General features: G+C 36.2%; 1 protein-coding gene across 1 annotated transcript; it reads left to right on the plus strand.

Annotated features, from left to right (window-relative positions):
- Window positions 1–19,852: 19,852 nt before the first annotated feature.
- On the plus strand, window positions 19,853–59,995 carry LOC120227420 (inactive dipeptidyl peptidase 10-like; the record flags this gene model as incomplete). The annotated part of the gene is made up of 6 exons (XM_039225540.1): window positions 19,853–19,923; window positions 30,779–30,933; window positions 38,238–38,335; window positions 47,771–47,894; window positions 55,133–55,171; window positions 59,888–59,995. Coding segments are annotated over exons 2-6 (459 nt in total), but the record flags the coding sequence as incomplete, so codon positions are not given.
- Window positions 59,996–61,925: the final 1,930 nt, after the last annotated feature.

Raw genomic sequence — 61,925 nt, forward strand, 5'->3', positions numbered from 1 at the left:
AAAAAAAAAAAAAAAAAAAAAAAAAAAAAAAAAGAAACTAATTTGACAATAAACTATTTGTAAAAAAAAAAAAAAAAGAAAACAAAACAAAATGAAACTACCCAAGGATTCTGGAGATTGAACAAAATCATGTGAATTTGGGAAGGAAGTGGAAATTTGTAGTAAAGTGAAAGCAAAGTGGGAGTCCTCCATTTTGTTTGTTTTCCTTAAGGTTTTATCTTAAAAACAGCTATATTTGAGACAGAGGTGGGTATGTGGGGAGGTTACCCTCCAAAAGGAAAAACCCCTACCTTCAGACAGGAGACCATGACCCCCAGAGTGAGGGAGAAACCCTGAGTTAGAGAAGAGGTGGGACCAGTTGTGTAAACTCAGCCAACACTATGACTGGACCTGAGCAACAAATATTTGAATTTTCAAGCCAAGTCTTTAAAGTCACTTTTCTGTGTTCCTTGAGAGGAAAATAAATGCATACAAAGAAATGAAAAATCTAGGATATATCAATATAGAAATGTGTGTGTGCGTGCTGTATTTTATACACACATATATAAATATAGTAAAAAAATGGACATTGGACATTTCTAGAATTGAAAAATACCTAAAATTAAAAACAACAACAACAACTAGGTGGGATTTGGAGCAGGATGGAAATGACAAATCAGTCAGTGACATACAGATCAATACATACCATTCATTCTGAAAAGAGTGAGATTACAAATTAGAGTCTCAGGGACCAGCAGGAAAATTACAGAAAGTCTCACATTATGGTAACTGGAATTTTAAAAGGAGAAGAGAGAAGAAGAAAACAGAAAAACTCTTTGAAGAAATGATAGCCAGATAACCTAAAATTATTAAAAGACATAAATGTACATATTCAAGGTGTTTAGTGCCCACACTCCCCCAACGAAAAGCCATAAATTCCATGAGAACCACTCCAGAGCACATAAGTAGTCAAACTGTTGAAAACTAAAGATAAAGAGAAAATATTGAAGCTTCCAGGGAAACACCATAACATGTTAGATACAAAGGGACAACAGTTAGAATGCCTGCAAATTTCTTGTCAGAAACCATGGAGAATCAAGGCGAAATAAAGACAATTTCAGATAAAATAAAATAAGATAAAATAAGGGAATTTGTCTCATCATGACCCATGCTACAAGAAATGTTCTTCAGTCTAAAGAAATATGATACCAGAGGAAATCAGATCTTAGGAATGAAGGAACAGCAGAAATGTTAAATGTACAAGTAAACATCAAAGACAAAGTTGTGTCTTAGTTTCTTTATAAAATGTGTATTTATTAAAAGCAAAAATGGTAACAAGTCTTTGAGGGTATACAGTGTATGTATGTGTGATGCTCTTGACAATAAGAACAATAAAAAGTGTAAGAGAGTAAGAAACTGTACATTTCCAACATTTCTATATTTTTCATGAGCTTATTAGCTTCCCTAATGATAACTTATACGTGGCACTTCAAGTTGTTAGTTGACTAATAAAAATCAAATTGTCTTGAAACTTTAGAATTTAAGGGTATATGATTGTATATTTCCATCCAACAATAGGTGCAACCATGCATTCATAAACAACATTCCTGTTTTTGTTAAAATTTTTGTTCTGAGTCCTTTTGAGAAATTATGACAAGGCATTTTGAGAATGCCTCTTGGATGATCCCTGATTTATATTGGTTTCAACTTTTTTCTAGAACATTTGGAAACCTTTGAGATTTCAGTTAATGGTCCTATTTCCAAAAACTAAGCTGAATTCTCTTGTTAGCTCAATCAGTTTTAATCATATAGTTAATAAATTACTTCAGCTTTCCTAGTAGCATTAATTACTCCCAAAGGTCAAGACCTTCAAAAATTTAGTGAATAAAACATGGGAAATTTTTGCTCAAAAAAATAGACACTTGAGTTTTGAAAGAACAAGAAGTTTGTTGTTAGAATCTGCTATATGTTAATCATTCTAGAGCATTGGTTGGAGTGAAATTCTAGAACTGCGGAACCTATAAAATCCAGAAGTAGAAGGTGATAAGTCAAGAAATACTTTGAACAAAACTGCAATGGATATAGCACAGTAACATGCAGATAAGGCTTGTCAAATGCATCTCTTTAAATCAATTAATTTATTTTGAGAGAGAGAGGGAGCACAAGTGAGAGATGGGGGGAGAGAGAGAGAGAATCCTAGGAAGGGTAGATGGAGAGAAAAGAAGAGAGAAAGAGAGAAGGAGAAAGAGAGAAGTAGGGCATACTCGAAGTGGAGTCCATGCTCACATTATGTGGGGCTTGTGCTCACATGGAGCAGAGCTTCAGCTCATCAGTAGTGAGGCTCAAGCTCACCCCATGTGTGACTTGAGCTCACAGACTGTGAGATCATGACCTGAGCCAAAGTCAGACACTTAACAACTGAGCTACCCAGGCGCCCCTAAATGCATCTCTTTTTAAAGGGAGAAAATAGTGGGTTTTTCTTGAAATCATGGTTTCTTGATTGAGAGTCTGCAACTGGTGTATGTCTATTCATAGAAAATGAAAAGAGACTTTACAAAACAAAAAAAAAAAGTTATTGGAAAGACAGTCATGATTTGACATGTTTTCTCAGGAAGTTTGGCTTGTTATATCAGAGAATCCAAAAGATAAAAAGAATGAGCGATGTGCTAGGATAGAATGAGTCTGGCTCTGTTGATCTGGTGGCTATATATTTGTGGGGTTTTTTTTAATGTTTATTTATTTATTTTGAGCGAGAGAGTAGTGAAGGAGCAGAGGCAGAGACGGGAAGAGAAGGAATCCCAAGAAGTCTTCAGCTGTCAGCACAGAGCCCGAAGCAGGGCTTGATCCCATGAATTGTGAGATCATGACCCAAGCAGAAATCAGGAGTTGAATGCTTAATCAACTGAGCCACCCAGGCACCCCATGGCTATACATTTGATGGGATTGTAAATTGAGACTCTGGATTTTTGTGCGTCTCAAATGGAGTTTGGGGTAACTCTAGCAGGTGTATGTAGGATGGATGTGTCCCAGTGTCAGGGGCTGAGTTGAATGGAGTCCACTGAAGTGACTGTCCTTCTAATAAAGTATTGAAATGCTAACCCATTACAATTGTGGGTATGAAAAGAAAAAGCTGTATAATAGTATGGATAAGAATTGTTAGAATTTTAGAATTTATTTATTTATTTTAGACAGGGGCGGGGAGGAAAGGGCAGAGAGAGAATCCAAACAGTTCTATGCTCATCTGGGAACCCAATGCAGGGCTCAGTCTCACAACCTTGAGATTTTGACTTGATCCAAAATCAAGATTCGGAAACCTAACCAACTGAACAACTCAGGCACTCCAGGATACAAATTATTTTTGTGGATTTTTAGTAAACCATGGGTATGTGAGGAGACACACAGGATAAGAAAGATCAGAGTTAAGTTCTCATGCATGACTTGAAAGGCCTATGAAAATTGTCATCCAAGGGGAAAAGAATGGAAAGCTGACGAGTGAAGCCTGTCTGGGAATGAGGTTTCCCTGTTAAGTATCATGTTGTGGAGTAGATATGCATTGAAGTCAGGATAATATGCATATCAGGATAATAAATACAAATCAGTTGGTTTGGGAGATGCTCACCCATGTTTATAAAGAAAATATGAGCATGTTCTAAATTGATCACATTTATTCCAGTCAATACTTAACATTTGATTTCTTTAAGATGAGATTTGTGATTGCTACTGAACTTTGAGGACATAGAGTTGACGCACATCTTAGAGAAGTACTATACAATTTGAGAGCTATGAAAATAATTGGTCCTTAAAGATGCTAATAGTGATCCAAATACCAGTTTATTTTTCTTTAAGAAATAGGACCTATTTTAAAATGCAGTTTAAGATTTTTTCCATAGAATATTTAGCCTGCAAGATAATTCTGATTACAAAAAATCATGATCAAGTGCATTTAAGAAATGCAATATAATATCATGAAACTCAATGATTCATAATGGAATAAGCAAAATTTTTGAAGAATTATAAATTAAAAGGAAATAGAAAGAAGGAAGGAAGGAAGGAAGGAAGGAAGGAAGGAAGGAAGGAAGGAAGGAAGAATAATTTTGTTTAATTCAGTGTTCTGTGATATTGCCCTAGACCAAGGGTCAGTAAACTTTTTCTGTAAAGGTCCAGATAGTAAATATTTTTTTTATTTTAAAATTGAGAGAGTGTTATAAAGGTACTTATGTAACAAGACAGAAAACAAATTGCCATAACATTGTATTGACGTAACTCAAAATCATAATTTTGTACAAGATTTTGTACAAGATTTTGTAATACATGTCTACTAATGAGAATACTGTTTTTGTGGGGAATCTTTTGACTTAATTGAGATCCCAAGTAAGTGTCCCCTCTCATCAAATCACAAATGTTGGTCTGCAAAAACCATTCATAGCTTGTGAACCATGCAATATCAAAGACGGGCTATAGCTTGCTCATTTGCCATAGTTTGTAGAACCCTGCCCCTGACCATGGTGTGTGTTTACATATAATCCCTACTTGTTAGAACTAGTGTTCTAGGATATCACTTCTAATATCCTAGTCTAATTTGAAGAGCCAGAGATTGGTAAATCTGATTGGCATGAACCTCATATGTAATTTTTTTTTTTTTTTTTTTTTTAATGGGGTGGAAAAGTTAGATTCTAAAAAAACAATACAGAGCACTGAGCAGCTTGAAGTGTGAGAAAAGAATCAGGAGTCATTGACAGGGCTGCTTGGAATGATATCCTCAAGGGAGACCCGGTTCTCTTACAGCAAAGAGATAGAAGGAACTTTCAGGGAAAAAACAGGGGAATCGGTTGGTTTGAGAGTACCTGCTTTCAAAGGTAGGGTGAAAGAGTATGGAAGCGGGGGGCGGGGGGTTGTCCAAAGGTCTGGGAGTGCTAAGCATTATTATTGTGATGACAGCAAGGTGGAGGGTCAGTTGTTAGTAGCAACCGGTAGGATTTTGAGATTACTGACATAATTTGGAATAAGTAATAAGTGAGAGCTCTAGTTGATTAAGTCCAGATGGGGAAGGTAATCTGAAAGCCTGGGGCAAGGAGACTTAATTGTTCTGAGGATGGGATCCTAAGGAAGTCTGATGGTCTTCTTTGGCCGGATACATGCTATTATAAAACATTCTATTGTTTAAACTATGTGAAGGATTCTGGACAGAAGACTTGCAACCTAAATATTTTGGGGTAATAAGTAAAAAAATCCTGGGTATATTTCCTCAAATCTCAGTCTCCTCCTTTTTGCAGTTCTCTTTTTCATCCTTCTCCTTATTACTTTTAAATTATCAAAAGAAAAAAAATCCTTTCAGGGAGACTGTTCTGAAAGTTAGCTCAATCAAGCCATGATCACTTTCATCTTTTCTTATCCCATTCTCCATTTACAAACCCAGAAATGGATAGGCACTGGTGATGGCCTCCCAGAATCCCACCTCCTCAATCCATCATATCTCTCTTCAAGAGTTATGGCACCCAGTCAACAGTGGCAGCTGAGTTTGGACTTTCTCCAAAAGCATCTTGCTCTCTGTCTAAACATCTTCTTTTCTCTTTCTTTTTTTAAGTTTTTATTTAAATCCTAGTTATTTAACATACAGTGTAATATTAGGTTCAGGTGTCCCGTATACTGATTCAACACTTCCATACATCACCCAGTGCTCTTCACAAGTGCACTCCTTAATTTGCATCACCTATTTCCCCCCTGCCCTCCATCCACCTTCCCTCTCGTAACCTTCACTTTATGCTCTGTAGTTAAGAGTCTATTTCAAGGAACCTCGGTGGCTCAGTCAGTTAAGGGTCTGACTTGGCTTCGGTCATGATCTCACCGTTCCCGGGGTCAGGCCCGAGTTGGGCTCTGCACTGTAGAGTGGAGCCTATTTGGGATTCTCCTTCTTCCTCCCCCTCTGCCCCTACAGCTCTCTCTCTCTCTCTCTCTCTCTCTCTCTCTCTTTCTCTCTCTCTCTCAAAATAGAAGAAAATTAACAAATAAAAAGAGTCTATTTCTTGGTTTGCCTCTCTCTTTTTTTCCCTCTGCCCATTTGTTTTGTTTCTTAAATTCCACATACGAATGAAATCATATCATATTGCATTTTCTTTTCTGTTTGTCACTGTTTTACCTGTTCTAACATGAAAGTATTATATGCATCACTTAGAAACACACCTACCTCCCAGTAATGGCTAATATGAAAAGCAGTCCATTTTATCACAGGGTGTATTATCTGTCTACTGTATTTAATACCTGTAGAATCAGGACATCCATGTGGCAACAGTGTTCAGTCTGAGATAGGCTTTGCCTTAGTTATTAATATTACAGTACCATTGAGATCCCGTTTCACTTGCTAATGCTCAACCAGAACAGAGTACAGAAAATAATAGTTCAGATGAATTCAAAATGAAATGAAAGATTGTAGGATCATGATTTAAGATATTCAAGACACTTTATCCATCCTCGTATCTCCACATGTGGACTAATCTTGGTCAGTTTTTAGTTTGAACTATTTTTCAGAATGATCATCCAAACCACTAAAAGGAAAATTGTAAAGAAAGTACCTCCTTATCTTCATGTTTCCCATACTTTTCTCTAGTTCTCAGATAACTCTTTGATATCTAGTCTCACTGCCTCCTATCACACATCTCTTTGCCTTTTCATCTCTCTTACTTTTTCTGTTTTTTTTCTGCTCACAGTGTTTTCACTTTCAGATCATCTAAACTCATCTTTCCTCATGCTATCTCCTCCCCTTGGAATATCTTTTGACCTTTCTCTGCCTGGAAGCATCTACTGGAACTCATAGGCTCAGCTAGAATGCCATTTCTCATCTGAAACCTTTTCTGTATGGTCATGGGTTTTTCACTAAAAGCTAAAATTCTCTTCGGACTTATTTCAGTTAGTGAAAACAGGTATGATGGTAAGTCTTTTGCAAAAGCCAAGTGGCCTAAAACTTCTGGAAACTGGGGGAAATCGATATTTCGTGTCTTTGAAGTACATTCCAGTGATACTGTGTGCACCACTATAGTACAGAAATGCCATATTTTGTTAATTAGCTTTTTTCTTATATTTCTTATTATAAACTGTGACTTCCTCAGCAACAGAGGAAGACTAAGAGTTAGTGATATCATAGACGTGGTACATGTTGTGAGTGCCATAAAATTGCAAATGAATGAGTTAAATAAAAAGTGTACAACCATCATCCCTCTATGTATACCCCTCCCCAGCCCTACACATAACATGCTATCTTTATTTCATCTTTAAACCTTCTTCATTAAGACAGTTAAAATATTTTCCCAATAAGTATATATTATTTACATATGTCTTCAAATAATATGAAGCATGTAATATCATCTGACATTAGCTTTTGAAAAAAGTGTCATTTTGCTAGGAAGTCTATATAACCAATCTGTCCAAGGTGGGTTTTTCTGTTTTGTGTGTCAATGCCTTTCTCAGGAAGAAACAAATAAAACATGTACAGACAAAACCCATATACACGTGTGATGGCGAGTAGATGAGATTACTAAGGCAAAGGTTGCCTTATAGGTGGGTTAATACATAAGTCCTGAAGAGTACATTTTGCTCATAATTTTAGCCTAAACCATTTAGCCTTTATTCTTTATTGAACGCTGAGTAATAGAATACTTCTTTAACTGGGCATTGTCTCAGTTGAAGCACTGACCAAAAGAGGCAGTTTTTGGTTTTACTAAATGGATGTAAGTAGAGACCTAAAGGGAGGGGCAACAGTGAATAATTGATGGCAAAGAACCAAAGTTGAAATGCTGAGCATCAGAAATTACTCTTTTACATACCTTCTTACGTGTGTTCATCCACAAAATAAAAAGTTATTAGGGTATATTGTGTTGCAATTACATATACATCAGATGTAGCATTTGATTGTACCTCATTGCAGCAGGCTGATACACTGAAGCACGAGGGACAGCTATTTCAGTAGAGACTCATGAGGTAGGGAAATATTTCAAGTGCTTTTATTCTGAAGCCCAAGTTATGCTTGAATTGAAAGGATTCTTATCTTCAGTTTATCATTGGCTCACTTAAATTTGAGTTCATAAAAACATTTATTAGAATAAACAAATTAATTCTGGATATAGACATTGCATTACCAAGTTCAACCTTTCTATGTCATTTTATTGATACCCAGTATTTTGGGAGGATATAGTAAAAAAAGATTCAGACGTTTCTGTATTGGTTTAAAAAAATAAACCAGCCAAACAAACACCTACATTTCTTCATTTGTGGCCAAGGATGCCTTGAAATTGCATGAAGTGGAATAAAGAGTCTAGAGCCGTGGGAGAATGTGCATGGGAGATAGCCAAGGCTAGTTCCACCTTCTGCGTTTTTCAATTTGTTTTCTTATCAGCATGCTTATAAACTGGAAAGCATTAGGCACAGACTCACTGATAAGCATATGAGAATTTCTTCCAGTCTCCCTCAGCCTTCCGTCAGGGAATCTCTTTTAAGACACATGAAATGATGCTCAGCATCCCTCCTCATCAGAGAAATGCAAATCAAAACCACACTGAGATACCACGTCACACAGGTCAGAGTGGCTAAAATGAACAAGTCAGGAGACTATAGGTGCTGGTGAGGATGTAGAGAAACGGGCACCCTCCTACATTGTTGGTGGGAATGTAAACTAGTGTAGTCCCTCTGGAAAACAGTATGGGGGTTCCTCAAAAAATTAACAGTAGAACTCCCCTATGACCCAGCAGTAGCACTGCTAGGAATTTACCCAAGGGATTCAGGAGTGCTGATGCATAGGGACACATGTACCCCAATGTTTATAGCAGCACTCTCAACAATAGCCAAATCATGGAGAGAGCCTAAATGTCCATCAACTGACAAATGGATCAAGAAGATGTGGTTTATCTATATAATGGAATACTACATGGCAATGAGAAAGAATGAAATCTGGCCATCTGTAGCAACATGGATGGAACTTGAGGGTGTTATGCTGAGCGAAATAAGTCAGGCAGAGAAAGACAGGTACCGTATGTTTTCAGTTATAAATGGATCAGGAGAAACTTAACAGAGGATTATGGGGGAGGAGAAGTGGAAAAATAGTTGGGGAGAGGGAGGGAAGGAAATCATGAGAGACTCTTGAATTCTGAGAACAAACTGAGGATTGATGGGGGTAGGGGAGAGGAATGGGGGTGGTGGGCATGGAGGAGGGCACTTGTTGGGATGAGCACTGGATGTTATATGGAAACCAACTTGACAATAAACTATGAAAGAAAAAAAAGAACGTAGGAGTCCCCATTCGAAATAAAAGGAGTCATAATACAAATATAAAAGCAGACCATTTTAGCAACGGAGGCTTAAAGTGCATATGCACCATGGTTTGTTTTTTTGTTTTTGTTTTTGTGAATCTTGGGATGGATGAAGGGGAGGGCAGCTAGCTGCAGGAAAAAAAGAGAGAGAGAGAGAGAGAGAAGTTAATTCAGTTTGCCCCCAGTATAAAAGATGGTGAAGGGCTTTCCTTACCCATGAGGGTTTGGCGTTAAACTGTTGCTTGCCATCTGGCAATTAGGATTCCTGGAAGTAAGCAAGAGAAATAGTCAGGTTCATTTCAAGAGAAAATGAATTCACTTAAAGAGTGTCTGAAAGTTGTCGGGATCAGTGAGAAGGCTGGAATTCCAGGAATAGAAAATGAGCAGGAGCCAAGAGGAGCCAGGCATTGTGGAACACTGGAATGTGGTCAGGAAAATGTGACTGGGATGCTGCAGGAAATGTGATTAGGATGTTGAGCTGGCAGTAGTACATCAGTGGGCATTTTGCCTCCACCTTTGCTGGAGCCTTGAGGATTTGCTGTTGCTCTTGTGAATAATTTCTCACCTGCAACTTTATTCCTTCAAGATTCAAAGTCATAGGTGGTATCATGACCTAGAGGTGTTTATCTTGCTTTTTGTCTTTATGATTAGAGGTTAGGTTCTGCTCCCTGTCCCCTCCCAGTACTCACACAATGCAAGAATTTTACAAAATAAGTGGAAGTCAGATCTGTGTGGCCAAATAAGGGGGAAAAAGGTACGTTTTGTACATTACATGATGATATAGAGAAAGAGAGGGTAAAGTCATTAATTTACCTTCTTCAAAAGCTTAAGCTTCATTTCAGGATAACTGGATAGGAATGTTTGGTTTTCCTGAAATTATAATAATATTTTAAGGCCAATACTTACTAGCTTCAATTAGTTTTGTCAAAGTTGAGCATCTATGTCCACGTACATAGAACAACATTTATGACCTGATCTGGGTTCCTTTAATCCTATAGACCGCCATGAAAAGTAATAATACCAGCACACTATAAATGAGGAAACACTATCAGAAGTGAAGTAAATGAAGTGCCCAGTTTTACAAAGAATTCTATCAGGATTAGGTCTCATGTCTCTCTGATAAAAATCCCATTCTCTTTTGCTTTTCTTTTTATTTTCTATTTTCCATTCAACTGTCATGACACATCTTAAGCAGTAACCGTACATTGGCTTTATTATTATTTTTTTTGTTATCTACCACACTTACATTAATTTGTATATGCTTCTATTGGGAAATCACATTGAGTCGTGAGATCTTGTCTTTTTACACCCAAAGCTCAGTGCAGTGCCTAGCATACAAATGGTGGCAGATACATACATGCTTGGCTTTTGATGGAGAACTAGAAGGGAAGAAAGGCAAGAAGATATGAGGTGAAGGAGAAATGACAGAGGAATACATGGGTAGAGGAGGAAATAGATACACAGTGGCTAGGTCATACCATCTTTAGCATTTGACACACAAGTCAGTACATAAGGTTATTTTTAATAATGTAATAATATTGATAACTGTCTTCGGTAGGTCTCATTTTATTACTGGAGGCCTATAAATATTTTTATTCATTTCAATTATCAAAATGTTCCATTTATCATAAGGCCTTCTCTTACCTAGATGAGTTTGACGAACTGACATTTCTAACATACTCTGCCATTGTTACATTTCACTGACTGGAGCATACTGTCAGTTGTCTGTTTGCTAACTTTTATCTGGGGTCCATTTTTCTCCTAAAAAGGCATGGATGAAAGGGCTTTGGAACTGGGAAATGACTTACGTAATTATGAATTTAAGACAAAGGGACATATTTCACTTCTTTGAAAATGCATAATGTTCTGTAAAGGTTCTAGGAAATAAGAACTCCTTGAAAGGGCTTCCTAATATGAATAATTGCAAATGTCAAGGGATGAGAGTTCTCTGATAGTGATTATATCTCTAGAATGTCAGGTACTGGTGCAAAGGTGACATGAATGATTTGAGTGAGTTGTTCTATATCCGAGAGATGGTCCTGCAGAGAAATGAAAGTAGTACTCTATAACCTACAGAGAGATTTATTCAAAGCCAAAATGTCAAAGGTAATCAAACTATTAACTTGTGCTCATAGCTTTACTTTGCATTATATAAACGGACACTCAGAATTTATTACATCCTGGCCAATTAAAGAAACAGAATTTTTATGAAGTTGAATGGTGTACTCTAGTTTTCAGTGAAATATTGGTAATCTTTATGGTAGTATTTTAAATGAATTATGATTACACATAAATATTCTGCAAATTGTTTTTTTTTTCCTTTTTCTTTAGGTTTAACATAGAAGCAGTATACTTCCATGTACACAGTGTTCAGAATAGAAACCAGAACCCCTATTCTGTTCTTTACTCATCACTGTTCCCCTCCAAGGGTCATCTTTGTCCTGACAATAATATTATTGGTTACTATAAAGAGTACTGCTATGAACAGTCTTGTATATATCCCTTGACATATATACATACACATATGTATGTATATGTGTGTGTGTGTGTGTGTGTGTGTGCGTGTGTGTGTGTGTATGAATGGTTGAAAATAGAAACACTGTTCTTGGAAAGTAAAAGGCAAGCAAAAGTTCCACACAAATTTTGGAATTGTTTTGGGCCAGGGAGTATGATTAAGTTGAAGTGTAATTGGTGGTCCAGAAGCCAGAAGGAGCCAAGGGCATGGTTGATTGAATGTTCAGATTCTCACTGGGCAGGGTAAAAGGTGAGAACTGACTGTAATTTAAAGGGTATGAAACTAGTGTTAAAACCTGCAGTGATTGACTCTGGAGAGTGAAGCTTTAAAGGATCCAAGTGAGAGATACTGAAACATTGGCAGTGGAATTCACAAATACCTTAGACATAAGCAGGACATCATATGTTAGGAATAATTACTCCATTTTTACAATTATTATACCTATTAAACAGAATATTTGAACTATCCTTCTGCCAGGAGTCTCTCGTTTCCATCTTCCATTCATTTATTGCCACCAATTATTTTCCTAAATATTTTCCTAATTACTCACCTGCTCATAAACAACTTATAGCTGTCAATTATTGAAAACCTAGAATTCCAACCATTTGGTCTAGCACTCAAGCTGTTCTATGGCTGGTTACCATCTTAACTTTTATTTATTTTTTTCAAAGTTTGTTTATTTATTCTGAGAGAGAGAGTGTGTGTGTGAAAAGGAAAGTCAGAGAGATAGATAGAGAGACAGAGAGAAAATATTCCTGGCAGGTTCCATGCTGTCAGCACAGGGCTTAAACTCACAAACTGTAAGATTACGACCTGAGTTAAAATCAAGTGTCAGACTCTTAGCCAACTGAGCTAACCAGGGGCCCCAATTTTTAGACAGTCATAGGTATATAGAGGTGTTCCTGAATCTTTAAGAATAAATAAATTGGGGCGCCTGGGTGGCTCAGTTGGTTAAGCGTCAGACTTTGGCTCAGGTCATGATCTGACGGTTCGTGGGTTCGAGCCCTGCGTCGTGCTCTGTGCTCACTGCCAGTTCAGAGCCTGGAGCCTGTTTCAGATTCTGTGTCTCCCTCTCTCTCTGCCCTTCCCCTGCTCATGCTGTCTCTCTCTCTCTTTCTCTCAGAAATAAATAAAATATTTAAAAAATTTTAAAAATAAATAAACTTCTAATATTTTCGTAGTTGTTTCCTTTAAGCTTTAGCTCATTCTGTTCCTTGAGCCTGGCATTTCTTTTCTCTACCTTCCTAATCCCATGTAATCACTCCTTGTCTTTTATGATGCTGTTTGAATTCAGTATCTCATAAATGTCTCATGAATCACTTCCCCCACCTTGAGCTCTACCACTCGTGCCTAATCCCTTGTAATATTTATTTTTTCTTCATTCGATTTTAGGAATTTACCTACCTATCACTCACATAAAATTATAATCTTCTTGAAGATAGGAACTGCACATTAAAATCTTTATAGCCCCAGGCACACCAAGCAGAGTTATTTTGAACAAGAAATTGCAAATTGGCTTTTAAAAATTTGGGGAATTAAACTAAATTATTTTATTCATGGGGCATACACATGCAAAACAATTTATCATTGGTTCTCAGCAGGAAGTGTTTTGCTCCTCCCCTCCAGGGACATTGGGTAATGTCTGGAGACATTTTGGTTGTCACAACTGAGAGACGGGGCTATCACTAGTATCTTGTATGTAGAAATAAGGAATGCTGCTAATCATCCCACAACGTCAGGGTAGTCCTCCACAGCAAAGAAATATCCAGGCCTCCAGGCACCGGGGTGGCTTAAGTCATGGTACTACAGTTCATGGGATCAAGCCCTGCATTGGGCTCTGCCATGAGTACAGAGCCTGCTTAGAATTCTCTCCCTCTCTTTCTGCCTCTTCCCTGCTCATTTTCTCTCTCTCTCTCAAAAATAAATAAACTTAAAAAAAATATATCCAGTCCTTAATGTCAGTAAGTTGGAAAACCCTGCTATTCCAAGAAAACATCCTTCCTTTATCATTAGTTTCATATTTAAAGGAAAAAAATTAGAGGTGCCTGGGTGGCTCAGTTGGCTCAGTTCATGATCTCATGGTTTGTGAGTTCAAGCCCCACATTGGACACTGTGCTGACAGCTCAGAGCCTGGAGCCTCCTTCAGATTCTGTCTCCCTGTCTCTCTGCTCCCCATGCTCATGCTCATGCTCTGTCTCTCAATAATAAATAAAAATGTTTAAAAGAATAAAAATAAGAAGAAGAAGAATCACCTACTGTCCATGTAGAGCCTATATGCCTGACTAATTTCTCTATCACTGTCATTTTTTATTATCACTGCAATTATTGTTGGTACTTTATTTATACATTTACTAACCTTTATAATTTATATACATGTATAAATGTAATCAAGTCTCTTTAGTGTATTATTCCCGTCTTTTCTGTTTGACTACCTGTTTCTTATTCTTTTCTCTCACTGTATATCTACCTTCCCACACATACACCCATACTGAAAGGCTAGCATATGTTTGCAGAATCACAGGCATACATATATACATATATATATGGATATATATATGGATATATACATATGGATGTAAATATAAACATATGTATATATGTATCTTTAAATTTCCTCATGTTTATATATATGTTTATTTATAATATTTATAAATATTGTAAACTACCACTGAACCACTATAGCTTAAGCTGACGTGCGAGACCAACTGCCAATGGCAAATGTCTTCATTTCCTAACTACCAAATCTCTCCCTTTTTCAAAAAGTAACTAAAACCCATCTAGCAAAGAAGATGAGAAGATTAGTTTGCAAGAGAGTCTGGGAAATGGGAATTTGGGGCTTTGAATGGCCCACAGGATAAAAGACTGTATCGGCAGGCATGGAGCCAACTACAACAGACAATGAAAGACCAGTGCATATCAGTTGGTGATATTCCTGCTAGTATAATTTTGTATTAGTATTGTCATTATTTAGTGCAGAAAAAATGGGTTCATATTGAAATATTTTTTTTGTTTTGTGTCTTTTTTCCTTTGACAATATCTCGGTGAAACTTCCAAGTCAGTTCACGTAACACCACTTTGTTTACCTCAAAGCCCGAATGTTATAACATGATACAGATGAATCATAATCCATCCAGGCATTTGCTTTGATAGGTTTTCACTTTGACTTTTCCTTTTGGCCAGTATAAAGACTGCCGATATAAATATCATCCATCAGTATTTCCTACTTATTAGTGATTTTTCTTTCTTTTTTTGCCCTACAAGAGAAGGCCCCAGGTTTGGGACAGCTGATAAGGTATACTATGTTTTGTTTTCATTTGCATATCGTTTTCCCATCTGGCCACACCACTTAATATTTTTACAACCAACATAGGAAAGGACTCCATTCACCACATCCCTGCCTACTGTAATATCTGTTATCTGGGATAGTTTCCTAAGTATAATTTTTTCCCTAGAAAGTAAGTTACAATAGAAGGCAACCAAAGTACCATCTCAACTAGAGTGTTATAGATCCTCTAACATCATTACAGTGCATGGGGATTTTTGAACAATTCACAATTTTCTAATTTAAAATTATCATGAAAATCAGTGAAGGTAGAATAACTTTTCAGTAATATTTCCACAAAAATAGGTCTGATATTCAATTGTATTCCTGTTTAATTTTGCTGTTTTTTAAGCTCTTTAAAAGTTTGCAAGGGTCTGCTACTATCAACCATTGTCTAGTTGAATCAGTCACAGTAGGCTAATTTACATTATAATTACCCTCAGTTCCAAAATCATAATGATTTTTAACATCTAATACTCATTTTTTGCTATGTGTCCTTCACAACTTGGCTATGTGCTCCAAGCTTCTTCACCCAGCATTTAAGGCCTCATGTGTCCACCATCAGAAGTATTGCGGGTGGTTATGGCAGTGGGAAGAAAAGGTGAATAATCGGCCCTTATAGACTCCTGCTCAGCAGTGATACACACTATGTCCAATTACTTGATAATGACCAACATCAACACGCACAATGATTAATTTCTTGGAATATTTATTACACATTTCTTCTCACGATTCAGCACATAGTACTTTAATTGTCTTTCCTGTTCCCTTTCTGATATCTTTACCAATTTTGAATAATTTTGCAAGTGTATTAAGACTGTTCATTATAGGGTGTTAGGGTGGCCCAGTAGGTGAAGGGTCCAACTCTTGGTTTCCGCTCAGGTCATGATCTTGCAGTATTGTGTGTTCAGCGCCACATCCCGCTCTGCACTGGCAGGGTGGAGGCTGTGTGAGATTCTCTCCCTCTCCCTCTCTCTCAGCCTCTTCCCCAGTCATGCTGTCTGTTTCTCTCAAAATAAATAAATAAACTTTAAAAAAGTTAGAAGATCATTGATTTTGAAAATCTGGGTAGCTGGGCTTGCTCTATAAATTGACAGGTTAAATGGACAAATAGCTATCCATTCCTATTTGTTACACTGTTTAGGTGGCTCGTTGAAGGAATTGATTCATGGCATCAAACAATTATGACAGCTTAATCAATAACATTAGGATAAATAGCATTACGGTTTGTCATATTTTCAATGTGATTTACATCTAGTTTAAGTCCTTGATGATTGACATTTGGATCCAGTGCCCATGTAGTACCTATGAACATCTGCAGTTATCCTACTGTTAAGCTAGTGGTTAGAGTTTGTGACTATTATTTGGAACTAATATAATTTAAGAAAAATTTTTGACTATTTAAAAGAGGTCAGAAGATTAAAACGTACGTCTTCATTTAGGCAGCCACAGATTTTTTTTGCCCATAGAAAAAAGATCTTGTGGACATTCCCTAGTATTTCAGCTTTCAGAAAATGGCATTAAAATTCAGATTCCATATTACTTGTTCTTTTACATTGAAGCAGATGTCAGTTTCATATGGATTCTGAATATCATCCAATCTGTTCTTCCAATATAAATGTAATTACTGGTCACTGGTTTTGGATAATTTATACATCTGCTGAAATCGTGGAGGTTTTATCAATTGTTTTGACTAAGAGTTTGTTCCCTTCAGAAAGCTGAGGGTCTGGAACTATATTACTTTAGATTAAGTCACCTCTACTCCTAAGAATAGCCACATGTCCTTAAGTATCCTGGGTGTAGATGATCTGAACCGTTATTGCTCACAAGCCCTTATAGAAGAATCAAGTACGAACATGGGATTCCTTCCAAGTAAGGAAGAGTTTATGTGCTTTTGTGTGTCTCTTTGTGAAAGGCAAAAAGGGGTAGTAGATAAAAGATATAAAGCTTAAGCTTTAGATGGCTAGAATACAGCTAATATTGTTTCTTGGTTATAAGGGATGGTGCAACTTGTTAAAACCAACTTCCACCCAGTTTTAAGACACCTGAGGTATAGTTCTCAAACTTTCAGCTAGGTATGATGCATGTGATTTCAATAATTCACTTTTCTTAATGTTTTATTTATTATTGAGACAAAGAGAAACAGAGCATGAATGGGGGAAGGTCAGAAAAAGGGGGAGACACAGAATTCGAAGCAGGCTACAGGCTCAGAGCTGTCAACACAGAGCCTGATGCGGGGCTTGAACTCATGAACCGTGAGATCATGACCTGAGCTGAAGTCGGTCGTTTAACCGACTGAGCCTGAGCCACCCAGTAATTCACTTCTTTCCAGAACACCTGTTTGTCTCAGTGGATTGGTTTTGGTGCAGGTCATGACATCACAGTTAGTGAGATAGGGCCCTACGTCAGGCTTCATGCTGACAGTAGAGCCTACTTGGGATCCTCTCTCTCCCTGTCTCTCTGCCCGCATATGAGCTCTCTCCCTCTCTCAAACATTTGAAAAAGAAAAAAATAAATGTATTTATTTCCTATCACTTGAAAGCTTTCTAAATGAAATGAAAGCAGTAAATGTCATTTGTTATGAACTGTTTCCACTAATAGTACTAACACTACTACTGTTAGTATTCTACTACTACTACTAATCCATATATTACCAACATAATATGTAATGCTGGTCGATAGTTTGGGATAATTTACACATAAGCTGAAGCTAGAGGCTTTTTAAAAAATTTTTTATTTAAAATTGTAGCCTCCATAAAGCTTAGTATTTTGAACCAAATTAAATGAGTTTGAGCCCTGAGTCATGCTCTGTGCTGACAGCTGAGAGCCTGGAGCATTTCAGAATCTGTGTCTCCCTCTCTTTCTCTCTCTCTCTCTCTCTGTTCCTCCTGTGCTTGTGCTCTCTCTCTCTCTCAGAAATGAATAAACACTTAAAATTTTTTTTAAAAAATAAAAGGAGTGAGATTTAAAAAGGTTCGGAAAGTTATCAAAGTCATTCAGATTTTAAATTTATTCTGGGGCACCTGGGTGGCTTAGTCGGTTAAGCGTCCGACTTTCGCTTGGGTCATGAACTAGCGGTTCGTGGGTTCGAGCCCCACGTCGGGCTCTGTGCTGACTGCCAGCTCAGAGCCTGGAGCCTATTTCAGAGTCTGTATCTCCCTCCCTCTCTGACCCTCCCCTGCTCACACTGTCTCTCTCTCTCTCCTAGAAATAAAGAAAAATATTTAAAAAAATTAAAAAATGAATTTATTCTGCCTGATTATAACTTTAGTCTGCTTCTCTTTTGAACACCCTGTTATAGCTTTTTTTCTCCCCACAACCTCAAAAATTCTCATTCTTACATTGGCATTCTTACCTGTAATATAAATTATATAAAGTGTTAAAATGATTAATTAGGTCTGCTGTTTATATCCTTGCCAAATCATCAGAATCAGAGTAGACTATCATGAAATTTTCTGGACACTTAAATGATTTTTTATCATTTTTCACAGCAGGATTTAAAATCTAGCACCTAATCAGAGGGTTATATCAGAAGTGCTTGTGTTTGCTCTGTTTGCTACTGTATAATGGTCCTGTAGCATGCTGGAACGTGAGGCACTAGCAACTTTCACCTTCCTAGTAGAATGTTCGATCTAGATAGCAATTTGTCTTCTGTTTGACAGTTTCTACTCCCTCCAACATGTGCATGAAACATGGTTCTCTGAAGGTTATATTATCAGATAGACCAGCAGTTTGAAATGTTTGACATTAAAAGTACTCCAATGTGGGATGCCTGGCTGGCTCAGTCAGTAGAACATGTGACTCTAGTTCTTACTTTGTGTGTTCAAGCCCCACATTGGGTGTAGAGATTACTCAAAATTACAATTAAAAAATTCAAATATGGATTATAGGTGATTTTATTCTGAATTTATTAAAGACACATCCTTTTGGGTGGACAGATCCTGCTCAATTTCATTATTGTTCCTGTTGTGGGGGCTGTTGTTGATGATGATATTATTTTGGAAGACTTTGTGATGTGTTCAAATTAAAACTCTCTCCTGAACCCTCAAGCCCACAGTTATTATTATTGCTATGCTATTTAGCAAAGAATTGCCAGCAAAGAGTGGGCATAGCAAAGCATGTTCCATTAATCAGTGCAAGGGAATTTTGCCATTCTTTCCTTTCATCAGGGGATTTGTGAGTCAGGCTGGATGGAATCAGAAAGATTCTCTAGAAATTATTTTATTGATGGCCAAATCCATTTTCCTAAAAGTAAAGACACCAAATTGAAGCTTTTAAGCCGTCTGTTGGCTGTTACTAAAATGGCATCTGATACAGTTTATCAGTCTTTTAAGTATGCAAAGAATTACTCAAACCCAAATCAATTTTGTGTGAAAAAAAATGAAATAGATGAAAAATTATTGTTTCAAAAACAGATTTAAAAGCTTCAATACCGGTACTATGTAATTTCAAAATGACAATTTGATATTGATATGATAAGGAAGGAAAGTGCCATTAATAATTGAAAGGAATGCAAATGTATGCACTAAATAAAAACAAACAGGAAGCAGGAAAATAATACGAGACTTAGGTCCTCAGCTATTGTTCTATTGCATGAAAGTATTTTATTTTATTTTAGTATGAAAGTATTTTTAAAAGCTTCCTAATATGTTGGTTTTTGTTTGTTTGTTTTATATGTTTCTGGATCCAGATTTATATTTTTGAAAATAATATCTACTATCAACCTGATATAAAGAGCAGTTCATTGAGGCTGACATCTTCTGGAAAAGAAGGAATTATTTTTAATGGGATTGCTGACTGGTTATATGAAGGTGAGTTGAACAGATTTAGTTTCAAAAGAACACAAATGGCATATTTTTATACAAAATTTGTAAAACAAATCTGTTCATTCTAGAGCAAGACTTATAGCTCCATTTCTTCTTATTTTCATTCAAAATTGCCTCCATGATTTCATATCTTTGCATGCACTTGTATTTTGACTGATTGTGATTCATGTCTACTAATACAACTCCACATTGTGAGGGTGTGTGTATACTAAACACACACACACTCACACACACATACATTTTGTTCAGATTAGATAGATTTTATTTCAGTGATGCTTATCTAATCAAAGTGAGTGATAATCTAATGTCACTCTGGAATTAGATGCTGAGTTTTTCTGACTTTGGAAAAGAAGAAATAAATAACTTTAATGTTCAAAAAGTACAGGAGAGGCACTTGATTTTAGTCTTTCCCATTAAGAACAGTCTCATATTTTAAAAGCCATTGCATGAGGAGCAAAATAAAACCCACCTATAGAGTTATTTGCAGTAACTGGTGAGTCAAGTTTTCATGACAGCTAAGAATATAAAAAAGGATTCAGGTAATGAAAACCTCTGTCCAATTTGATCATTCACCAGTTTTCAGCTGGGTTTTAGACACAGATTTCCTGGGGAAGACTCAAAGTTTGAGCTTAATACCTGGGTTTCAGACTCCACAACTCATCTTGGCAACACATCAAGATTTAAACTAAGTTATTTGTCTTTGATTAGAAATGATAAAGCTAACGATCATCTAGAAAATAAATTTTATTTCTTAAGCAATATTGTCAAATGCATCTTTCTACTTCAGAGTCAATATTTTTAATTCAGTAAGAAAAGTAAATCACTTACTTCATTCATTTATTCATCCAGTCTACCATTCAACAGATATTATTAAAGACATTATTTTCCAAGTATTTGTAAGGGTGCTGAGATACATCAGGGAACTGAACAAAGTACTACTTGAGGACCTTACGTTAAGAGAAACATTTTACTAGGTGTAGCTATTTTATTAATGAAGAGACATTGTAGCCTTTGAAATTTATATGCATATGTGCACATGTATATTTATACCTATATTTTTTGTGTATATGCCAGCATCAAATAATAAAATATTTTAGAGGCCACAGTTGATCCTGAGGAATAATGGAAGCTACTTTGGAAATATCAATAATAACTGTGGTGTAAAATTAAAAAAAAATTCAAACACACAAAGTAATAAGTAGGATTCTTTGGTTCAGAGTATCAGAAGCTGCAAAAAGATAAATTATTGGTGGGGCCTGAGATGGCCCAATGAATTAAAGAAACATCTGGAGAACAAATTTGAGACTTGGGTAGTTCTAGGAGTCTAGGTAGCAAGAACGAACCATCTTTGATGTAGAGGAGCTAGGTAAGAGGTGCCCTTTATCTTCACAGTATTGTCAGTACTGCATGAGATCCTGAGGAATGGAGAAACTGTATCAGTGCAGTTTGTGGAATTTAAGAAACAAAACAAATGAACAGAAGAAAATGAGAGAGAGAGAGAGACAGACAGACAGACAGACAGACGCAAACCAAGAAACTCTTATCTCTCTCTTACCCCTAGAGAACAAACTGATGGTTACCAAGGGGGAGGTTGGTTGGGGGTTGGGTTAAATAAGTGAGGGGAATTAAGGAGTACCCCTGCTGTGATGAGCACCAAGTGTATGGAAGTGTTGAATCACTATATTGTATACCTGAAACTGATATTACACCATATGCTAACTACACTGGAATTTAAATTAAAATACTTTAAAAAGAAGAAGTTAGGTAGGGAAATCTAAGCAACAGTTAAAAGCTTGCAAAAGCATAGCAAGGTTAAATAGCCTGGTGTGCACCTTGGGAACTAAAATCTGCTTGATATGATTGGGGCATAAAATTTGAAGAAAAGGAAGACAGCAAGAAACAAGGGATAGTAACCCTAAAAGTATCCAGTATTTCAATTATTTTTTCACTAGTAAATGGGGAAACTAATAGAGCTTTTCAAGTTAGGGAGTGCCAATATTAGATCTTCCTAATAAATAGATCATTTTGACTACAATGTAAAGCTTGGATCAAACAGCAGACAGAACTAGTGAGCAGCTGGGAGGCTTTTCCTATGTTCTGTCAAGAGATAATGAGCAATAGTACTAGGGTTAAAGCAATAAGAAGGAGGGAAGATTCTAAAATTGATGAGACAGTAAAATAGATAGATCTTAGTGGTTAAATGGATGAAGTAGATGAGAAGAAGTCAAAGAATGATTCTGTGGCTTCTGGTTTAGGTCACTAGTAAATTCTGGTGACAGACCCAGGGAGCAGGCATTCATAAGAGTAGTGGGCATCAGGGAAGCAAAAAATAATTTAGTGGGAACATTGGTGCTTCACAGTATGCTAGCATGCTACCTTGGGTTACAAAATGTGATCCCTTACATCAAAGGATTTCTAAGTCAACTCAATGTAGAATGTACTGACTTGATCACTGAACAAGATGACCTGGGCCTCTGTCTTTTACATATGGATATGTCCTATTACATATGACTTTATGTAATTTTTGGCATTACATTTTTAAGAAAATTATCAGAAGAGAAATTAAGGACCATTATCTGACAAATATGATTATTTTCTTCATTAGAGAATGAAATTATATATATTCAGCTGAAGAGTGAACACTCTTTTGGGGATAGGAAAGGCAAACAGAAAACAAAACTCATGTGTAATAACTCCGTAGGTCTGACACTTTCCAAAGGAGAAATTGTAAACTTATCATTTTTGCCATTCAAATGAAACTCAGTCCCTTGGCTCTTAGACTGTAGGTATACTAGCAAATTCCAAATGTGCTATGTGATTGAATCCTCACAGTACTAGCATATTTAATCATTTACAGATGAAGCCAAGACTCAGGGGGTAGGTGACTTAGACATGGCCTCAAAGTTCATGAGTGCCAGAGCTGGCACTTGAATGTGTATCCTCAAATCCAGTGCTTAGTCTCCTGGTCTCCTTACCTGTTACACTTCAGTGCCTTTTATTGTTCCCTAAGGAATGGCATACATTATGGACCCAAGCCATTAGATTTCCCTGGTCTATTTCTTCAACCAAAGACTTTGACCACAGACTTACCTCTGTGGTCAATAAATCCTTGCTTTATTTTCAAGAGAAGGGACAGTACCAAGGGAATCAGTGTTAAGGTTTGACAGAGGGAGTTAGGCCATTCAGGCGTCATTAATTTTTCCTCTCAATATTTTGTCTGCATTCCCAAGCTACTTTTTTAACATTTATTTATTGTTGAGAGATGAGAGAGACAGAGCACAAGGAAGGGAGGGTCAGAGAGAGAGGGAGACACAGAATCTGAAGCAGGCTCCAGGCTCTGAGCTGTCAGCACAGAGCCCGAGGCGGGACTCAAACCCATGAACTGTGAGATCATGACCTGAGCTGAAGTCAGATGCTTAACTGACTGACCCACGCCGGTGCCCCTCCCAAGCTATGTTTTAAGAGCCACACAATACCTTCATTTCCCTCTATCACTTTGCTTTTCCACGTTTCCATCAGCTCCCAGATTACAGACCTTCTCTTTTTCTTTCAGTACAGTCACCACAGCACAATGATATCTACTAGGAATGCATATGATCTTCAACATAATGTAGAGTTTTCCTTCTTGTTCCTTTATAGAAACCAGTTGCAATCTGAATTAGTATGTGTGAGAGACTCAAGAAGTAACATGTAATATTTCCACTGTGTTAAATTCAAATTTTCCTTTAGTAAATATCATAAGGAAAAAAAAAGATTAAAGAAGGAGTCACATAAAGGATAATAAAATGTTTTTGTGGCACATTTCAATAGCATGGTTTAAACTTTTTAGGTCTAGGCCAATCTGTTAGTGTGGCTGTTGATCCCAACCAAAGGCACTTATGTCGAGATTTTCAGTCTTTAAAAGTGTAATTTTAAAACCTCTTTGTATTTGTAGTATTATTCAGTTCCTAAGGAAAGTCAAGGAAAATAAAATATAATGTGTTTTTAAAGAGTTGAAGTTCAAGAGAAAAATAAAACATCATGCTCAAAATGATGCATCATTTTAAACATAATTCACACCAAATGCATCTAATGTTACTCATATAAATTGGTTCACTTAACATAGTAACTTAACTAAATAAAATATCAGATGAATGTTTTGCTAAACGTAAGTAAAGTTCACAGCTGCAAAGTTTACAGCTTTGAAAAATTTTATAAAGTATTGAACCTATTAAAGAGAAACAAAAAATGACCAAGGCTTTAAGTTATTTGAGCACATGAAATATTGGAACCACTGTGCCTTAATGATTTATAAATGTATTTTTAAGGAATTCTTCAATATTCAATTCAATAGTTATTAAGTATGTATATCTTTCCAGGATTATCTGAGTACAATATGATGAGGAAGAGGGTTTCTATGTTTTGGGTATTTCCAACTTACTGGAGTGAAAAACTATAAACAATTATTCTATAAAGGAACCATTTGGAGCATGGTCAGTATAAATAGTAATAGAACTACATGTCAGAATACTAAATAGAAATAAAAGTAGAATTAATTCTAATGGAATGGAGGAGTATAGAGTCACTAAATAGAAGAAATGGTCTGTGCAATTGAGCTTTAAGAATGACAAGAATAAAGAAGTGAGAGAAAAAATTCACAGCATTAACAATAGTCTTATCAAGAGATGGAAATTGGTACATTTTTTGGTTGCTCACTGAGAATATTGTTTTGTTTTTGTTTTTCTTTCTCTTGCATAGAAGTCACATTCATCCAGTCATTGATTGAACAAATATTTATTGAGCCCTTACTATATCTCAGTAAAACTGGACTATGGCAGATAAAAGAAAAACTTAGGGGGGCAGCCGTAGAAGCCAGAGGAAGGCAGAATAACAAAAAATGCTGAGTCTCTGGAGGTGAAATAAGCTACGGATTCCACAGTTACTGCTGCATTTGCTACCGGAAATTGATGAAAGTGAAATCAGTCAATTTGTGGTACCAGAAGCAGGACAGCAGTGGATAGAGGTGTAAATGGGAAGTGAGAAGTTTATGAATATAGACAACTCTTTAAAGAAACTTGACAGGGGTGCCTGGGTGGCTCAGGCAGTTAAGCTTCTGACTTCAGCCCACGTCATGATCTCACGGTTCGTGGGTTCGAAAAAACACTTGACAGTGAGATACAAAAAATAAAGAGGAAAAGGCAACCATAGACCCCTATGGCTGCAGTAGCTTACTCAGGAAATCTTATCTGTCTAAATTGGTAAACCGCAAATGGATAAAATCAGCTTACTCTTCAGAATAGCATGGTTAATCTGAACACAATGATTATATATTAGTTTTCTGTAAGTGCTCTGTGTTGAGGTCACGTTGCTAAGTGTTTTTGATATAAAACAACATGTGTTGAAAACTCCATCTGTTTTTCAGTGAGATATTCTCATTATTGTAATGAAGTCAAAGACAAACCAAACCTTCCTTGGAATGTAATGGAAAGCAATTTGTAGAAATACAATGTTTATAAATAATATAATATAATATAATATAATATAATATAATATAATATAATATAATATAATATAGTTAACACAGGAAGTTTGAATGCATGAGTAAGAGTCCCTGTTAGTTGCAATTAAAGAAGTGTGTGAATTATCCAAGAGAACTCTTAAGGAGATACATATTAAAGATTCGCTTATTTACCTCCTTCCCATTCCAGTTCGCTTAATTTTTTATACCTGAAGCAAGTCACAAAATATTTTGTGTGTACTACTTTGCTCTTTTGACATTTTTGTGAGTGACAACTGGAGACATGGATTGCACTAAAATAAATTAGAGTAGATGATACCTAGTTTCTACTGGAAGGTGTTCTCAAATCTGCGCCATTATTATTCTTGGGAAGTACTTGTGCATATACATTTACAGCTAGGATAGAACCCACCTCTTAGAAATTCTGAGTGTTGATTTTAGGCCATGCGATCCGATACCTCTGTACCTATAAGTCTCATAATAATTTACACCCATTTGTCCAGTGTAAATTTCTTTTTTTTTCTCAGTGTGTCTGGTGAATGGGTCTCCTCATAGGGATTTTCAGTAGCTTGTACAAATCAGTGTCAGGATTACAACTGGAAACAATGGCACATTCAAAATAGTATTAACATTTTTACCTATGAAGGGATCACTTATCAAAGACAAGGGATATGTAGCAACCTATGACTAGTAATGATTTAGTCATTAACACTTGAAGTGGGAATGGTAAGTAAGCTGTTACTAGAACCTACAAACAAGGAATCCTATAGTTTTTGCAGAAGCAGTAAGTTTTTATTAGGAAACATAGCCTCACTAACAGGATTCCAATGGGTGAGAACCAAGAAAATAAGTATCATGCACCAACTTTATTTCCCTCATTTGATTTGTTTGGTTTCATCTTGGCCATGGCCAACAAAAACTCAAAGATCAAGATGGTATTATTATTACTTAAATAAAATCTTTGCATCCTTGAAAGAACACATGAAGTTCCTTCCATCTGCCACTGTTTCATTGTAGAGCAGTATTGGTCCAGTTTATATTCCTGTCAGAAATTTATAACCACAGCCAACACTCGTGTTTTTCATATAAAGTTTCAGGGGGAATTGCACCCATTAAACAAGGCCGTAACTAGTAATCATAGCTCCTTTGTCAGTCAACCATTCCTTTTTCCCTTTAGTCTTTGCCAGCATTTTGACTACATAGGTTATTTACCATAGTAGATCAAACCAAAATTTTATCCCTGCCAAATCTTATTTCTTTGCTTCTTTTTCTTAATTAGGTTGCTACAATTTCAGTTTTCCATTGAAATGGAAATTGGAATGTGGAAATGTAGAATTGGAAAATGGGTAGACTTGAACAAAGGAGTATCCGTGAATCTCCTGAGTCCAGATATACTCTTCTTTCCTCTCCTTCATATAATAAAGACATATATATTTTTCCTGGCAGATAAGATTAATTACCAGACAGACACACACTGCCTGTATTCTGTCAGTTTTTATCCAGGCCTATTGAGCCCCAAATGATCAGGGGGAGATTTTAGCTTCCAATTCAGAGGAGCATAATTAGGACACTCGCTGTTAGAAGCAGTACCCCCTTAGGCATTTGAATGTCTAAACCCACTGACCTCCTTATCATGAAGACAAGAAACAAAATATATCTAGTGGGTTAATGGTGTGATAGTGAAAGAGAGGGCTCCCCTTCTACCCCCTAGTTCCTAGATGTGTGCTTCCTGGCTTTGAAAGAGGGACACGTACATACTGTATGATGACATCCTAACATTAAGGTTGTTATAGGGCCAAAACCAAGTGAGAGAAGACTAGTTCACACTTTCATCAAGCCAGGTACATATAGCTAATGGAGAACAGAGAATTTTATGGTCTGAGTATATTGCCCTTCTTTTTGCTATAAAATCTTTTCTCTTTAGTGGTGATGTGGGTGAACTATTGTGATAATGGGTACGCTATTCTGTAGGTCCATGAATAGCAGTGCTGACAGGACTTCAGGCAGCCAAGGCGTATCTAACCCAGAGCACGTGTCTGTCTTTGTAATGATAAAATGCTACCCCATCTTAATGGAATGGCTCCCATGTGCTCTACCTGCCACCAGGTAGCCAGCTGGTCCTGCTGGGAAATAATGCCATATGAAGAGTTTAATGACAGCTCCTCTTGTTGGCAGGTAATGGTAGGAACCCAAGCCGAACTGACCTGTACTTGGTAGCCATATCACCCATCTGATTATTGACAGCCTGCTCTGCAATAGATGTGTTCTGGTGGATATTAAGTAGGACACTACGATCTTCACATTGTTATATGTTCAATGTAACAATGACATCTCACCTTTTCTGAGATGTCAATGCAGTTATCTTTCCCTACATTTCCTTGTCACTAATTTTCTAATTTTAGTCTTCTCGTAACTCTGATCAGGCCCTTTATTTGTTACTGTGGATGAGTCAGGGTGGATCCATGCTTCAAGCTAATTCACCTTCCACAAAAGGGTAGAAAACTAAGTATCTTGTTCAAAAGTCTGCCAACTGGAAGGATTTATGTTTAGTTTGGTCTTTTAATGCCAACTTCAGTCAGACTGTAGGACAGAGCCTACCAACTCCACAGTCTTCGAGTACATCATACAAACCTGCCCATAAACCAGGCCTGCATTTATTTCTCCCCCGCCAATGCGTATTAGAAAACCCATCTTGAGGGGCGCCTGGGTGGCTTAGTCGCTTAAGCGTCTGACTTTTGCTTAGGTCATGATCTCGCGGTTCGTGGGTTCAAGCCCTGCATCAGGCTCTGTGCTGACTGCCAGCTCAGAGCCTGGAGCCTATTTCGGAGTCTGTGATATTCCTTCTCTCTCTGACCCTCCCCTGCTCACGCTGTCTCTCTCTCTCTCTCCCCTAGAAATAAATAAAAACATTAAAAACAGTTAAAAAAAAAAAAAGAAAACCCATCTCGAGGTTTTGATATGAGCTGAAGGAGAGAGAGTAAAGCACAGGATACAACACTCTGGGTATTTTACTTATGTGTTCTGTCCCAGTCCCATAGATACCCCTTCTATTTTATAGTGGGATGTTGCTCTATGTGTTTAGTTTTATGGTCACTGAATCAGATAACATTCAGTTCATGATGGGCAATCTGGGTTGCATAGATACCTGGTATCCTGTGGTCAGGCTAATTGTTTCTGCAAGATCCCAGTAGAGATCTGCTTTTGAAATAGAGAACATTAATCCGCACAGGAGGAAATGGCCTTTCCTAAAGCTTGCAATGCCCATTTTGATTGCCATATGGTGAGTTTCAGAAGGTCTGCACAGCATCTCTGTTTACCATGAAGATTCATATTAGCATTGTATCTGCTGGGTCACAAGGTAAAGATGGTAGAAAGGATTGTACCATGGCCTTGATCTGCCGCATAGCCCTTTCTTGCACAGACTCTGCTCAGAATGGGCAGCTTCACAGGTTGTCTAGAAAGTAGAATGGGGCAGCATATGTGAATATGGTTTAAGTTGTTCCTTCAGAATCTGAAGAATCTGTTCCCTCTTCACTTTTGCAGGAGTACAATTCCAACAAATTTTCTCTTGCTTTAGAAGAGATATCTCAGTGTATACTATGCTACCAGATCTCCAAATTCTCCCCTAGGGATATAGAACTCATAAACATTACAGGGGTTTATCTCACTCTGCCTTTTTGCAGAGGACATCTACCTCCCTTGGATAGAGGCTGCCTCTGTCAGCAAGAAGACTTGTGGGAATTTTGAGGTTCAGCATCTTCAGCCATAAACTTAGACACATATAGCAACATTCCACTATAAAATGTTTTGTTTATGAGACTGATCCAGAAAGCATAAGTATCCTGCACATGTTTACCCAAGCATCTCTATCCTATGTGCCAAGGTCCCAGGACTTCTTAGCTTTAAAAAAAAAACAACAACTGGAGTTGAGTCCCTAAGTTGTGTTGTAGCTCTACAACCCTTACTATGTACCCTTGGACCTCTGCCTTACCTATCTGCAATTACAGAAGAGAGGGACTCCTTCAAAGATGTCTCGATGATCTTTTTTGTATTCTTGGTTTTGCATACATGGTTTCAGTTTATTTCTATGTAATCTCCATGAGGTGTCATATGAACTTTGTGAACTTCATTTTATAGTCTTTAGAGCTGCCATTGTTGTAGCAATTAAGTGCCACCACCAATTATCCTCCCCAAACCTTTCCTCTCCATCTGCATTTCACTCTGCATCATCACCAGTGACAATCGATTACTCATGATTCCATCCTTTGCTCTGGATTATTTATACTCCATTTCTCTCCTGGAAAGGTGATTATTACATCAAAGGTAGTGCAGATATAGATGGGTATAGATATAGATATATAGAGGTAGGTACAGATATAGATCTCCAACTTAATCTCAAAACCTAATTTTAAAGGTCCCTTTTCTGAGTCTATTGCTGGCATTCTTCACAGTATTTGTCAAGGGACCAGAAGAAAAGAGCTGGCACATTCAGTAACCTGAAGATCTATTCACAAAGAGACCACATTTACAAAATGAAACCCTAAAGAACAGAGCTATAATCTAGACCAGGAGCAACCAAGCTATTATACCACCCCTATGTCCATAGAGATGAACCATTCATTACAAGATACAAAAGGAGAAAATTTCATAGGAAAGACTGCATTGATAGGAGTAGTGACATTATTTAAAACATATGGCAAGCCTGAAGTGACATTTCAGGATATGGCCAAGGAAGTAAATATTCTGACTTCACTCTTCTTCTAATCTCTTGTCATTGTACCATAATGGCCATGCTCTGGAAGGCATGACAACCCTTTGGCTGTAGTGCATACAAGTTAACTTACCGGGCCAGCAAGCAGGTATAGACAAATGAATAGTGGATCTGCTCACATGAAAGATATCCAGTGTATTTCCTATTCTATTTCCTTAGAGCTCAAAATAATTTCATGAATCTAGTGGGTATTCAACTTGATTGATGATGGAAATATGATTGAATGCAAATATGAATGCATGGTGACATGGGCATGGTTTGATGCCATATTTCAGTCTTCACTTACTGTTCTTATTCTTTTTGTCCTACTTGTGCTTTCATCTTCTCTGTTCACATTTGCTGATGAAATCCTGACTTCATTGCTTCATTCTTTCTTTCCACTGCATCTGCTTTCCCTGGGACTAGAAGGGTCATTCAGAAATAAAGAATTCTCCATAATGTTGATAAAATCCAACACACCGTATAGGAAAAAAAAAAAGTATATCTGCAATGGAGATTTCAAGGACAGATGTTTGTGGGTCACTGAGCCCACATCTCTACAGTTGGTTTCAAATAACACTCATTTATTCTAGAGGAACTCCTGCATTCTCACATTGCCCACTGGTGGTCACCAGATGGAGAAAGGCTTGCCTTCCTGATGATAAATGACTCGTTGGTGCCTAACATGGTTATTCCTCGATTTACCGGAGCATTGTATCCCAAAGGAAAGCTGTATCCATATCCTAAGGTAAGCATCATGGAAGCACTGATTTGTTCTCTCTCTCCACACCATTGACTTGATTGATGGTATCCTTGGTTCCTGAACACGTTGTCTTTGCAGAAAAAAAGCAGCTTTTCCTACTGGTCAGATCTTTTCAGAGGTTGCAGTAGCCTGTACACAGTGTTCTGGTAGGAAGAGGTAGAGATGATTCAGGGCTTCGGAACTGTCACTTTTGCTCTATTTTTCCCCCTTTGTTGCTCTCATTCTTGTTTTCCCCCACCTTCCCAGTTAGAAAGAAGGTGAGAAGAAATAAGGGGCAGCACTGATACTAGGGCACAGGTGTCTCCAGAAGTACATTCTGTTTGTTAACATTTTTTATTTTCTAGCCATTAATAGGTGTTATAAGGGAAGAAAAAGTCCCATGGTTAAATGAGTTGAAATTTCTCAGCTAAAAAAAAAATTTCAACTTCTCTCAGATGATTTCTTAGAGCATTTAATATACTATATGATAATGTGTATTATAAATCTCCCATAAAAAATCGACTAAGCATAAAGTATCTCCAGGAAGGAATAGACTAAGCATAAAGAATCTCTATAAAGAATAGACTAAGCATAAAGAATTTATTAGTATTAGTATTAACATCAGCATTATTTTGGCAAAGCATACTCTGGAACATACTTTATAACATGCTGGGGTAGAGCCATCACCAGGCATAGCTAAGATAGATGGAATTGTTTTATTGAGTGAGGCAAATATGGAAATCTTGCCCAGAGAGCAAAACTATTTTCAAGTACGGAGCAGGCTGCAAAAACATCTGGAGTGTAACTGTTTTGTTCCTATTGTATGGCATAACTTAAGGTCTATTTTTAAAAGTGTATTTACCCCATGGTTTATATTACAAAGAAAAAGGCTCATAGGTGAGGCCCTCTATGCATTAATCATGTAATGATGTTTTATAGGAAAGTTTTTAAATTCCACTTTACACATTTCACCTCTTAATTTGGTAAGAGGCAGCTGTTTATTCAATTTAGAAGCTATTTTAAAGCCATTCATTTAGTGAGTTGTACTTTATGTTTCCCAAGCATGATATGTTTTGCAGCTTTCAACTTGTGCATTACGTTAATTAGGCAAGGTATTGTACAGATTACCTATCACACATGTTATTCTATACTTACAGTAAAGGCATGGTCAGGGTAGGCGTGACTTTATTTTCCTCTCATCTTCCAGACTCAGATTACTCAAGGTGGAGAAGGGAGGAAAGGAAATGGAAGGGAAGGGAAGGGAAGGAGAGGGGAGGGGAGAGGAGGGGAGGGGAGGGGAGGGGAGGGGAGGGGAGGAAGAAGGATGAGGGAGGAAGGAAGGAAGGAAGGAAGGAAGGAAGGAAGGAAGGAAGGAAGGAAGGAGGGAAGGAAGGAAGGAGGCTGGATAAGATAGTCAAAAATAAGAAGAGTGTTTCTTCAGTGCGATTCTGTACCATCTGTTGTGGTTTTATTTTTATGGTTTTTGTTTGTTTGTTTCTTTCTTTCAATCTTGTCTTCTTCCCATAGACTGTAGTATTAAATGACTGGCCTATAGCTGAGAAAGACAGGAGAATTGAGAGGAATCTCATTCTATGATTCTGAAATATTATGTTTAGGGTCTTTTCTGGATACAAGTTAGAAGGTGTATATAGTCTGTGCCCCTCAAGAGAAAATGGCAACTTGGCCTGACAACAAAATAATCATATTCACCAAGAGATTTTTATTATACTTCAAGTACATAGCTTATCACTTCTCTAATATAGATTTAGCCGTGTTTCATGAATGACAGTTTCTTCCTTTATGGAACACCTGCACCTTTTCCCCTCCAGAGAATGACTGAAAAGACTTCACAAATGTATTAATTCTCACATCATTTGATTTACTTATGGTAATGAAAGTCCCCCTGACAATTTAAATACAAAATGAAGTGGCATATTGTGAAAAGCATATGCAACTAAGCAAGATGTTCACGAACAACTGTTCAGTTTTTTCACTACAAAAAAGGAAATAAAATCAGCTTTAGGGAAAAAACAACTTTTTTGCAATTCATGTCCCAAGAGGACTGGGGAATTGTAAGACTCACTCTAAGAATCATACGCAATAGGTGCATTTTCAAATTAGCTTCTCAGTTAGAGGCTGCTGGTGTTTGAACTTGGACACTCCCAAGCCTCATAATTTTAAAAGACTGAGGCAAACATATAGACAAATAGAAATATCTGAGAAATTTAATTCTGAAGATACTGGGCTGATAAACCTAGACAGTTTTGTTTTTAATAAGTTATTATTTAATTAATTATTTTATAATTCTCAATAGTAAAGCTAGGCATACAATAATAATAATGTTTGCTATTGTACAAATCATGTGTGCTAATAATATGCTTCATATTTTCAGAGATATTTTCACTATTTTTCCCTTATTTGGACTTCTTCACAATTGCCTCTATTTACAAATGGACAAACTAAGCTCTCTAAAAGGCTAAGTCCTTTTCTAAAAGTCAGAGGTTTTTTTTAAATTTTTTTAATGTTTTATTTATTTCTGAGAGAGAGAGAGACAGAGAGAGAGAGAGACAGACAGTGTGAGCAGGGGAGGGTCAAAGAGAGAGGGAGTGACAGAATCCAAAGACAGGCTCCAGGCTCTGAGCTAGCAGTCAGCCCAGAACCTGATGTGGGGCTCGAACCCATGAACCGCGAGATCATGACCTGAGCTGAAGTCAGATGCTTAACCGACTGAGCTACTCAAGAGCCCCTAAAAGTCAGAGTTATTTTAAGAACAGGGAAACAACTCAGATTTTTTAATTCTGTCCCTGTCTGTAAAACTACCAAAGGTTAACCTATATAACTGAAGACATATCTGGAATCAAAATATCTTCCTGTCAAATTAACAAATATATGTGGAGCTCTGTCTGCTCCATTTACTCCTAATGACTTAGTAGGATATACATATGATTCTTAGTCTCATACCTAAGAGAGAGAGAGAGAGAGATTAAATAGATAGATGATAGATGTTAGGTAGGTAGGTAGGTATGTAGGTAGACAGATATAGATAGATGATGGATGGATTGATGGATACATAGATACATAAATAATAGATACATAGATACACAGATAAAGACATGTAATGCAAGGTAAAAGTCCTTAGTGTGTGTCAGTGACCTACCACTGAGGAGTATTAAACACAAAGAAAAGGTAGCTACTGTAGCGGCCAAGCCAAGAGAAAGAATTCTAAATCCTCAGAAGGTTTTTAATAGGAATCCCTGCACAGGAACTTAAGACAACAGGACACGAAGAAAGAAGGTCTGAACTTCATCCCTGATCTCAGAATAAGTTTCAGTATCATTTTGTATATATTACTTAAACTCTGAAAGCCATTATTTTCCACTCTGGTTTAAAAACAAACAAACAAACAAAACTTTGTTAGTCCTTCCACTAACAACTGTATTAGTTTGATTTGCTCTTACTTTTGCAATAAACTTACAAAAAGTAGTATTTTAGACATTGAAGTAATTCATAGAGTTCACACTAAATTGTGCTTCAAATGAAACTAGATTTTTAAAAAGTGCAGCAAATAATGTGGTCAGATTTACTAATGAAATACTTACACTAAACAAATATATTTGTATTTTACTTAATTCAGCATGATTCAGAACTCATAAAATACCCTATCATTAGCAATTCAGCACAAAAGAGAGGCACGGTTCTATCTCAGTAACCTCAGGTTAATCTTCTTAATTAAAGCGTTATATCGTTTAATGACAATTTAGTTGCCATTAAAATAAGGTTAATTATTATTGAGGCTTGTGTTTCAGAATTATAGAGGAAGGATTCTGTAGATATGCAGTCTTTCTGGCAACTGTGACTGTAAAAAGCAAATAGTTGAACTCCTCTAATTTGCAAACTATTGAAATGATCCAGATATTAAAAGGTGCAAATGAACTTGCAGTGTGCACTTAATTTCAAAAGTCCATGGAGAGAGAAAAATCTAATTGAGATTATAGAATGCTGGACAGCTGAATTTTGGAAATAGCCTAATGTTTGTTTTTTATCTAAACTTGGCCATGTGTGTACACAGCTTTTCATTTGTTTTCATGTAAAACCTAACGTGGTAATCAGTGATCCTACACAGGTATAAACATACAGAGCTGTAGACGTTAAAAACAAACAAACAAAAACCTGTTTTATGATATAAATACCATCTATGTCTTTGACGAAGGATGTCATAAAATTATGCATCATTGATAAGAGCTGACAAAAAGATCAAATTTAATTTAATTTCTCTTTTTCTAAATGAGTTTATCAAAAAATAAAAACATCATAGGCACAATTTTTCACCAACTAGAAAAGTCAGTGTTTTAATGATAACTTTCTAATTCAGTGCTGTATACTGTTTTAGACATTTTTAAAAGTGTTAGATATTTTTATAAATTATCTTTTTGTTAGTCTAGATGACAAAATCACGAGCTACTTTTAAGCTACAGAAAGGAAACCTACACTGCCTCAAAACTTCTGACTTGTGACATATTCTCAGACAAGTATTGTCTCGTTTGATAATCAAATAAAACAATACTTGAGGATCTTTAACCTCTTGCCCATGGTCTATATTCAGCAAATAACAGTCAAAATGGAAACCCAGCTTTCTCTGACTCAAGGTTAAGCTTAGCCAGTTCTCACAAATAGTACTTTTCCCAGAAGAATCAGCTTCCTCTGAGAAACCATTAGAAGTGCGGATTCTCCTGTTGCATGATATGAGAAATGCTGGTTAAATCTAATTAAACAAACCTTCCTGCCTGCCGGGTGATTGTGATGCAGGTTAACACCTTTGGTCACCACTGAACTGTAATCTATAATATACATATATGTACATGTGTGTGTATATTATCTATATATATATATGTATACTATATATAATTGCATATATGTATCATTACATATACTAGCAATAATACATATTCTTGAAAATATATATATATATATCAGCATCTTGTCAAATTTGCCTACTAATTATAGTTATCTGAGAGTTTTGTTAAAACACAGAATCTTGAGCCCACACCTAGAGATTCTGATTTTGAGTCTATGTAGGGTCGAGTATTTGTGTTTCTAAGATGCCAGAGAATAATGATGGAAGCTTTCTCCTGGCCAGAGATCAACACTTTGAAGGGCACTACTAAATAGTAGATCCCAGCTCTAATTTTTAATATTTGTGGTCAAACTAGAGAAATGGTTAGATTGAAAAAATGGATAAGGCCAGTTTTTGGTGTTGTTTTTTTTTTTTTTTTTTTCCCCAGGGAGGATCGTGACAATTAAATTGAAACAGTAGCGATGTGAAAGGGAGCTCCTGAGTGTGGCATACAACTAAATTGCCCAAGACAAATGTGCCCAGACACTTGAGGGTTTTAAAGTAATGAAAAATTTTATAAAATCTGACACCAGAGCCTACTTGGTGAAGCAGGATCATAGCTTATCTTCCAGGAAGTCCTTCACTGTATGAACCATTTCCATCATCTTTCTTTATAGCATTGTGTTTCTGTGGTGGAAGACATTCCTGACACCTTTCTTTGGCTCAGAACTTGACCTGTGTATGATACACCCCCACAGGCATGCTAGTTATTTATTACATTTATTATTAAGACTTCATTTTTTGGAGAAGTTTAAGGTTCACAGCAAAATTGAGAGAAAGCGACATAATTCCCATATGCCCACCACACTCACACATGCATAGCCTCCCCCCCAATATCAGGATCACTCACTATAGTGCATTTGTTATAATTTATAACAAATATATAATTTATAACAAAAATATAATTTATAAAGCTATGCTGACATATTATAATCACCCAGATTATAGTTTCCATTACAGTTCAGTTTTGGTGTTGTCCACTCTGTAGGTTTGGACAAATATATTTAATGACATGTATCCATCATTATGGTATCACACAGTATTTTTTACTGCCTTAACAATTCTTTGTGCTTTACCCATTCATTCCTCTGCCTTTCCCTCCCTGCTAGTCATACTTAATAGCCTAATAACACAGTTCTTGAGGAGCTATTACTGACTGTTGGTAAAATGCATTATGTTGCGTCTGGTCCAGTTCAACTTTGGGTTTTATCAATGACAATTACTTGGACATGACTTTTTCTTTCTCATCTTTAAATCACTTTTATCATTCTCCTTAGATTTTTGTCACTCTTCTAATTCAATCTACTTTTAATTTCCTTGTCTTGCTTTGTATATCTCATATAGCCCTTCTCCTAAAACATCAGCCACACAAAATGACACAGTGGTTACTTTGTTTAAAAACACATTGGGCCACAAGTAGTCAACTGATTCTGTAAGTCATTTATTCACATACACATTCTCTCATTCATTCCAAAATGCTTGAGATATATTGATGAAACGTCCTATTTCTGCTCCCTATGAGTTCACAGTATATTTAGAAAGAGTTTGGAGACTCTTGCCTAGGAATGAAATGAAGCAAAATTGCAGGTAAGAGCATCCTGGGTTTGCATGCCGGCTTCCTCAGTTATTGGATATCTATCCCCTCTTCCACTGTTTTCCTGGCCTCTCCATAGTCATCTGGAAAAGGGTTGTAATTATATCTTAGGTGGGAAGTAGGAACATTTAGTAGGATGATTAATGTAATGTCTTTACTACATACTAAGAGCCAGAAACATAATAATGCTCTAGGGTAGTTATTACCCATTCTTACCACTGTCTTTCTACTCCTCCAACTAGGTACTTGGTGAGGACAGTCTCCTCTGTGGCCCACCACCTCCCAAGGTGCACTTGCACCCCATCTAGTGTTCACTAAAGTTTAAAAGGAAACATAGGAATGTTTAATGCAATAGAATGGATTAGGTATTGGGGAATTTTAATCATGCACCATGCAGATTGGCAGATCTTCTGTATCTTTTTCATTCTTCTTCTTTTTCTCCTTCTTCTTCTTTTTAATAAGCTAAGCTTTTTTCTCACTGCATTTCTTATCCTATAATGTGAATAGCAGCTTGTTCTTTTCACTATTTTGTAAATCCAGCCCTTGTGGTGTTATTCTAGGGAAAGAACACAGTAGTGATGCCTAATGAATAAAGTAATCATGATTTTCCATCACCTTTAATTGTTTGACTAAAGTGCTTGAGAAACAGCAATCTACAAAAACAATTGAAGGCAATCAGGTTGTTGAATATGAAATTTCTACTTCAAAGAAATTAAACTTTTCCCCTATTCTAATGCAGAATTATAAAGGAATCAAAACATTTCTTTTTCAATATACTTTAATGCTTAATATATTTGTATTACAACTCTCATTTTCTCAAAGGCAGGTCAAATGAACCCAACCATCAAATTATATGTTGTAAACCTATATGGACCAACTCATACTTTGGAACTCATGCCACCTGACAGCTTTAAATCAAGGTATGCAATTTTCATTTTATTTTTACTTGGAAATAGTTATTTTACCTTCAATTATCATTTTGTTGTAATTTAGAGAGAGATGAGTGGCTCAATAAATCTGCCTGAAAATAAATCTGAGTTTGTCCCATTAGTGGAGGAATGAACTCATTCTGGATTTCTTGTTCCCAGGGAGCATTTAAAGTTTCCAGGTGATTAGCAGCATCACAAAATGACTAAATGCAGTGATAAGGAAAATTAGACCTTTGCAACAGATGTGATAGGGAGATGGGGGCAAAGGATGATTTTCCATTGAATTTTCTTCCTGAAAATTCTTCCTTATTTTTTTTTTATTTTTAAAAAAAAAAATTTTAATGCTTTATTTATTTCTGAGAGAGACAATGTAAGCAGGGAGGGTCAGAGAGAGAGAGGGAGACAGAGAATCTGAAACAGGCTCCAGGCTCTGAGCTAGCTGTCAGCGCAGAGCCTGACGCAGGGCTCAAACCCACAAACCGTGAGATCATGGCCTGAACTGAAGTCGGACGCTTAACTGACTGAGCCACCCAGGCACCCCTGAAAATTCATCTTTAAAAAGGACCCAAAAAGAGGTCCTCTTTAAAAGAGTACAATCTTCCTAGTGTTGTGTAGTTTTTCCAGCAGAAGTTCTCTCCATAGCTTGGGAGCAGTTCCCTAGCTTTCTTCTCCAGGCAGGGAAATGTAATGAGATGTTGTTTTAAAACATCCTTCTTGTTTAAGAAGTTTGAATGGATCTAAGTAGCCTTCTTATTTAGGAAGTTTGAATGGATATAAAAGAAACACTTTATGTGTCAGAAGCATAATTTTAATATTATCAAAATTTCCAGTAGTGAACAGTGAATCAAACAACCATGTGGAATTTGAAATTCAATCATCTCAAACTTCAAGGGTACTCTTTCAAATAGTGCAGCCCTTTAAAACTTTACAAAAGTCCCAGGGAAGGAATAGGTAGCTGATTTGGAAAAATAATTTCAGAATATATTGGATGATATGGGGCTAAGCTGTAACTTTGGATGTCATCAACAATCAGTCCTGGAGAACTGATTCACCTATAAATTCTGCTCAAATGTTGATCCATCAGTGTATTCAGGAAAGTTCCAACAGAGTTGGTGATTTTCACAGATATTACAGCCTGAAGTATGTGGAACTGTTTCCTACTTGTAAAGTTACTAAAATTTTATGGAATGTTTACACTGGAAGGGTGCCCATAACTACCTAATATAATCTGTTCCTATTATTGATGGAAATATGAGACCCAGAGAGAAAGGTGAACCTCAAGATTAGTTGGTAGTAGAGGTAGAAAATGTGGTAGAGCCCAATAAAGTTATAGAGCATTTCATGCAGGTCATGATGTAAGACCTTAGAGGACCATTGGAATTAACATTTAGAAGGCAATAGAGTTGGCTAAGTCAGGTAGGAACTCTACTTCTGCACTTGGTCTACCAGCCATGAAGGAATTAATCACAAATGAAATAATGATGGAAGTCATTAGTATTTTATGTCCTGAGCTCTTTTTTTTCTCTCTGATTTGTTTAATGCTCTTAATTAATGGAGAAGGGCACTAGACTAGAGTGTCTGAGTCATTTCTCTGCCATCATTTCATTACATGACCTTGGGCAAGTCACTCTTTCTCTCTCTGAGTCTAAATAACCTCATCTTAAAGTAATATATATATTTATATATATATATTTCTATATAAATTTATATATATATATATATTTCATTTTCATCAGTCTTTTAAAATATTTTAAATGGAAGTCAACTTTACAATATCCAGGCTTCTTCTGAGAAAAAGTGGTGATTCTGGACCTTGATGTTATAACCCAAGAAGTTGCTAGAGAGTTTACTCAATAGGATATAGCACTGTCACCAAACACAAAAATTCTTAAAGATAGAATCAGTTGTTATTTATTAGGTTACTATTTAAGAGTATGTCTGTAATATTTGAGGTGCAATATAATAAAAATAGTCATCCATGCCCAAGAGGTGTATGTGTGTGTGTGTATGGTGTGTGTGTATTCTTAGATGTAAATCCAGGACACACAGTAATATACAAGACCCCACTAAAAGTGAGGAAGAATCTTGTGAAGGAAGATTTCTTAAATGAAATCGAACTATGTTGATTTACTGATGAACTTGGCCTAGAATTTTGGGACAGTCATGTATTACCTTATCTGTAAAATGCACCAAACAATTTTGCTTTTTCTGCCTCATGGTCTTATGTTAAGTGCCACCTGTGGCATGTGAAATGTACCAAAATGCATGAGTTTTATTGAAAACCTCAAGATCAAAATTTACTTCAAAACTATATTTAAAAATATATCTCCTGTTTCAGTTTTACAGAAATTTATTTCCTTACTCATTTGTTTCTGATAGAAAGCCTCAGTCAAATTCACAGAAGAGTAATCAATGAGTTTTAGATCATCTGCATTTAGTACTCTGAGTGTAGGTATCAGGTCCAGAAACACACAAACATGAAAAAAATAGATATATCCGTAGCATGAATCAAACAGAGCTGCATTCCTCTAGCTGCACATAAGATGGAAACCAAAGTTTTATCTTTTCTTTCATCATGTTTTAATTTAGTTAACGTCTCTAATACTTAATACTTAGTACTTTAGCCATATAGAAATTAGCTAGAAAACTATTGTGCCTTCCTAGTTAGAGATCTAAAAGAGTGTATTGTTTTTCATAATTTAGTAGTCAGGGTCCTAGCAATTAAAAAAGATGACACACTCAAGAGGGGTAAGTGAAATGCAATTAATTAAGGGACTATTAACAAAAATGTGGGCAGGATTAATGAGAAACTTACAAAGGATGGAAAAGCGATTTAGAGTCTGCTGTAGGAAAAATCTATGGCGATCCCAGGACTGAGGGCATGAGTCACCGGCTGTGATGAAGTCGGAGGCCTGTAGCTCTGAAGAATAGGATGGACCAGTGGGACCTGTCCATGGACTGAGCAATTCAGTCATTGCCACGCCAAACCCTAGCAGTGAGTGGGTCCTGGGAATTACTACCCCGAACTCTCTCTCCTCTCAACCTCTGAGTATCCTGCAGAGGCCTTCCACTGGCAAGGCAGCCTCATTCTAGAGGCCAGGCTCTGGAAACTGCAGGGGGACAGTTGGAGAATGGACCTGGGAAACAGAGAGTATTCCATACAAATAATTTAAGAATTTATTTGCCATAAGAAGTTTATCTTTGTTTAGACATATGTTGGAGACGTCCACACCACAGTGAGTTTTCTGAAGCCATGTGAGAAGTGTTCTGTCTCTGTGTCTAGTACTATTTCTGTCTCTACGTGTGTGTGTGTGTGTGTGTGTGAGTGTGTGGGTGTGTGGGTGAATGCATGTGCGCGCATGTGAGTGAACGCTTTCCAATCTCCCTGTTTCTATACAGTATTCTGTCTCTGCATCTGGTGCAGTTTCTACCTCTGTCTCTGCCTCTCTGTATGTCTCTTCCTGTGTGTGTGTGTGTGTGTGTGTGTGTGTTTCAACCTCCCAATTTCTATACAGACACATACACGCTTGTATGCAAACACATACACACATCCATGGTTTATCTAAACTGATGCCTATGTTTCTCCTGAAAACTTGCCATATTTTTCTCATGTGCAAGGTGAATCACATAACTGCATTAGTGTACTTTGAACATGAAGTTTACCTTTGGTAACACATGTTTCTGTCTCTAACTTATTTTCCTTTTTCTCTTTCTAATTTTCTTTATCATGTTATTCTTGAATCATTCTAAGCTAACTCGAATTCTTTTTTATATTTAAAAATTATATATATGTAAATATATAAATTAAATTTTTGGTATCACTATTAGTAGCAGTATTCTCATATATATTAGTGACAGTATTCCTACAAATTCCAAGAAATACAAATCACTACTCTTTCAATGTATAAATGTAAACAAGCATAAATTAACTTTACTAGTAACATACTCTTCCCATGCCCTATTAGGACCGTCAAATGCTGTCTTTTTTTGGAGTTCATGTTGTGTTTATAGCATATGGGTTCACAGCTACCCATATCATTTGAGATTCTACTTAAACCCTCAGTAACAGAATACCCTAATAATTTTAATTTATTCTGTAATAATTTACATATTTACTCCATTTTTGGTATGCTATATAAACATCTATTATATTTTTATAATATCTTCAGATTTGTACAATGACAATCAATATGTGACTCTTATTCTATTGCTCTGTGTAGTTATGAACTATCTTTTATTTCTTTTTCCATTTTGGTTCTTCTTTTCTTCCCCACTAAATCTGAACCATCTCTTAGCCTTTTTTTTTCTCTCATAAAAATCACCATCATGGCAACAATAATAATTTTGAATTGAATATATATGTGCATACCAAATAGGGAGAAAACTTACAAGATAAATTGAAAAAGGGTCTCTTATGCCTTGAGCTACTTTATTAACTGTATTCTTTTACTCCCATTCCAAAGAGCAAGGTTTGTTTAGAATTTGAAGATGTTAAGTCATTTGTTTTGGTCTGTTGATTCCTTATCTGGTTGATTGATTAATTGATTGATTGATAACAACTAATATTCATCATTATTATAGAAATATGTCCCCGAGCTACAATCAGCATTTGGTAGACCTTCCCTTCAGCCAGATACTTACACTCTAGTCAAAGAATGTAAAATAAATTTCAATCCATTTATATGGTTTTATAAATAAATTAAAAAGATACCATAGCTTGGAGAAAAATGTAATTTTTTTTTCCTTTTTCCTTCCCCCATACTTCTTTATTTCTTCAGAAAGTATATTTGAGGGGCGCCTGGGTGGCTTAGTCGGTTAAGCGTCCGACTTTCGCTTAGGTCATGATCTCGCGGTTCGTGGGTTCGGGCCCGCGTCGGGCTCTGTGCTGACTGCCAGCTCGGAGCCTGGAGCCTGTTTCAGTCTGTGACTCCCTCTCTCTCTGACCCTCCCCTGCTCACGCTGTCTCTCTCTCTCTCCTAGAAATAAATAAAACATTAAAAAAAAATTAAAAAAAAAAAGAAAGTATATTTGTGATTCAGCTAAAGATCTTATATCAAACAAATTCAGATCATGAATGCAACTTTTCTTCAACAGTAATTCAGTTCAGAAAGTAGCACAGTAGGAATTAAGATAATGTCCCCTCATGAGCATTCCAGACCCATTTGGGAGTTAGACAATTTATCTCATCTTTTTTTTATTGTTTATTTATTGATTTTGAGAGTCAGCACATTCACTCTCTTAGAGAGGGAGGGGCAGAGGGGGAGAGAAAGAATCCCAAGCAGGTTCCATGCAGTCAGCACAGAGCCAGAAATAGGGCTTGATCCCATAAACTCTGAGATCATGACCTGAGTCAAGATCAAAAGTTGGCCACTCAGCCTTCTGAGTCACCCAGGCTCTGCTGATAATTCATCTCATCTTAAGGGAAAGAAACATTTTTGTAAATTTTTACACTATGAGTGTAAGATATAATAAGCATTCCTTATCTTTACTAGCATCAATAAGTATAATTTTAAAAATAAATATTTAAGTTCTAGGCCTTTGTCAGATTGTTTTGAAGAAGTGATTTTCCTTTATATTCAGGTATCTCCAGGTTGAGGAGTAAAAGTAGTGTTTTATCTTTGGTTTCTCCTTACTCTGTGTCTTTGACATTATTTTATTTATTTGAAATCTTTCTTTAGTCATCCACCCTTTGTGACCCATTATTCTCAGCATGTATCATTAATGTGACATTGTCATATTACCTGTCATTCTGGGCTTGATTGCATCATGCTTTTTTCTTCCTATATCATTGAAGTATGTCTAGTCTATATCTTTTTTTTTTCCTGCCAAGACATATTGTGTCTTCCAAGAGAATCAAGTTAAGAAAAACTTCTCTGTTTATTGAAATGTCCTAAATGACGCTTCTTACAAGTAATGCATGGTTATTAACAGAAGTCTTTTGAGACAACTAGCTATGAGTTGGTCATGCATGCCATTAAAACACAGTTATGGGTAGAGACCCTGGCCTATCTGGAAGACACTTAGTTTGGTGCAACTATATATGTACAAAGATTATGTTGGGAACTCAAAGTAGTGATGGATGGAAAGCCAGTGAAGACACAGGTGTGACTTGTAGCATAATACCTGTCTGCTGATGATACTGGGGCCTCCATTCCACACACCCTTGTGAACAATTAGATCTTCTGTGCCAGACCATCCAGCTGATAGAAAGTCTTTCTTGACTTGAGTGTAATCCCTCTAACCCGCTTGTCTCTGTCTCTATGGCTCAAGAGGACAAGCTCCTCGAGGACTTCCTGGGTAATCCCGAGCCATGGAGACTAGGAACAAGCAGGAAAGCCAGTTGTAAGTAAGGGCCACTTCCGCTGGCCGCTGGTCGTGGGACACCAGATCTAATGTGTTCATGAGATGGAGTTCCAGGAGCAGAGCCACATCAGCCGCAGGCAGGCCAAGGAGAGTGCGTTCCAGGTAAGGACACTTCCCTACTCCCTCATCCAAGGAAGCCTCGTTACTTAATGAGCAAACTAAGGAGAGGTGCACCTAGGATCCTGGAACAAGAAAAGAAAGAATACGGGATGTGACTTACTTTCTAGGTGTGAAGCTCTACTTTAACTTTCACGTTAGATAATCACAACACTTTATTGTGGAAACTTCAGTCACTTCAAATTACCCCTGATAAACCTTATAAATTCAATTTTGGGGAGAACTCTCATCTTTCAGATTATAAATAAGCGTATTTCCTAAGATAGCTCAAAGAACACTAAATTGTGCGTGTAGGCATAAGATACATTATATACATGAAGTAGTATATTATGAAATAGTCACATTATCTAATGCAAGAGAAATGTAAGGGGCCTGACTATAAATTAATGATTTCAACTTAATTTACACCTAAATTAGTATTCCCTTTTAAAATCACTTATTCACCAGATTTCCACTGGTTGAGTTTCACTTGTTTTACTCACATGAAATCCTTGATAAAGTCAAGATTTTCCATCATAGATAATAAACATGTGTCAATGTCTGTGAAGACATTATAAAAATGATGTTCTTGCAACATTACACTTGAGGGCTACTTTAGAAGGGAAAACACTTATGATGAATATTTAAATTATGTTTGTTGTTGCAGCTGTTAATTATTTTTTTAAATTATTCATGTTGGTTGTCATCTCATTTGGCACAATATGTAATACTACTCACTTTAGCTAATTAAGACAAATTTCTGATTGGGTTTGAAAATTTATGTATACCAGTTCTGTCTTGATTTTTCTGTAAATTCTATGATTTTGCAGTCTGTGGTCAGTTGTTTAGAATAGTCACACTATTTTTTACTTCAATCGTGAATAACATTTGCACCAATTATTCAGAAATATGTATTCAGCATTTCCTTTCCTGATTATAATATCCACTATCATTTTCTTCCATGCTAATCCTCTAGATAAATCTTTTAAAGGTTAATACCTATATTTCCCACTTTTTAATATTCACACTGCTGACCATGATAATACAGGCAAAATAATTTAAACGAAATGCAGTAAAAATGAACAGGACATTATTCTTTGAAAAATCTCAAGGCCCACTGATTTGGCCAAAGATTAATCCTAAACCAGTTGTATATCTGATTCAAAGTTGCCTTCATTAGCTATTTAGGGAACTTTGTGTTATAATTTCACTGGGTTTATTGGAGTTTTTCAAGTGAGACTTAGCCTGTGTTGAAAACAGCCAGATGTCTTGAAGTGATTGCTGAAGAAAATATGGCAGGGCTTCACCATATGATAACTCTTGCTTGCCCTTCTACTGACAGCTTCACTCTGATGGGCTAACCAGTTTTCTGGCGGAAGTGGTAGTTATTCAGTAATGTTAGAGATGTAAGATTTGTGTAACTAAATGCCTATCCCACATTTATCTAAGGACAGGTGATTTATATCACAAAGCTTTTCTCCCATAGGTAGTCTTTTTTCTAAGTCACATAAAAAACTGGGTGGATTAATTTTAAGACAGTACTCATGGACAGCACTTTTCCAGCCATTTCTAAACTATCCCATCTAATCTGAAACTGGGCAAATTTGTTGAAAAGGGTTTTTTTTTGTTTTTTTTTTTTGTTGTTGTTGTTGGTTTTATTTTTGTCATAAGTTGAATTGCTGCTGACCATTGTATTTTGTCTGTGTGGGTTGAGGGTTTTTTGATATAGTGTGTAATTTCTTAAATATAGAATCTACATTGAAAGAAACACAAACTAATTATAAAGGAAAAAATATATGTTTTCCTAATCTAGAACTAGCCTGAGAACATTATGGGCCCCAGTAGTTAGCATCTTCACTATACCAAAAGTTCAATATTTCCTCATCTCCTTAATTTGGATGACTTCATTTTAAACTGTTTTAAATAAGATGTTAAAATTATAATAAATATTTGTATGTATGTATGTGTATGTGTGTGTATATATTTATAATCTGTGTGTGTGTGTGTGTGTGTGTGTATGTGTGTGTATCGAACAAGATTGGGAGTGATCCCTGGTCTAAAACTGACAAAGACCACTCACATAAAAAATAAATAAATAAAAATTAATAGCTCTGTCACACAAGTCCCCATAAGTAAACTGAACACAGAGATCATGTGAAAGAAAAAATTATTAAATCAAGAATGGTTTTTGCCTTTAATTGATTAATGAGTGCATTTTTTAAGAAAATAGTATATATCTTAAAAATTATGCATATTGCAACATGGATGGGACTTGAGGGGTTTATGCTGAGTGAAATAAGTCAGGCAGAGAAGGACAGATACCATATGTTTGCACATATAGGTGGATTAGGAGGAACTTAACAAAGGACCATGGGGGAGAAGAAAGGAAAAAATAGTTGGGAAGAGGGAGGGAGGCAAACCGTGAGAGTTTGAATGCTGAGAACAAATTAAGGGCTGATGGGAGTGGTGGAGAGGGGAAGGGGGGTGACGGGCGTGGAGGAGGGCACTTGTGGGGATGAGCACTGGCTGTTATATGGAAACCAACTCGACAAAAACCTATTTAAGAAAACAAATTCTACATATTGCACATAATAGTGTTAATCAATAGAAAATGAGAAAATGTATTCAAATATGTCATTAACCTTGATTATTTTATTTCTCCAAGGATTTCCTTTCTGGGATATCATTCAAATGTATTCTCAAATTTTCTGTATATTTGCACCTGTATGTATATATGTATATGTACACGTGTTTACATATATGTGTATGTGTGTGTATACATATACACATATACACACGAGTATTCGGAATAGCAGGTATGTATACATACATAAATAGAAATTAATGTGATGTAGCAGCCTTAGAGTGTTTAATTTATCCTTCTATATAAAATAACGAATGTATATTTTTGATAATATGCAGTTTCTCTGGATCTAAATGTAAATTTTATCTTTGTTTCCAAACTAGAGAATATTATATCACCATGGTTAAATGGGTAAGCAATACGAAGACGGTGGTGAGGTGGTTAAACCGGCCTCAGAACATTTCCATCCTCACGGTCTGTGAGACCACCACTGGTGCCTGTAGTCGGGTGAGTATAATTTACTTTTCTTTCATGCTAAAAATGAAGTATTTTATTCTCCTCTCAAAGGGAAGTCAGACGATCAATTGTACAAAGACCAAGATTTAACTTCTGAAGGTAGGTAGGAAAGAGTCCTTCTATGAGGACTATATATTTTAATCCATAAATCATCCAAACCTTGAAATGAGAAATATATGATAAGCAAAAGAAAACAAACCAAGATTTTTAATAAATGAATTCTTGTGTGCTATTAAGAGGATTCTAAGTCACATTAATTTAATTCTGAAATATATTTTTTCTCTCCATATTTTGACTTTGGTTAACTTGAGAATATGGAATGTTTTCCCTGCTTTCTTCAAACAAATTCCAAAAATTCAAATTTTATGGTCATTCAGATTAGTCTTATAAAATAATGGACAGTATCTCTATTTTTAAATTAAGTGAGAAGAGTAAAATTAAAATGGTCCTTGAACCACTGTGTTTTATAAACAGGGCGCATTTCTATTTCTACAATCAGTGTTTATAAACTCTACAATAAATTCTATATGTGTCATTTTTCAACTTCTTAACAGAGGGAAAACTATAATCAGTTTAAGTTGTTCTATCATATGCTTATATTGTTACTCGCAAAAGTATTCCCAACTATTTAACAACAGACTTTTCAAACTTCTGTTTCTAAAAACTTTTTTTAATGTTTGTTTATTTTGGAGAGAGATAGAGACAGAGTGCAAGCAGGGGAGGGGTGTAGAGAGAAGGGGGGACACAGAATCCGAAACAGGCTCCAGACTCTGTGCTGTCTGCACAGAGCCTGACATGGGGCTCGAACCCATGAACTGTGAGGTCATGACCTGAGCCAAAGTCGAACGGTTAACTGACTAAGCCACACAGGTGCCCCTTAAACTTCTGTTTCTAGACAAGTTGGTGTGAATGCTGCCAGCCCAGCATCTCTGCTGTAGTCAACACTAAAACTATACAAAATGTATTAAACAAGTATTCTCAAACAATAGCAGGATAAGGACATAAGGAATGAAATAAAAAAAAAAAAATACAGAAGATAAGTCTGGCTTCCTGTAGGGGCCACTTTGAGATCACAGTGCAAGCTAGTGAAGCCCTAGAAAAGCACAGGGGTATCACTCATGTAAGTAGGCAGGGAGAATGGATGTGAGGCTATTGTGGTGGCTGAAGTTTGGAGGACAAGTGCCACAAGATTTGGAGTTACAGAGAGAAGAGCTCTGGCAATCTATGTAAAGGACCTCTCAAGAGTGTAGCTCAGTGCTTAACTGTGCAAGTACAGGCCATGCTTCACAGAGAGAAAAGCAAAATGAGAGTCTGCAGGTTACACAATGCTTGGCGCCTCTGGAGTGCTCAAGAGCGAAAATGGAGTGCTCTCACTGAAAACCCTGTGCGTTCGTCTCACAGCCCAGAATGAAAATGCTAATGCATTTTGGAATATTTGGAATAAGCTTGTTCTGTACTCTTTACGATGAACCTTTATATCAGTCCTGGGAAGGATCAAGTGCATGCCTGTAAATTAGCTGTCTTCCCAGAGACAGTTTACTCTTTTAAAAGGAAAATTAAAATTTAAAATATCAATCACACAATCAAAACATACTATATATGTAGAAAAATAGAAAATGTAATGTGCCTGCCTCCCACCCATCTGCCAAAGTATTGATAAAAGCAGACTGACACAGGATAGAGTTATTAGAACTGACAGACACAGAATTTCTTAAAATCTGTTTGAAAGATAGTTGGCAAATTAAAGGGTGGCCCTAATAAATAAATAGATGAGAAATTTCAGTAGAGAAATAAACTGTAAGTTACAGAACAATGAAATTTCAGGAACTAAAAAGAAAAGTGCCTCAGATGAAAAATTGTCTGGATGGGTTAAAACACAAACTGGGCACAGTTGTAGTCAGGGAAGTAAAAACAATTCAAACTGAAGTCCCGAGGAAAAAAAGACAGGAAAATAAAATGAACAAAGCCTCATTTACCTGTAGAACAATATGAACTAAGTATGTGTGATAGAATATATACAGAAGACAAGGTATGAGATATTGGAGCAGGAAAAATAAAAGAATGAATGGGCTCATGGGTGTCTCAGTCGGTTAAGTGTCTGACTTTGGCTCAGGTCAAGATCTCACAGTTGGTGCTTTTGAGCCACACATTGGGCTCTGTGCTTTCAACTTAGAGCCTACTTCAAATCCTCTTTCTCTCTCTCTCTCTGCCCCTTGCCTCCCTCCCTCTCTCCCTCCCCAAAATAAATAAACATTAAAAAAATAATAATGACTTAAAATATCCTAAATTTGAAAAAAAAAAAAAAAACCATTAACCTACATATCTAAGAAGTTAGCAAATCACAAACAGGATAAAAACTAAGAAAATAAATAGGCACATAATATTCAAATTATTGTAAACCAAAGATTAAGAGGAAAAAAATTAAAACAGCTTGAGAGGAAAACATGTTACATATGGGAGAATATAATGATGAAAACTATGCCTCTGGGTCATCAGAAACAACCCAAGCCAGAAAGCAGTGGAATGCATTTTTAAAGGACTGGAAGAAAAACAGTGTAAACAAGAAGTCTGTATCCTATGAAAATATCTTTCAAACATGAAGACAGACATTTTAAGATGAGTAAAAGCTGAGATAATTTATTACAAGTAGATCTGCAGAAATAACATGAAATGAAATTATTCAGTCTGAAAAAAAAAAATAGCATCAGAGGGAAACTCAAATCTAAATGAAGGAAAGAAAGGTGCCCAAAATGGTAAATATGTGAGTAAAATAAAATAAAAATATCTTCTAGGTTTTTATTTTTTTTCTAAAAGATAATGGATAATTTAAGCAAATTAAAACTATCAAGCTAAAAGGCTTCTACATAGACAAAGAAAGAGTCAACAAAATTGAAAAGCCAACCTGTGAAATAGAAGAACATATTTGCAAATCGTATATTTGATAAAGAGTTAATATATATAAAGAACTCATACAACCCAAACGAAAATAAAATAAAAACAAAAACAAATATCTCAATAATCTAATTTAAAAATGGACAAAGGACCTGAATAGACATTTTTCCAAAGAAGATATTCAAATAGCCAATGGCTATATGAAATACTGGATTTCAGGAATAACTAGAAAGCCACAGAAACTGAGAGTTATAGTGGGGGCATAAGGGCACACAAACAGATCAACTGAATTGATAGAGTTTCTGGAAATAGATCTATAGTTATATGATCCATTGATTTTTAACAGAGATGCCAAAACAATCCAAAAGACGAAAATGATTCTGGAATAATGAATAACCAAATGAAAAATACAGTGGTATTTAAAATCATGTACCAAAATTAATATGAGGTAAATTGCAATCCTAAATCTAAGAGATAATACTGTCAATCTTCTAGATAAAACTATGAGATATAACTGGCTTATATTGAATAAGAAAAATGCCATTATTCATATAAGAAAAAATAATATATTAGTCATCATCAAACTTAGAAACTTCTCAACAAAGTCACCATTCAGAAACAGCTCGCCACAGGGGTACGTAGGTGGCTGAGTGGCTTAAACCTGTGACTTGGTTTTGGTTCAAGTTTGTGAGATGGAGCCTCACATAGGGCTCTGCGCTGACAGTGTGAAGCCTGCTTGGGATGGTGTCTCCTTCTCTCTCTGCCTCTCTCTCTGTCTGTCTCTGTCTCTGTCTCTTTCTCTCTCTCACACACACAAACACACACACACACACACACACACACACACATCAGTAAACTTAAAAAAAAAAAAAAAAGAAGAGAAGCAGCTAGCCACAGACTAGGGGAATGTATTTTGCAAAATGTGTTGTCTCACAAATATATGCATCTCAGTAATGAAAAGGCAGCCCAATAAAAACATCAAAACATGAACAGAAGTGTATAAGGAAGTAATAAATGCATGAAAAAGTATTCAGCATTATTAGACATTAGGAAAATATAGACTAAATCATAAGATAGCACTATATACTATTAGAATGACTAAAATTAAAACAACAAAAAGGTGAGTGTAAACTATTGAGGATGTAGAATGTTTCAGTTCTTATTCTTCATGAGTAGAAGTATAATATGGTACAGCTACTTTAAAATGATTTTGCAGATTCAAGTAAAATTAAATGTATATAGGGGCGCCTGGGTGGCTTAGTCGGTTAAGCGTCCGACTTTCGCTTAGGTCATGATTTCGCTGTTCGTGGGTTCGAGCCCCGCGTCGGGCTCTGTGCTAACTGCCAGCTCAGAGCCTGGAGCCTGTTTCAGTCTGTGACTCCCTCTCTCTCTGACCCTCCCCTACTCACGCTGTCTCTCTCTCTCTCTCCTAGAAATAAATAAAAAACATTAAAAAAAATGTATATATATATATATATAAACATATATGTATGCATTTTAATGTATATTATATATATGAATGAGTGCGTGTACACACACACACACACACACACACACACAGAATAACTCCATTCCTAGATATTTGGACAGGAAATAAAAACCTGTCTCCATCGGGGCATCTGGGTGGCTCAGTCAGTTAAGCATCCGGCTTTGGCTCAGGTCATGATCTCATGGTTTGTGGTTTCAAGCCCCGCGTCAGGCTCTATGCTGACAGCTAGCTCAGAGCCTGGAGCCTGCTTCAGATTATGCATTTTCCTCTCTCTCTGACCCTCCCCTGCTCACACTGTCTCTCTCACTCTCAGAAATAAATAAAACATTTTTAAAAATTAAGAAAAAACTGTCTCTATCAAATGATACAAATCATTTGATGGATATATATATATATGATCCATTATATATATATATATATATATATATATCAAATATATATATGTATCCATTAACAAGGAATAAAGAGAACAGAATTCTGCTCGACAATTCAAAAAGAAACAGAATACTGATTTGTCTAAAAATATGAATGAATCTCAAAAACTGTAAAAAATTTCCTACTTAAAAGAATATATAATATATAATTTCAGTAATCTGAACTTCTAATGCAGGTAAAACTAACTAATCATTGGGGAAAGAGTTCAGAAGAGTGACCACCTTTTTGGAACCTCTGGGAAGGAGCACAAGAGAATGTTTGAGGAAGTGAAAAGACCTTGTGTCTTTAGGGGAAGTGAATATAGTCATCAAAACTCATCTCATAACCTTGAGATCTGTACATTTCACGATATGCAAATTATACTCCAATATTTTTAAAACATAGTTTTAAAATAGTCTATAAAAGAGAAAAGAGGAAGAAATTTTTCTTTGGAGTGACGAACATAAGATGTGGAGATTAAGTTTGATGCATCAACCTTGTACTTACTGGATTTGACTAGCAGTCTTTACATATAGCTTGTATTTATTAGAAATATATTTCAACCATCTCTTTCATCTAATTAGCTTATAGATGGACTAGGATTTCACTATTCATTTGTTAACATGTTCTGAATGATTTCTTATTCAGCTAATTACTAAATGGTTTAGAAATTGGCATGTGTATATTCTAGTTAGAGAAAGCCTGTCACCTTTTCTATATAAAGATAATCTACATAGGCAATGTCAAGAATGTATCAACAAGCTTCAGTAGAAAATAGATATAGGAACGCTATCATATTGATTTGGAATCTAATTGATATTCTATGTCTCATCCATATATGGAGTTAAATAAAGATTTTACTCTCTGTTGTAACTGAAATAAGACAAATAAATGGATGTGAAACTTTGGACTTTCATGAATTCTAAAAAAATAAACTTAGTAATACTTTGGGGTGCCTGCATGGTTCAAATGGTTAAGTATCTCAGTTTTTAAAATTTTTTAAACATTTATTTATTTTTGAGAGAAAGTGAGAGAGAGCATGAGCAGGGGAGGGGCAGAGAAAGAGAGAGACACAGAATCTGAAGCAGGCTTCAGGCTGTGAGCTGTCAGCACAGAGTATGATGCAGGGCCTGAACCCACGAACGGTGGTATTATGAGCTGAGCCCAAGCTGGACGCTTAACCGACTGAGCCACCCAGGTGCCCCTAAGTATCTGACTCTTAATTTGGGCTCAGGTCATGATCTCACAGTTCAGGATATGGAGCCCTGTGTTGAGCTCCACAATGACAGCACGGTGCCTACTTGGGATTCTGGCTCTCGCTCTCTCTCTCGCTCCCCCCCCCCGCCCCGCCCGATGCTTCCCCACTTGCATTCTTGCTCTCTCAAACAAATAAATAAACATTACAAAAATATTAATAAACACTAAAAAGGGGCACTGGTATATTCTTGTGTGTGTGTCTGTGTTTTATAGATATCAAGGCACAAGAAGTACAAATAGAAAATCAAGGAATGATTTAGTTAGATGTTTCCTTGATATCCACATGTAGAAAAGTCTATTAAATAAAAATAGGCCCTGAAAATAGAAAGTGATTGATTTTAATGTAATAATAATGTGGCTTTAAAAGAGAAAACTGGTTAAAAAAAAGGAAAACAAAAAACCTCATAAATAATTATTAATAAAAATTTGAAGTAAATACTTCTGCATATTGATAAAATATTTAATATACTGTGACTTTGTTTTCTTCATTTAAATACCTTTAGTATAGACTTATTTTCCTAGAATGCAAGATTTTCATAAATTACTGTATGCAACAGTACTAATAAAATTTATTTTATCTCCACATATTTAAGTTGAGATTAAATTAATCTAGTTTTGCTTTGTGGAATAATGACCTGAGTTCTGAACATTTGCAAGATAATTTTAATGGAACCTAAAATTTTGTCATTTCAAATTTTTAATTGTTTTTTCTTAAGAAAAGAAAATGACTATGGAGGAGAATGGATTGAATGTTGAAAGAACATCTACCTTTTCATTTCATTCTTGGCAGTTTGCCCAGTTCTTTTGAAGGACTTAATAATTTTGTTTCCTGATGATGCCTAGAGGTGAAAAGAGACAGTGCCTAGTGGTTCAAAACAGTTTGAATGAGGTAATCAAACAGCCCTGGAAAATGATCTTCTATCCCTGGTGACATACTACTGGGAATTCTAAAGGAGTTCACCACAGAAAAGATTTTATAATTAAATTATCATTATATCCAAATTCTGTGCTTATTCATTCAGTTTAAATCAGTAATGACAATGGGATCTCTCATGGCATTTCCCTAGTTGAAGAGAGAAAAAATAAGGCCTCCAGGATAACGTGTAAAAGAAGTTAAATTGACCCATGCTCATTTTTGGTGTTTAGATGCTTCATGGAGTTCATTGTTTCTTTTCAGAAATACGAGATGACAGCAGATACATGGCTCTCCAAACAGGTATGGCCCAGGAAGTTGCTTTCTGTCACATCTTGGCCATTGTGCTCATTCTATTTACCCATTGGGTGTGTAATAAATTTCTCTCAAAAGTTATCTTGGTAATATGACTTTAAGGCTTTGCTGTATTTGACTAAGTGAATATTTTTCATTAAGATATTTATGACTTGGCCTTTCTATGACATCATTTATGAAAAGGCTACTTCCTTTTTTTAACAGAATGTAAATTGCAGAGTACCTACTAGGATCCATTTTCAGGATCACTCATATCAGTAAACTTTTGTGTAGATGAAAGAAGAAAAAGTTGTGACCCATTAAAGCTCGAACGTATCAACATTGTTCAAATTGCCCAGAAAATTGACAAAACCTCCTCATAAACTGGGTATGTGGATATTGTTAAGGCAAATGCTTCTTTCCCTAGATGTATCCTAGATCATGATGCTAGCTTGTGACATACATGGGGCTGGAATCCAGATCACAGAACAACTACTAAATGTCTCCACAACATGGTGTCGTACCAGACATATCAGAAGGAAACACAAGCAGAATATCCAAATATGACTGAACCCATTTCACTACTGACTCCATTACTGTTGTTTGTTTTTGTTTTTTTTGCAAATGGTAGTGTTTTGTTTGGTTTACTTGATTTGTTTTGTGTTCTTTACAGTGATCCTTTATTTTATATTCTCTCCTGAAGTGTCATACACATCTATAGTTTCAGTTACAACCCATGTATCGAGACTTCTAAATGTGTAACCCTGGGAAGCTCACTAGGCTGGGTTCTGAAACATCCAAATTCATGTTTGGCCTCTTATCCTGAGTCTGTAAAAGTAACTGCACATGCCACAGGTACAAAGTGAACATTATTCCTCCTCTAGTGGCTTAATGCATTCTTTTCATCATAGGAGTCAAGGATATAAGTACCCATCCAGCTATTAAAAATCAGAAACCTAGCAGTCATTCTTAAACTTTTCCCCATTCTTTTCTGCATATATTATTCATCACTCAGTTCTTCAATTTTACATTGGAAGATCTCAGGTCAATTGACTTTTCTCCAATTCACAAACAGCATCCTGGATCAACCTGCGGGTACTGCAGCTCCTCTTTCAGTGCTGAACACTCAACCCCTTGGGCACATGCCGGTCTGTTCTCCACTCTACAGGCTGGCTGAGGAACCTTTGCACAGCATGCATTATGGGGTCCCTAGCCACAGCACTCTGACCCCCCACCCATTCTCACAACTGGAATGATTCTCATAAATTCCTTCTTCATTGTGTGCACATTAGCTCTTACACTCCCAAGGTTTTGTATGATCCTTTCCTCTGAACAGAATTCTCTCAACTACTTCCTTTGTGAAGCCTGCTCATTTGTCAAACCTTAGCTTAAATCACCTACTTAAAAAATCACGTCCTCCAACCACCATAACCACATCCCTTAATAAGAGTTATTTTAAAGTCAAGTGTAATATTTTTGTGATGCTTACACAATTATTTCTGTGAAATATTTCCTAAGTTCACAAGGGCAGGAGGAATATGCATCTTTTGTTCTCCATCGTAAACTAAATGCCTAATACAAAACCTGGTTATAGCAAAATCTCCATGAATACTTGCTGGAGAAATAAAGAAAAAGTAAGAAGTTCTGTAAATAAGATAAACCTTTTCTTCTTTGAACAATAGGCATACCAAATCTACTGCTAGATAGATAAGTAAGTAGATGTTAATATGAACTACTTAATGAAATTGGAGGAAAAAAATAACTTTGATCTTGTAGTTAGTAATGGACTTTCTCAAGTTAGATACTGAAAATAAAAACAATGAGAAACAACATCATAATGGCTATTGATGTATTCTGAATTGGCCTGCATTATCAAACCTATTTTGCTATCATTTTTATTGCCAGTGACTTTCAAAATAGTCTGACATGTATCAACATAATACATGCTTTTGTGGAATTATGTTATCTGCATTTTAAATCCAAAACTTATGAATGCTTAACAGAAACTTTTTTTAAAGCAAAGAAACTAGTTATCAATTATTCAGTAAAAAACATGCAGGTCATAGTTTGTCACAGTTGAGGTTTTCTCTAGAAGCCCTTAGGGAGTTTTAGAAAATATTTAAAATTTGATAAAATTTAAAGTATGAGACTGATAGTAGTAATGAGAGGAAGCAAATTTCTAAGACAATTAGAAATTAAATATAATCATGATATGCTCACTTTCTGGATAGTAGGAAGAGCAGAGAGAATTTGGCCTGGCTTTCAAGAGGCTTGTGATAAGCCCTGTACAAAATCATTGGAAATAGAGTCTGGTATCCCCAATTCTGTGTGTCATAAACATTGACTTGCTTATGATCATAAAAGTAGATAGTGAGATTGGCTCCATTTCCATTATTTGATTCTAGGAAAAGGTTGGCATAGAGTTCTATTTATATGTAGATATTGCCTAGTGATGAAGAGTTTTAAGCCCAGCAATGCATTTAAGATTATAGACTCCATCTGCTCCTTCACTGAACCATTTACAAGGCACTAGAATTGGAAAGGGGTGGGGGGACAAATATAAAAAGGAGAATGCTCAGATATCCCTGTACCTTAAAAAGGCAATTTATTTTTGGAGCAAATCATAAGGAGAAAATAGGGAAGGAGCTGATAAGTTGGAGCAAATGTTGATAAAGTGATATATATATATATATATATATATATATATAATCACAAAGATTTTGCCTATTGTAAACACGCATTCATCTATTCAATTATGAGCTGGACACCTACTGGGTCCTAGGCAATAGAGCTAAAAAGATAAAATTACAAACTTAGTTTAATTATTACTTGCCTAGTGAAGGAAGCCAACCATATAATAGAATGCATTGAATGTCATGGTAGAGATAAATACAGTGTAATTGTTAGAATCTCTAAGGAAAGATTTCTGAACTACGAGACATTCTCCAACTAGGGGAATTTGGTAATGGTTTCTGTTTCTTAAGAAAAAAAAAAAAAAGAGTAAGAATCAGTACAAAACGTAAAACAGAAAAGTTGTTTCAAACAGAAGGTGTTTCATGTGTAAAGGCAAAGAGAGAGATTCTAGAGGGCAAAAGAGAGGACCTAGAGAATTATTGACTCTATCATAGTTGAAAGATGTGGTTCACTCAGGTATCTTGTGAGTATTTATTAGATGCCTAGCAATGCAATGTTTTCATCCTTGAATTGCATGTTACTTCCATTTTACATTTTTACATGTATCATCTTATATTTTCATGAGTATCCATGAAGTTGACAAGAAAAATATTATCCCTATATTTCTATCAAGGGATGTTCACACTAATGAAGTTAAAAGCAGACTCTTGAGATTATGAAAATAGTTACTAATTTACTTACTCACGTAAAATATTTAAGTAAATAATCATTTTTAATTTTTTTAACATTCATATTTTGAGAGACAGTACGAGTGGGGGAAGGACAGAGAGAGTGGGAGATGCAGAATCCAAAGCAGGCTTCAGGCTCTGAGCTGTCAGCACAGAGCCCAATGCGGAGCTCTAACTCATAAATAGTGAGATCATGACCTGAGCCGAAGTCAGATGCTTAACCAACTGAGCCACTCAGGAGCCCCAAGTAAATAATTATTAAGCACAATTTATAAAACAGTCATTATGTAGGTGCTGGAGATAGATACTTGCCCACCTGCATACAAACACATATATACAAAATGATGCATACGTACATGAAATAAAATATGCTGGATACTGTTAGGTGCTATGGAAAAAACCAGAAGTAGGTAAAAGGAGATGAGGGATGCAGATAGAGTTAGCTGATCTGGCTTCCAAGACCACCCTCTACATGGGGTAACGGGAAAACACCTCACTGTTAAGGTGATACAGAGCCAAGATATGAAAGAAATAAAAGAAAGAAACAGACAAAGGGAAGAAAAAGTGCAAAGGCCCTGGAGAAGGAGCATGCACAATGAAGAAGAAGGATAATGAAAGGAGATGAGATCAGAAAGAGAGTAGAGGGCCAGATCATCTGAAAGGGCTTATAGGGCATTTTAAAGACCTGCAAAAGTAACCATAGCAAAAGACTTTCTTTTACCGGATGTATAATCACTTTCACTAAGCCAACAGGAAAGAACTCAATGTTTTTCAGACAAATCCATTTTCTTAATCTTTCCCCTGGAGCAAAAGGAGAGCAATCTATATGCATAGTCTCCATCATTTAATTTTCAGAAAATAATTCTATTGATGTAACTTGCCACTTAGAGCTTAATTAAAAAATCATCAAATGGGCATTTGTGTTTGTGTATTTTTGGAGGGGTGAACAGTGAAGATGGGAAGTTTGAAGTAAATGATTTTCAATGGATTCCATCCAATTTTTCAGGCTTTTAATTTCAGTGTTTCAGTACACTTATATATGCATCAACAGAAATGTATATTCAAGCAACTAGAGTAGCTGGGTGAAAGGTTTGTTTTTTGTAAGCCACTCATTAAAGAGCTTCTTCTGGTAGAGTCCAAATCAAAGAGACAGAAAAGGCATTGATGGGGTTTCCAGGGAGCGGGGTAGGGAGGAATGGGAAGTTATCATTTAATGCACACAGTTTCTAGTTGAGAAACATGAAAAATTTCCAAAGATAGATGGTGGTGGTACATTCACCTAATTTTTAAAATAATTTGACCATTTTGCAAACAAAAGTCCACATACCATCTTGACGTCATCATATGCACTTCTGTATTTTAGAATGAGGAGCCAGTGTTTTCTAGAGATGGAAGCACATTCTTTATGACAGTTCCTGTTAAGCAAGGGGGCCGTGGAGAATTTCACCACCTAGCGATGTTTCTTGTCCAGGTAAGTGCTGGCTTCTTTCTGTGTTTGGTGCTGTTGCTGTCATACTCAGAATGGTACAATTCTTATGGCATATTCTGAACCTTCAGTTAATGCCTGTGAAATCCAGGCACACATTTAACCCAAAAACTAAGTAGTAGGAAGACGATCCCCCTCCACAGCTATAAATTCAACTGTACTTTCCCATAAAACAGTCTTAACATTAAATAGAATTTAGCGAGCCATAACATACGCTAAGAGACTTGGGCCTTGGGATAGAGAATTGAATACATGAAAATTACCCTACCCTGACTTTCAGAGATTTGAGGACAGATTAGAGAAATTTTTTCATTCAACAAATATATATTCCCTGTTTTGTACAAGCAGTGTTTTCAAGGTGTTATAAATATTTTAAATATTTGAAGCAAAATAATTTCTGGGTGCCTGGGTGGCTCAGATGGTTAAGTATCCGACTCTTGATTTAGACTCAGATCATGATTTCACAGGTTGTGAGTTCAGGCCCTGGATCTGGTTCTGCACTGCCAGTACAGTATCAGAATACTTGGTATTCTCTTTCTTTTTCTCTCTGGACCTCTCCCTTGTATGAGCTCAATCTCTCTCTCTCAAAATAAACATACATACATACATACATGCTTGAAGCTAACTGAATGTCCATCAAAAAACTGAATAGCCGAATACATATGGTAAACCCTCACAAGGAAATACAATGTAGATTTGAAAAACGAGGATGGGGCACCTGGGTGCCTCAGTTGGCTAAGCATCTGACTTTGGTTCAAGTTATGACTTCACGGTTCATGGGTTTAAGCCCTGCTTTGGGCTCTGTGCTGACAGTTCAGAGCCTGGAGCCTGCTTCAAATTCTTTGTCTCCCTCTCTCTCTGTTCCTCCCCCATTCATGCTCTGTCTCTCCAAAATAAATAAACATTTAAAAATATTAAAAAAAAAGAAAAGCCAGGATAAAATGTGTTGTTAATGACACAGAGTCTGTGCTATATTTTTATAGACCTTCCAATAAAAAGGAAAGGGTTATTTTTCTTTTAAATTCCAAATGAGTTAGCAGATTATACAGTTTTATCCAATTATTTAAAAATTGGACAGTTCATAAATGGTTTAGTTTGATAAGGTTAATGAGTCAATTTGAATGTAATGATCAATAGCAAATATTCATGAGAAGTGGTTTCCTTGAAAATCAAATAAATAAACAGCCTGTTCTCAGGTAAAAGATAATTTACAAAGATAAAGCAATGTGGATAAATTGAAATCCTCTATGAGAGTTTACAAACAGACTAGCCAAGAATCACTTTCATACTTAAAAAATATAGAGTAAAAACAAACCTGCCAAAGGATCGCTAAACAACCTGGCTACTTTTATGTTGTTAGAACCTTCAAGCCTTGTGCAAATTCTCAAATTTTTATCATTATCGTTATACATATTTATGTTCAGCAACTCACTGCCTTGAATTCTCAAAATCTTATGTCAGTAGTTTAAAATTTAACACATGTCTAAGGTCTGTACCTAGTAAAATAATTGTCATGACTTTAATATGAATCAAAGCTAAATAAGTAATTTGGAATATATATAACTTCCATAATAGAGATGTAGATTAATTTTCAAAGTATATCACTAAGTTGGAAAAAATAGGTTATAGACTAATTTATAATGTGATCTCATTTATGTTCAAAGTAAATGTGTCTATATATGCATAAGCTTTTTGACAATTTTATACCTATTAAAATGATTATATCAGACAGGACTAAGGAAACTATTTTTTCTTTTTTTAATGTGAACTGGAGGAAGTTTCACTAGCAAATTGTTCTACCTGCTTGACTTTTGCTAGCTAATTATCATTACTATCTAACTCTTTGTAGAAAAATTTTGCTGACATAACTAAATCAATATCTAGTTGGTTCATTTAAGTCTTTTCTTTTTTTTTT

The sequence above is a fragment of the Hyaena hyaena genome, unplaced genomic scaffold (genome assembly GCF_003009895.1).
Source record: "Hyaena hyaena isolate Hyena2069 unplaced genomic scaffold, ASM300989v1 scaffold_2307, whole genome shotgun sequence".
Lineage (NCBI taxonomy): Eukaryota > Metazoa > Chordata > Mammalia > Carnivora > Hyaenidae > Hyaena > Hyaena hyaena.